General features: G+C 45.2%; 1 protein-coding gene across 1 annotated transcript; it reads right to left on the reverse strand.

Annotated features, from left to right (window-relative positions):
- Positions 1–14,310: 14,310 nt before the first annotated feature.
- On the reverse strand, positions 14,311–38,628 carry LOC111144634 (dCMP deaminase). Its single transcript, XM_022499030.1, has 6 exons — positions 38,556–38,628; positions 36,905–37,019; positions 36,395–36,530; positions 18,241–18,357; positions 16,810–16,906; positions 14,311–15,548 (listed from the first exon to the last, which is right to left on the reverse strand). Exons 2-6 carry the CDS (start codon positions 37,010–37,012, stop codon positions 15,470–15,472), a joined length of 537 nt encoding a protein of 178 aa, XP_022354738.1. The 5' UTR covers positions 37,013–37,019; positions 38,556–38,628; the 3' UTR covers positions 14,311–15,469.
- Between the last annotated feature and the right edge of the window lie 33,461 nt (positions 38,629–72,089).

Genomic DNA, 72,089 nt, shown 5'->3' on the forward strand with positions numbered 1-72,089 from the left:
ATAACTATCTTTCTTTTCCATTTCTTCCTCAACCTTAAAACTACTCCCCACCCCTTGCTCGTTTCTCTACTAAGCCCTTCTGCTGAATTTCACCAAACACTAGCCTTGCCTCTCCCCAGTTTTTCTTCAAATGTTGTCCACTGCAAAATCCTCTTCTAGATATACTAGAAAGGCAGACTTGTCTAACTTTTATCTATCTCACACCCAGGGACAAACAGATCCCAACAGACAAACAGATGGTAGCATTTCTGGTGCTTTGGGCGTTTTTTTTTATTCAGACATTTGTACACCTAGCCCCCTTGGAAAACTCACAATTCATTGTCACTGCCATCCTGCAAAAACACGGAGGCCTTCTCACCTGAGCAAATTCCACCCTAACCGTGTGTCCTGCCTAACCATGAAAAGTAGCAAAGAAAGCCAGGAGCCTGTGCTCTTTCTCGCTGGCTCCTGGGAACTCACTTTTCTGAGTGGCTTCTCACTCAAATTGTTAATTATGGTATGAGCCACATTTTTTTTTCAGATTTTTTTTTAAATTAGCAGATCTGAGTTTTCAGAGCAATTTTAGTTTTACAGAAAGCTCCCACATGATCCCCTCGATTCTCTGCCCCATATCCCCAGAAATTCTCCTATTACTAACATCTTGCATTGGTGTGGCAAATTGGTTGCAATCGACCCTCCAATATTGATACATTATTATGAACAGAAGCCTCTGGTTTACCTCAGGGCTCGCTCTGTGTTTTACGTTCTATGTATCTTGACATACACAGAATGACACAGTATCACGTGGAATTCTTTCGCTGCCCCCCCCACCAGATCCCCTAGCCACCTATTCATTCCTCCCTCCCTCTGAACCCCCAGCAGCAGCCATATTTAACATGGCTTTGGAACAGTTTTCGTGAGACTTGCTGCTGATACTCTCTGATACGTTTGGCCTCATGTGTCCTTGCTTAAATCCAAAAAAAGGGAGGGGGCATTGATGGGACGGAGTGAACTCTAGTTCTCCTGCTGAGGTTTCTGTCTGAGAGGCCACACACCAGGAGGTTGGAGCAGAAAGCTGACTTACAAGTCTTCTGTGTCATTGAGAAAACATTTCTTCTGTGTCATTGAGAAAAATTGTTCATTGCAAAAAACGGGGAAGGTATGTATTCTTCTGACACACCATTCCAAAACAATGTAATGAAACAAATGTTTGTTATGTGGAAAATGGTTGTATGTAAGCTATTAGATGATCAGAATTTTTTTTCTCCGTACGGGTCTCAGTTGTGATCAGCTCTCCCCTGGCCTTCCTGGGACTGGATCCTGAGTCTAAGCCCTTCTGCTTTCCTTCCCCTGAGCAGCAGCTCCAAGACTCACTGGCAGATGTCTCTATCCTGCTGTCTTAGAACCAGTCTCAGCTCTGGGCCCCAACTAGTTTGGGTTACACCCTGGCCCTTCCCAGTCCTGGTAATCATGTTACCTGCCTGAAAACCCAGCCCCTGGAGAACAGGTAGCTTTCCCTCTCTCCAGAGTTCCCCTCTCCAGGCCCTACCCTAGTGGCTGGGGCTCTATCACCTAAAGAGCCTTCTGCTCAGGTCATGATCCCAAGGTCTTGGGATGGAGTCCCTCATTAGGCTCCTTGCTCAATGGGGAGCCTGCTTCTCCCTCTGCCTGCTGTTCCCCCTGCTTGTGCTCCCTCACTCTGACAAATAAATAAAATATTAAAAAAAAAAAACCAAAAACCTTTTTATTCAGAACTGCTCCCCGCCCAGGCCCTATTCCAGGCACTGGGGAGTCAATAGAGAAGAAGAGAGACTTGGCCCCTGCTGATCTGGGGGGAGACAAGTAGAAAAAAAAATAAGCCAACACACAGAATAATGAGGAAGGCAGGCAGTTGGGTGCTCTAGTAGAAACGGGGTGTGGGGCTGCGAGGAGGGCTGGGAGGCAGGGTAGGCATCTCGGAGGAGGAGGACCTGAACTAAGTGTGGCGTTGGCTGCGCCTGTAGCCACACGCAGGAAGGAGAAATTCCAAGTGCAGCAGCCTTGACCTGGGAGAGAGTGTCAAGAAACAAAATAGCAAGCCTGGAGCATCAAGAACAGGGTAGAAGGGAGGCTGAACGTGCAGCCATGGAGGAGAACCCCAGACCGGGTCCCTCGTGCCTGCTTCAGCCGCAGAGCCAGCTTCAAGGCACCGTACAGCCCAGTTTCCCCGCCAGGGCACCAGCCTCCAAGTTGGGATGCCCGTGTTCTCCTCCTGGTTCCACCTCCCAAGCTGTGCAAGCCCCAAGAGGCCCCTTAAGTGCACGCCCCTTACCCACAGAGAAAAAGTGCAAGACCAGAGGCTTGGACTCTCCTGTTCTCAGGCGACAACTGTGCTGTGCCCCCGCAGCCCCCAGCGCGGACTCGCAGACGAGTGCTCTGTCCAGGCGCCCCGCTTGCATTTCCAGAGCCTGGATTCTTCCCTGCAAACCTGCTGCCATTCCTGAAAGGGTGGAACCCTGCCAAGCGTCGTCCAGGGACACTAACAACTCACTTGGCCGGTGAGCAATGTCACCGTCGTGTCCAAGAGAGGACAGGCAGGAGGAGCGAGCAAACAGGCAGCAAGCCCACTCCCAGACAATGAGCCTCTTAAAAGTCCTGACTGCGCGGGGCTGGAAATTGAAACATCACCCCAGTTCGGCAGGGTGATCGCACTAAAGCAGGCTGGCACGACATCAGACAGCAGGTAACACGGCCGCCGGCGCCCGAGGTTCCAGCTGGCTTCCTAACTGGGCCAAAGCACCTCGAGTGTTCCGAAGCCCTCAGTTCAGGGCCACGGCCACCGCCACCGGGGGCTGAAACAAATAATCCTTTACTCAATTAAACTGGGCTTTCCAAGGCAGCGTGTTGCCCCTCCCCGGAGGGGCCAGGGACTGACTCTTAAATCTGCTTTGCCCTGGAGACCCGCATCCGGGCTGCAAACCTGGGGGTGAGGGGGCGTCTGGAGCTCGCGTGCCCAGGCCTGCACCTGCTCGGCCTGGGCGCTCTGCCCCTCCCTCCTCGCTCCTGAGCAGACGGGCTTAACTGGGGTGTTCTTGAGATGGGGGAGGCACGCTCCGCAGTGAGTCCCTTCTGTAGCCACACGCCTAGCCCTCAGTACGAATGCGCCGCCCCGCTCTGAAATCGGGGTGCCGCTGCTGTTTGATAAAGAACACTATACCGGGGGAGGGGGGCGGGTAGCACCTGTCCCAAGGCGGCTCAGTACCTCTTTCCTGCCTGCCACAAGCCAGAGCTCCATTTCGAAACCCAGCCCCTGCTTCCTTCCGCTTTTAAAGATATTAGTAGTTATTTCATCACAATATGCCAGGGCGGACAGAGGTGCATCTCCACCCCCTTCCCCCTTGCCCTGCACCCGCAGCACAGGGCTGGAGTCATGGGCATGCATATTCCTGCCAGGCACTTTTCCCACCTCGGACCGCACCTTCTTCCCACCCGCCCTGGGTGTTAATACCGGGCCAGTCTGCCTCACTCAGCATCCCGGGGATGCGGTACAGGGAGGTGAGGGGACACGGAGTCATGGGCGTCAGTCCGTGAAGTCGGGGTTGGGGGGGGCGCTAAAGGAGAGTTGCACTGTGCCCTTCCCCAGCCGGTGTTTCGCTCTCAGATGCCAGCGCTGCGAGCTGGGGGCACTGCATCCGCTCGCTGCTCCCCTCCATTCCTGACTCCTCCAGTAGGACGAGGGAATCAAGGTCCCAAAGCACGCTGCGAACATGCTCACAGTATGGAGTTTCTTCTAAGTAATACTTTTCTGATTCATTTCATTAAGAAATTAAATAGTTGATCCATTTGAACTCTCATTAATAGATATTAAATGTTGCTTGTTATAAAAATGCTAATAAATCATTAGGTTTTTTAAAAATTAACCACCAAATGGCTAACAAATTAAATTTGAATAATTAAGTCTGATATTCCTAGAGAGGGATCACAGGGGGTGGTACATTAGAGAACCTGTTTTCATTTTGTTTGGTTTTAAACAAAAGGAGCCCATGCTGACTGCTGGCTCCTGGCTCCCTGGCCCCCTTCCAGAAGGCCATGAGCATCTGTGAAGCAGTTGCCTGGGGGGGTTGGGGGGTCCTGCAGTTTGGAGGGTGGCAGGGCTACCTGGGCTGCGGGCTGTGTCCATGACCTCGGCCTCATTAGTCCTCGCTCTAACCAGCTGCGCTAATCAGCGCCGACATGTGTTGTTCAAGTGTTGATGGCTCTGTTGCTTTTGGTCTCTTCTTGGGCTGCCAGAGATAATTAAAAGCCCTAACTCCACCTCAAAGATGGCCAATCAGCCTCATCTGGAGTTAGAAAACTATTGTCCCCACTCAATGAAAAGGAAGCAGGAAAGAAGAGGGCCCCAGTAGAGGACTGAGGTTTTTTTGAGAACTCAGAGCTCACCTTTCCAGCAGCCTGCCTGGATGGCTGCTAACCTCTACAGGAAACCTCCAACCTCTTGAAATACGTTGTTGTTACTCGATTCAATGCACTGTCTTTTATTAACATATGAACACAGGGGTATTAAATTAGAAAAGAGTATGTGATATTCTAATTTGCAAAACCATCATGGACTGTTTCCTTGGTTGAGCTGCAGCAAACCAAGCTAGCCTGGTTTGGTCTTTTTTTTCTTCTCTTAAAGTGAAGATATTAATCATATCTTGCATACTCACTATGATATTAGAGGAGATAAAATTACAGGTGAAGGGGAGAAGGATCAATTCTTAAAAAAAAAAAAAAAAATCTCAGCCCATGTCACCAAGCCAAGAAATGCATAAATACAAAGGGGCCAAGCCAACAGCGAACAGACAGTTCCAAGTGCCCATTGTCATGGAGGGCAGTGGTTCTTAAAGCATGGACTCTCTCAGGGGTTCCTATTGTCTTAACTATTTTCATTGCACTACTGAAATGATATGTGATTTGCTCTTTTCACTGTGTTGATATTTACATGGATGAGACAAAGCAGTGGTGGGAAAAGTGCTGCTGAATCAAGGCAGGCACCAACCTGTGTTCCTGTGGTTCACCACTACACACAGGGGGCAGACAAGAAGGAAAAAAGGAGAAAACGAGCCCGTTTCACTTAAGAATGTTCTTAGCGAAGCCTGAAGAAAGGTATTATTTGTACTAAATCTTAACCCTTGAGTCTCTCTAACATTCCCTGTTTGAGATGGGGAGCAGGCACAAAGCACCTATAGTGGTGGGTGATTGTCTCCAGGAAAAGCGCATTCTCGGTTGTTTGAGTTGCAAGCTGAACTAGCCTCTTGGCTCATGGAACATGTTTACCAGAAAGACTGACAGACTGTGGTTACTCAGGTTTGCATATACGAAAATGTTTTCTTAAAAACGAATGAAGTAAGCCTATCACCTCAAGGCAAATGAAATGATAAAACTCAAGCTTTAAAGATAAAATAAAGTTAGAATTTCGGAAAATTTGTTATCTGGCACTGTGAGCTTGACAGTTTCCCAATACTTCAAAGACTTTTCTAACAAGATCAGCTGTGATATTTATATAAACGTGATTTGGGGATACAGTATAATGAAATGTGTTAACATTTGGAAGATCTATCTAATTCAGTGAACCAGCCCTCTCCAAATGACCAGTGTTGTATCACACTTCGGTAAAACATGGACTAGTGTAGAAAATGGACCACTGGATTTTAGTGTCACTAATGTTCACTGATTCGGTTTTGGATTTCACATAGCAACTCATCTTAAGGGAAGTACCATGTATCAAATTGTGGTGTCGTTATAAAGAATATTTACTGGGCGCCTGGGTGGCTCAGTCAGTTAAGCCTCTGCCTTCAGCTCAGGTCATGATCTCAGGGTCCTGGGATCGAGTCCCACATCAGGTTCTCTGCTCAGTGGCAAGTCTGCTTCTCCCTTTCCCCCTCACTCTGTAATCTCTTTCGCTCTCTCTCTCAATAAATAAATAAATAAATAAAATCTTAAAAAAAAGAATATTTACAGTTTCTGAAAAGGCTATTAAAAATACTCCTCCCTTTTCCAGCTATGTTTCTGTGAGTAGCCAGATTTTCTTCCCACACTTCAACTAAATTATCACCAGACAGCAAGTACACACAGAAACGAGAATGTTTTCTATTAAAACTCTTTAAAAAAAGAGTTGTAAGACAGTGCTACTCTTCTCCCTAAATATCATTTATTGTTTTGGAAAATAGTTGTTTTTCAAAGAAGTATTTGTGTTAACGTACAAAGGGTTTATTATTGCTATTTAAAATGAATTAAAACATTTTAAAAACTCACTTTAATCTGTAACATGGTACATATCGATAGCTATAACCCACATAAACAAAAGCGCTTTGGGATCAATTTTTTTTTTAACAAGGAATATTCTAATTTTCTTCCCTTCTGAGGAGAACTCTTGGGATTTACTCTCTTAGCAACTTTCTTATATATCATACAGCAGCGTTACCTATGGTCATGCTGTGCATTATATCCTTAGTACTTATTTATTTCGCCCAATAGTTGGTTTCTTGGTGTTTTGTTTGTTTGTTTGTTTGTTTTTAATCTTGCCTGATAAAGGGAGTGGAAAAGGGCCTTTTAAGAGTGGAAAGGGGCCTTGAGACCAAAAAGTTTGAAAACTGCTGCTTCTAAGGAAACTTGGTGTAAGACAGCAGGAGGAAAGGGCTCTCTTAAGATAAGCAGTGCCCATTTCTCTACACCAACAACAAGACAGAAGAAAGAGAAATTAAGGAGTCCATCCCATTTACAATTGCACCCAAAACTATAAGATACCTAGGAATAAATCTAACCAAAGAGACTAAGAATCTATACACAGAAAACTATAAAGTACTCATGAAAGAAATTGAGGAAGACACAAAGAAATGGAAAAATGTTCCATGCTCCTGGATTGGAAGAATAAATATTGTGAAAATGTCTATGCTACCTAAAGCAATCTACACATTTAATGCGATTCCTATCAAAGTACCATCCATTTTTTTCAAAGAAATGGAACAAATAATCCTAAAATTTATATGGAACCAGAAAAGACCTCGAATAGCCAAAGCAATATTGAAAAAGAAAGCCAAAGTTGGTGGCATCACAATTCCGGACTTCAAGCTCTATTACAAAGCTGTCATCATCAAGACAGCATGGTACTGGCACAAAAACAGACACATAGATCAATGGAACAGAATAGAGAGCCCAGAAATAGACCCTCAACTCTATGGTCAACTAATCTTCGACAAAGCAGGAAAGAATATCCAATGGAAAAAAGACAGCCTCTTCAACAAATGGTGTTGGGAAAATTGGACAGCCACATGCAGAAAAATGAAATTGGATCATTTCCTTACACCACACACGAAAATAGACTCAAAATGGATGAAGGACCTCAATGTGAGAAAGGAATCCATCAAAATCCTTGAGGAGAACACAGGCAGCAACCTCTTCGACCTCAGCCGCAGCAACATCTTCCTAGGAACATCGCCAAAGGCAAGGGAAGCAAGGGCAAAAATGAACTATTGGGATTTTATCAAGATCAAAAGCTTTTGCACAGCAAAGGAAACAGTTAACAAAACCAAAAGACAACCGACAGAATGGGAGAAGATATTTGCAAATGACATATCGGATAAAGGGCTAGTGTCCAAAATCTATAAAGAACTTAGCAAACTCAACACCCAAAGAACAAATAATCCAATCAAGAAATGGGCAGAGGACATGAACAGACATTTCTGCAAAGAAGACATCCAGATGGCCAACAGACACATGAAAAAGTGCTCCACATCACTCGGCATCAGGGAAATACAAATCAAAACCACAATGAGATACCACCTCACACCAGTCAGAATGGCTAAAATTAACAAGTCAGGAAATGACAGATGCCGGCGAGGATGCGGAGAAAGGGGAACCCTCCTACACTGTTGGTGGGAATGCAAGCTGGTGCAACCACTCTGGAAAACAGCATGGAGGTTCCTCAAAATGTTGAAAATAGAACTACCCTATGACCCAGCAATTGCACTGCTGGGTATTTACCCTAAAGATACAAACGTAGTGATCCGAAGGGGCACGTGCACCCGAATGTTTATAGCAGCAATGTCTACAATAGCCAAACTATGGAAAGAACCTAGATGTCCATCAACAGACGAATGGGTAAAGAAGATGTGGTATATATACACAATGGAATACTATGCAGCCATCAAAAGAAATGAAATCTTGCCATTTGCGACGACGTGGATGGAACTAGAGGGTATCATGCTTAGCGAAGTAAGTCAATCGGAGAAAGACAACTATCATATGATCTCCCTGATATGAGGGAGAGGAGATGCAACATGGGGGGTTAAGGGGGTAGGAGAAGAGTAAATGAAACAAGATGGGATTGGGAGGGAGACAAACCATAAGTGACTCTTAATCTCACAAAACAAACTGAGGGTTAATGGGGGGAGGGGGGTTGGGGGGGTGGGATTATGGACATTGGGGAGGGTATGTGCTATGGTGAGTGCTGTGAAGTGTGTAAACCTGGCGATTCACAGACCTGTACCCCTGGGGATAAAAATATATTATATGTTTATAAAAAATAAAATAAAAAAAAAAGTCTGAAAAAAGAAAAAAAAAAAAAAGATAAGCAGTGCCACTATGGAAATGTTCCAGGTCAAAGAAGCTAAAGTGACAGGAAAACTGAATGTAATTCCAACCTCTAGGCTGATCTCGTACTTTTGTGCTATAAAGAAAAATTTTAAGCCAACTGACAAAATTGGAATGTGAATGGTTAAAGTATCCTAACATGTTAAGTTTACTGACGTCATAAATATGTTGTGGTTATAGACGAAGATATCCCCATTCTTAAGAAAGTCATAATATTTAGGGCACAAACTCCATTTTATAACTTGCCTTCAAATGGTGTGTGTGTGTGTGTGCCTGTGTGTATGTTGTGTGCACACACGGGTGCACCTGCGTTTTTTTTATAGCTCCTCCCAACTAAGAAATGAATAATTTTTTGATACAGGAGTTTTGAAAGTCAGCACAAAGGTCCACAAAATTCCCATGAAGCAGATATCACTCTCCAACTCAACAAATATTTTAGCACCTAACGTGTGAAAAACAGCTAGGTAAACTGCGAAATTTGAGATGCAATTTCCCAAGCAAGGTGTATACCGTGGCCAGCGTCATCACTAAGAGCCAATACTACGCCCCTTCTCCCCGGCAGCCTCCGCTATAGACATTGGAACGCAAGAGCTTTGCCAGCCTCCCCTTGCCGTGGAGGGTTGTCACGTGACCTGCGCACGACCAATGAGGCACCAGCGAACGCCTGCAGAGGCTCCTGGGAAAGTCTCTGCTTTCCGGCTAAAAGGACCCGCCCACCCCATCCCCCATCCTCTTGTTCTCAGGTGGAGTGGAGACCCCTGGAGCTTGACCAAACAAACCTAAAGACATAATGCTAAGGATAGTCAAGTGAAAATTAAAAAACAAACAAACAAAAAAAAACGGGTCTTTGCTGAGCGGCTGAACCAGCTCCACCGAAAGCTTACTTCTGTTATTTCTTATTATGCGAGGAAAAAATATACCATTTGTTTAAGCCGCTGAGAGGTGTCTGTCCCTTCCAGCTGCGCTTACCCCCGATGCCTGCTTATTCAGGAGAAAACGGGGAAGAGGCAGGAGAATAAATAGGAAAGGCTGTATACCACGCGCCGCTGTGCGAGAAAGCAGTCCCGTTAACAAAAGGCCCATTAAAAACGAGGGCCAAATGGCATTTTTTAACAATACCGAGGATGTAACAAATTTCATTAACAAAAGTTAAAATAAAGAACCCCTGCAACAGCAAGCATTCTGTCGTGATTTAAGACCTGAAGAGGTCAAAATGGCCTCTAATCAGATGGGTTTAAATGGAAACATCATCTCTGGGTGTTCTGCCAAGAGTGTGTATTATTGCCAAATTCCTAATTCAAAACCATATATAAGAATGCTTTATCTGAAACGCTGAAGTTAAAAATAAGACATTTAAATAGTAATCTCCTTTCTCTCTCGAAAGATAAATGTGCCCATTAACCCTGGATGCTAACAGGAAGATTTCTTACACTCTATTGGATCATTTTTTTGTAAGACATTCACGAAGAAATCAGTACAGAAAAAATAATTTAGGAAGCTGGCTCTTGATATGCTACTTTCCCGCACTAAATTGCAATCAGGTTCATAACTTTTAAGTAAAAGTATTAAATGTGTGTATTAAATATCTGTGTGTGAGGTATAGTGCAAACAAGTGGGGGGGGGCTGGCAGTGGGGCCCAAAGATACACAACACCTGCTCTAGGGGAGTGAATCATCTAGTTAGAGCAGGAAGAGAGCAACGTGGAAAGTTAAATGAAGTGTTTCAATAACAGTTCTAGACAGTAGAAAAGATGTCATAAAACAGCACACGATTCATTGCCAGAAAGATTGTTGCTGACAATAACTGCACAGGATTTGAAAGAAAAAAGTCCTTTTGAGCTGAGAAAGGCCTGGGGAGACTTTACGGAGAAGGCAGGATCCCAGCTCAGTTCGAGAGATGTAGAGCAAAGAAAGCATATTAAAGGCCTCTTAGAAAGGATTTAAAAAAAAAAAAAAAGTACATATATACACAATTACATCCATATATATGCACACATATATACATAAGCCTATATATACATAAGCTCCTCCAGGATGTTTAGGTGACTAGTGTAGGAAGGGAGGCACTCAGGGGCCCAAGTGGACGATGCCAGGTTGTAAAGAAACACTGGAACATTCAAGAGAAAATTTGGCCAAAAGCTGGAAACAATCCAAGTGTCCACCAACAAATGAATGGGCAAATGAAATATGGTATACAGTGGAATATTATTCAGCCCTCAAAAGGAAAGTTCTGGCACACACTCCAATATGGATAAACCCTAGTAGCGCTGCTGGCTAAGTGAAATAAGCCAATTACAAAGAGAAAATTCTGCACGATTCCACTTTTATGATGTACCTAAGGTCATTGAATTCACAGAGACAGAAAGAAGAACAATGGTTGCCAGGGGCTAAGAGGAAGGAGGAATGGGGAGTTAGTTGTTTAATGGCGACAGAACTTCAGTGTGGCAAGATGGAACAAGTTCTAGAGATGGATGGTGGTGATGGCTGCAAGACAGGAATGTACTTAATGCCACCAAAGATGGTACGTTTACATGCATGATAGCACATTAAGGAGTATATTTAAAAACAGAATAGCAGCAGGCAAGTGAAGGTATAGACTGGGGTTCAAGGAGCACGGGGTGGAAGAGAAGAGATTTGGCAGTTGGCTACCACAAACAGGGGCAGGTCCTTTCCCAAGCTCCAGGCCTGTGAGCCCCATGGGCTCCACCCAGGAGTTCCACGACTGAGTGGTGAGCAGGTGGGATAGAGAACCCCTCTCCCCATTTTCTTTGGAAATACTGAACTCGATTTAATTTAACAAAGGACCTTTAAAATCTTTTAAAATCTCTGGCCTCGGAAACAGAGGAAGAGCAAGATACCCGCAGACATGTACTTCTGCCCCCTGTCCACTTCCCATTGGCCCTTCTCAGAGAATATGGACACTAAAAGTAGACCACTCAACCCCAGGGAAAGTGCACAGGCACATGGACAGTGTTCTATCTAGCTTAGCAAAGAGGTAGCCAGAGCCAGCTCGGCAAGATGGCGCCATCTGCATTGTTGCACCTGGTCAGGCTCCTGGCCTGGCCAGGCCCCTGAGTGGCTCCTCAGCGTGGGCAAAGGCCTGTATCTGAGAGCCACATGACAAACGCGACTGGTTGGAAGTCAAACTGACCTTGGGCACGTCTGTCTTCTTGTGGCTCCATCTCATCAAACAACATAATGAAGATGTTTTAGAGCATAAAAGAAGAAATGGGTTGGAACAAACTTTGGAAATACTAATACAGCATGTTGCATAAAGTGATTATAGCCATTCTTTTGGATTCACCAATACGTTGAGTTAAATGTGAGAGGAAAAAATTTTATGTGGATGTATGTCAAGTCAGCATTTGCGTTTCTCGTCATTACATGAAAAAAATCAAACTATGTCTGTATTCTTCAGAATATGTGTATTGTGACAAAGTGTAGAAAATGTCAATGCTAAGACCCATTATGAGAAATATTTCGATGTGGAAGTTCCTGTGCTGATAACGGGGTCGGTGGTAATTAAGGACACAGGGATAAGAAAACTTGTTTAGGAAATAGATTTTCTTCAATCACTGCTTAAGGATTTACTCCTTATAGCCACTCTTAACTTCTAATCAAAATAGTTTTCAGTGGGTAAGGGTGTAGAACTACTTATCACTCAAAATACAAATGAGCCCAAATACTGTTTTCTTCTAGAGGTGCCATTTTGGTAAGTCAGAAACTAATGATGAATCTGATTACCAGGCCAAAAACAAACAAACAAAAAAAAGGTAGCCAAGTTGAGCTTCATCAAACAAACAATTGTCACCTAGCCATGGAGGTCATCTTGAACTGAAAACTAGGAAACCTCCGGAAAATCCAACTCACACAAGCAGACATTCAACAACTACTTGGAGATGCATATATTCTAATGGTGAAATGGCTTTAGACCCTTCCAACAGTTATGAAGGAAAAATTGGACTAGCCCTAGGTCTTTTCAGAATTCATGGGCACGCATCAATTGGTCTAAATATGACAGGCTTTTTTCTATAAATGTGATCCTGGATCCAGAAAGTCCTGGGCCCAGGCATATTGTGCCTGCCTCCTCCAATGTGATCTGTAATTCTGCTCATTAGGGGGCACTGGCCTCTGGAGCTCTGGTCTTCCTACTGAGTATTAGGCAAGGCCTCCAGCCCATGACTTGCTCAAACTACCATTTTTTAAGTGACATTACTTTAAAAAACAGAAACAACTGAACTATGAATATTAAAACTTTTTATCAATGTCACCAACAGAACTACTTCCTCTGCATCCTTGCGTCCTTCTGCAACAATCCATTCTTTGACCTAAATATTTTTAATCCTTGGGTGGATATGGACGTCAGATCAGCAATTATGCCCTGCCCATGGGAAGTTTAGATCACTGGTCATCCAAGCCTACGTTTTTATTCAAGCTCCTCTCTATTCTACAATTCGCTTGTCCCTTTATTTACCTCATTTGTAACTTAGGAAAAGATGGCTCATACGTGGGTCTTGTTGGGCTTCAGAAATCTTTAAGGACAGACTTGTAAAAAGAAAAAAAGAAGAAGAAAAGCGTGAAATGTGTCAGGGAAATGGAGCTCCCATCATTTCACTCACAAATTTTGCCTTTTAAATGTAGTTCTTCTGCCAACAGTTCAGTGAAAGATCGTTTCCTTATTGTCATTTATTAGCCGTGACAGGTAGCAACACGGCTCTCAGATAGAGTCTCCCTTTGCCACAATTATCTAGTAATGCCTGCAAGGCAGAAGACTGCTCTAAACTCCTTCCTTCTGGAATGCTTCTCCCAAAGGCAATAGTTCAAAGCAAACCTCTATTAACTGGAACAGTGACATCTGCGGAATTCTCTGGATGGGAAGATCCCACCACTCCTGCAGTGATACCAGAAACTAAGACATAATTACTTACTCTCCCGTCACCAAGAAATCAAGTCCAGCCACCGTGCGTGTGTGTGTGTGTGTGTGTGTGTGTGTGTGTAAGCCTTATATACCCACACTGAGAGGATCACCACCCCGTAAACAACTCAACCACCAACTGTCAGTGGACATACTTCCTTCTTGGTGAGGATCTTTCTTTGTTCAGCTCCTCCCAACAGGGAAAAAAATAACCGTTCTTTCCCCCGCAAAAATTCCATGTAACCAATGGGACACAAGATAAGATAGTACCAACATGAAATAAATTAGCTGCACTACTGGCTTATTAGCCCTTAGACGTATTTACGAATGTGACATAAAAATTACACACTCCTTGCTAACAGGGCTCATGACTTGTAATGGGCAGCTACATAAAAACCTAATATATTTTCTTTCTTTAAGTATCTCTACCGATTTCTTTCTTCTACATACCTTTTGCCTTATGCATTTTAGAGCAGGGAGCCAAGTGGCTGGGGGGTAGAGAAGAGAGAGAAAGAAAAGAGAGATTTAGAAAGAGAATAAGGCGACAGAAGTGTCATGGGAGTGGGGAGCCTGGGGCCCATCGGGGGGACAAGATGACCCATCAGATGGCCCGCACCTGAGACTTCAACCCGGTCCCTAGAGACGCATCACCCATCAACCCCAGGGAAGCACCCAAGCCCGTCCCTCAAACTGTCCTCTGAGCATGAAAACATATGTGATGTGTTCCACAGACAGTACAGAAATGACAGAAATGGAGAGTTAAGCCTATAGTGAAAATATAAAAATGAACATACTTCCGTGCGGTAGATTTTAATAAGATTTTAATAATATCGGTGAGGAGCCAAATTACAGATCGCCCTAGAATACAGAGCACAAAACCTCAGAGACAAAATAAAAATTCATGAAATCAGAAGAGCACTTTAGAACGGTAATCATCTTTAGGATAAAGAACCCATTTTCTCAACAAAGCTACTGAGCACGTTTAATAAACATGAAAGGAGATTAAAGACGAGGCTCAGACAGTCACAGCCCCGAGCCGTCAGGACTGGGAAGGTGAAGACACTGTGCTGGCGGCTCAGTGACCCCCTGCCGAGCAGCCTTGGATGAGAACCGGGTTGGCACGTGGAGGAGCAGAGATGCTTCCACAGGGTAAAAGAAGCAGGTGCACGTGCCACTTCCAGCCACATGACCCTGATGCCCCAGCCATGGTCTTGGGGGTCGACAAGGGGAGACAGGCTGTCTTTGTTGCTCCAGGAACAACTCATTATTCAGCTAAAGTAACGTAAGAGCTCCGTGTGTGGTGCAAACCAACGCGGGTCCCCACTTCTGGAAGGAGAACATACCCCCCCCCCCCCCGCCGTGGGCAGCAGGACTGCAGAGGCAGAGAAGGTGGCCCGGGCTCAGCTGTGCTCATGGCTTCTCAGGAGAGCTTGGGTGGGTGGCTGGCGGTTTCCCTCAACGCCCTGAAGCCAATACGTCCGCATTAGCTCCTGGCATGGTGGAGGGGGTCCTACTCCCCCACCCCCACCCCACTCAAGGGCACTACACGTTAGTCATGCCTCTTTTGGGTCAGATGTTTAAATCAGTGCATCCGTTCATCCTACCAGGAACACAACAATTACTGATTTGTCGTCCCAGCACCTATAGCAGCGAGGAGCAGCTGTCCAAAGCCACCAGCATCCCAGCAAACCAGGAGACAAAGCAGGAGGCACCCCAGGCCAGCCCTACGCGAAAGGCCATCTACACGCTCCTTGGTTTTTAGCCCTAAATCAACCGTCTAAACAGATGCAGATTCCACATGACCAGAGAGGCAGTCGGGAAGATTCGAGGCTTTACATCCGTTAGATATCTACTCTTGCTGTACTGGCTATTAAAAAGTTATGTGTAACTTCAAGATGAAAGGTATTAGCAGCTTCTTAGAAGAGGATAATCCCAATCTTTTGGAGATTTAATGAGATGTAACTCACTGAAGCTTCTGGCTCGGTTTGCTGTTAATTGAATCAAAGTCAATGACAATCTTGCTGCACTTTGGTGTGAATTTCCTAAACACAAGAAACAAAATATATCCAGATATTATCCAGCAAGTAGTTAAAGCAATTTGTTTACTTTGGCTTAACCTACATTTTCTGTGGGGAGGAAAAAAATTTCCCAGGATTCGCTTGATATCTTATCTCTATAGGAGCCAATTACAGTGCACCATACCGAGAGGAACACAAACCCGAAAAGACTAAGACAAAAAAAAAAAAGATGCATGTGGTGGCTCCGTCTGTATGTTCTCCAGCAAGCTGACTTCATGAATTATCAGGGAGTCAAAGGATTTCTAACAAGTTAGCTGCACAACATGACACCCGATTACTAGCTTTCCCAACGGATTTATCTTCCTTCCTAGAAAACTTCTGCAGCCGACTTGGAATCGCTCAAAAGCAAAAAAGGGTAAATTTTCTTTTGCCTCTTGTACAAACAGCAAAACAAACAAACAAACAAAATTAGCTTTAGTGATGAGGAATTTTTAAAGTCATGTTCAAAAAATGCAGATGTAAAAGTTTACTCAGGTAGAGTAAAACAGCTCAAAGGAAAATATTTGGGGACTAATTGCGTTCTTGTAAAAAGCCAGTAAAAGGTTAATACCTAATTGTTATTATGATGTAAATAATCTGGATTTAAAGTCTCAGAACGCACAACAGTGCCTTGGGGATTCATTATGTATTACCCCTGTCCCCAGTGATGAGCACAGATAGTGTAAAGGAATTGCTTTGAAAGCTTTCAATCCCAAAAGAAGTTTCCACCATGAATCCAAGATGGTTGAAAGGACCTGCCGGGAGAACATACCTCCCAATCTTTGCCTAGCAAAGATAACCGTAAAAGTCGAAATGACTTCCAATGTCAGTTTAAAATGTTGCTGTCAGAAGAATTCCTGGTGTTTCAACCTAGCAGGTTCCTTTCATCCTAAATTTCCAATGTCAGAGTTGTTACATTTACAAAATTTACCAAGGTTTAATGTTAATATTACGAAACTTGTGAATTTCACAATTTCTCGCTACTAGAGTAATTTAGCCCAAGCCCCGGAAAGCTCCTAACATTTAAGTGCAGTATCATCCGTCAGATTATCTTCTGATACTCCTGTCACTGCTCTCAAAAATCCACTCCCCACACCATCTCGAGATCCTCAGCCCACTGCACTTAAAAAGAGGCTTCCAAGTGTGGAAGTCAGGCATCTCGAGAAGAAATTAAATGTCAGCCAAGGTCAAATGTGTTTCTTCATCCGGCCTCCGCCCACCCTTTCCCCGAGCTCTTCCCACGTACCTGAAGGCCACCCCAGCCATATCAAACAGGCGCCTCGCGGCGGTCATCTCATCGCTGTCATGGTATTTGTCAGATATGAAAATAACTTCTTTTATACCTTCAAAGGCAACAGCAGAAGAAGCCCCGTTAGTATAGACACACAGAGCTACTGCGACAGACACGCAGGGGCAGACGGAGCCCGGTAGTGTCCGTGATGAATTACCCTTCCCGAGCCTGCTCGCCCACAACGGCCACTTACCGCAACCTGTATCTGCCACCTTCCAATACAGCAGACGACAGATTATTTTTAATCTGCCCTCCAGTCTTTATGGATTTTTTTTTTAAACAAATGCAAAGTGAAAACATGTCAAGTAGTCAAGCCTTGATCCGATTAACAAAATTTTCTTTACTGTGGGCAATCAGATTTCCTTATTCACAAGGCGACTACTCGAAACACAAGAGGCTGATGCTGGGGGTGGGGGAGGAGGGGGGAGTGGAGCGTGCTGGCAAAAATCTGAGGTAAATGCCCTCTATGCTTCTGAAAATGGCTCTAAGAACTGATTCCAGGCAGCTCCATCGACAGCAGATCCGCTTTCTTTTCCTGTCCCCCAGGGCAGCGCTAACTGGAGGGACGAGAGTCTGGGGGAGCAGGGGGGACACACTGCCCTGTCCTCCACCAGCCTCCGAAGGGACTACAGGGAAGCAGGGTACGAGCTGGGGGAGGAAAACTCCCAGAGGGTCGTGCACCACCAAGGAAGGAGCCCAGAACATTCTTCACCAGGGGCCGGCCCCTGATTCTGCTGCCACCGGACCTCTTCCCCTCGGAGAACCACAGGCTCCTGATAAACAGGCCCTTTAAACCACGCATCTGGCTAACATGATAAGTCTTTAAATCTCAAGCTGAGAGTTTTATGGAGACAAAGTGTAGCCGAATCTCAGATGCGACAGCATGGAAAAGGTGAAATATTCAGAACACAACGGCGTAGATTTACGGTACAGTAGTACCATTCGAGTCTGATGACATTTATATGTAGAGATATGTTTGGGTCCTAAAACCTCCACCATATATTAATAAAAATTAAAATTTCACATACAGACTCCCAGCTGACCTTGCTTCTGACAGAAGTTCATTTCTCTCCCTCCCCCTAATCTATGCGCGACGTGTCGGAGAACGGTGAATTGGCAGTAATTATATGCACTGCCTGTGTTGTTTCTCAGCAGCCGGCAGTTTAAGAAGTTGCCAACTAAATTAAAAACATGCTAAGAATCACGGAGGACACAATTCGTCTTAGACTACCTGGCACCAGTCAAAAATAGAACGCAGGAAGTACCTTGCAAAGTTGCGAGTGCAATTAATTTGGATCTAAACAACAGCGATTTCAGATCAAGCCCGTCTGCGGCGACGAGAAGGCGGCGATGCAAATGTGACAAATGGGAGGGGGCCCCTCCTACCTGCCTGGATGATGAGCTTGGCACACTCATTACACGGAAACAAGGCGACATACATCGTGCAGCCCTTCACGTCGGCTGAGTTCTTGTTCATGATGGCGTTCAGCTCGGCATGGCACACTGCGGGTTTGAGAGAGAAGGAAAGAAAAACTTAACAGCGCGACTCCCGAGGAGTTGACGAATGCGGCTGAAGCATTCCACTCGTCTCTCTTTGGGAAAAAAACAAAAACGTGTATAACAGACTCGGTTTCTTAAAAACTGACCGGAAACAGGAAGGACAGAACACCAGATGAGGGCCACGCAGCCCGACAGGTTGGTGATTAGCCGCAGAACCGTTCGCCCTGGCAGCCTTCGGTCTGCAAGCACCCCAGCAGCCAGGAGAGGCCAAGGTCGAGTATCTTCACCCACCCTGAGCGGGGCAATAGCTCGTGGCTCCACAAGACCCTGGGGTACGGGACTGCGCACATAAAATGGCTCATTTGCGTGTTGATACGCACATGTGGGATCTTGGCCGTGGCCGTGAAGAGGGCAGGCTGCGATTTCCAGAGCAAGAGTCAGGAGGTGAAGCAGAGCATTTCTATCCCACGGGACTTCCCTCCCCTCACAGCTCTCGACCCCCATACACACGAGAAGGATGCTGGCAGATAACCAGTGGTTCGTCTTACATAAGAAAAAGCTTCCTTTACTTACTGGAAAGCCAAGTTCTGGCTATCATGGCCCATTCCACCAATGATCCCCAAAGAGTGATCCCAGGTCACTCGCAGATCTGCCTGAATGCAGCAAAGGGAGCAGCCTCCTCTCCTCTCTTGCAAACCTGTAAGCCCGGCCGTCTTCCCGGGCGTTGGCAAGGTGTCCCATCCCCTAACTAGCTCACAAGGGCGCTCCTCCTCTCAAGGCAGTGGTCCTCACCGCTGTGATTGAGTTGGGAATCCCCTACCTACACTGGGAGGCCGCCCTATTGCTCTCGTACACTGGTATTTAAGTTTCTGGGTGCGTTGCTAAAACTCTATTATCCTCTCCCTGGCAGTGATTTGCAAACCTGTCCGCGCTCATCCGGGGTATGGCCTGGGATTAAGAGATTTCCCACCTGATTCCAACATGCAAATGCATTGCAGAAACACTTCGTTGCAGAACCCTCGAGTAAGTCCCAAGAGACCTAACACATACTAAGCGCACAAGTGCCAAAGTCAATGTTTATTGAACAAATTAATGACAATCTGGCCATGGTCCAAATCATACAAAACTGCTGGAATTATAAATAAGGGGGGCCTCCAGGGGACCCCCACCCGCTATCCTCTCCAACTGACCAACCTTCTGCCCTGAACAGCTTCTTCTAGGAGCATGGGAGCCTTAAATGAAGAGTAGCTTAAATTCACAGTTCTTGGACATTGTAGCCCTGACGTACTCAGTCAATGAGCCTTTATTAAGATCACAGCCCATCGGAGGATAGTCCCCGCCAGCCGGCCACAGAGAGACCTGAGCCACTCTCCTGGGGATGACAGGAGAAGAAAGGCTCCCCGGCTCAGTGGCATTGAGGACACTGGCCTCAGAGAGGCCCCCTTCAGCCCCATCCACTTCCCTGGTGACCAAGATGTACCTCAGCAGGGATTAACACTTGCTCCCTGTTAAAAACAATTACATGTAATTGGTTCTCTTATTTCCCCCTTGAGGGCAGAGACCCGTAGGTCTTCTAGGTTCTCTGTAAATTTCCCAGAGTCTAATGCCCTGCCGTGAACATAATGGGGGTTAAATATTTATTGAATGAATAAAGGAGGAGATGCAGACTCCGAAATTGTTGATGGTGATGCTGGGAAATCCAGGAAGTCCTCTTAAATTCAAATATCGAGAAGAGGCTTTCCCATCAAAAAGTATTTTTTGGTGGTGTTGGTATTAATCTCCAGAACTACAGTTTCTGAGTCTGTTACTCACTGTTACTACCATCCTCTTTTGAATCTCTAAGAATGGTCCCACTGACTGCAACCGTCTTCCTCCGATTCATCCCAGGCAGTTTGGGATAATATTGAACATTGTATGGTCTGGATTCATTCATGAAAATTACCACGTGAAACCAATTCTCTTGGGCCCCATCCGACATCCCCATACTAAGGGCAGCAGATAGAAATAAAACTTGGAATCATCAACAGAATTCCCTTCTCTTAGCTACAAAATAACAAGAAGAAAACTACAAAGCTTCTTGTTAGAAACATGGCCTACTGGGCTGTATGAACAACCGTGTCGGACACATGGGAGACTCTATTTTTTAAGTTTTAAATTCTTCCTTTTGGTCTTTATTTTTTTTTACTTAAATTCAGTTAATTAGCAAACAGTGTACTCAAGGCCCAGTTGCCGCTCGAAGCTACGTGACCCTCGACAAGGCGTGTCCTTCCTGTATTTCCCACTCCGACAAAGTGCATTTCCAACTAACTAAATAAAAATGAATTTTGAAATACCAAGTCATCTAATTCCCAGCTTTTTCCTATTGTGTGTCCAGTTTCCTCCCTCCTTCTTCTAGAACAGCTGACCTTCTCCAAGACAGGCTCCCGACAGCAAATCCTGAGCCTTCTCTCCTAAGGCCAAGGGCAAGAGGCAGCCTTGGCCCAGCCCGCTGGAGGCCCCAGCCCCTCCTGATTCAGGCTCTCTCCATTCTGCATGTCCTTGGTCTCCACTCTCAAGAAGCCACCTTCTTGACACTTCAGATCTCTTTTCTTCTTCCTTCTTTTTCTTCTTCCGTCTTCCTTCGTCTTCCTTCTTTCAAGACGAAATCGTCCTTCCTCCAACTGCAAGACTAATCTATTTTTTAAACAATCATCTCTTGACTTCGTCACGCATCCACAGCCTCTGGGTTTTGCTAAACCAATACTTTTCAAACTGTAGGTCAAGAAATCAGTTTAGTGAGTTACAAACGGCATTTTCCCTCTTTTTAACACAGGGGAATGAAAATAGATGAGATCAGAATGCGTCCTACATGGCAAAGGTTAAGTCCAGTTCCTAAAAACTGTCGGAGGGGTGTGTGTGTGTGTGTGTGTGTGTGTGTGTGCGTGCTTCAGGTGTGAAGTGTTTGCTGGGTCGCCATATAAAAAGTGTGTAACTGTAGGGCACCTGCGCGGCTCAGTTGATTAAGCCTCGACTCTTGGTTTTGGCTCAGGTCATGATCGCAGGGTCATGGGATCCAGCCCTGTGCTGGGCTCCACGTTCAGCATGGAGTCTGCTTAAGTCTCCCTCTCCCTCTGCCCCTCCTCGCTTGTGCGTTCTCTCTCTCTCTCAAAATAAGTAAATCTTTTTAAAAAGCAGGACTATGGAAAACTGTTGACTTCTGTAATATGTTATTAATATTTACAACAACTGGCGGGGGGGTGGGGAGAAAAGGCCTTGATTTGCGAAATCTGCCGATTTCAATGTGACCACTCCCACATGCCAGTTTCAAGGTCCTGGCATGAAACTGACCCCCCTCAGAGTTGGGAAGAGAGATGCAGGGTTTGCTCAGATGAGCTGGTAGGAGCGAGCTCCCACTTACACCCTTGGGTGGCCTGATCTTCACCCAAACCCAGGCCTCTCTGGGTGAATCTTTGGATTCGCCTGCCCGCTGGGCCCCCAGTTAGCAACAGCTCTCCACTCGAAACCCTCTCAGGCACCAGACACTGTGGAGCCTCCTACTTCTCTGTGGGTCCTTTTCTTTCTCTCGCCTCTCGGGGGATCTTCCAAGGTTCAGTCCTGCTCTTTCATTTTTCTCCTGTAGTCCCTAAGTCTTCATGCATCTGTAGAGTCTCAGAAAGCAGATCGATGTGGTAAAACCCAGTGTCCTGTCTTCTCCGTGGGCCTCTGCGCTGGATGGTCTGAGGTTTCACTATGACTTTTCTCTCTATGATAAATACTCCATAAATATTTGACAGCTATAAATGAAGGAATAAATTTATCTTTTTCTAGTGCTAGCACTTTTCCCGTGTCACCCGGGGAGAACTACAGCAAGAGCTACAAATATGTAAGAGCCAAAACCAACCAACAAGGAGTGGTCCTGTTCATGACCTCGACATGCACAAAGTTTTTACATCTGTAGTAAGCACAGGACAGGGTATTTCAAAGTACACAGTCCCTAGGAAGTATTCATAAGATAGCTAAAGTGTCCCCTTCTGGGCACATTTGCCAATTACCTACCTAGAATTATGCATCTATGACTAAGCAATGACCAACAGACATCTCCAAGTACTACAAGTGTATTTGATAAGTGCAAAGAGTGACACCAAATCTATCAATTATTCTCACCATTGTTTAAAACGAAGAGAATCAAATGCTGAAAATACCAGATTCATGCATGTAAAGTTCCTGATTGCCAGAAGGAGAACCTCTGTTTCAGGTAATTATAAGACAATTCATACGCTTTGGTCTTTTTTTCCTCTTCTATTACTAACTGTCAGAATTCAGAATGGCATTAACCTTGGGCCACTGAGAAGAGATTGTATAATTAGAAAACTGTATTTTTCAAATTCCCTCTTACTAGGGCTTGATTAATCCTTACTGTCTCAGGTAGGCGGTTCTCTCAAAGTTTGACAAATTAACAGGATATATTCCATCCTGGCTAGATTTAAGAGATTCAACATTTTATAGATTTGACTTTCATCTTATTTGATACAAGACTAAGACAACATCTATTTTAGATAGTACTATTATTAAGGTGACTTAAATAGGTTTTACCAAAAAAAAAAAAGAAAGAAAGAAAGAAAGAATCTTGAATAATGCTAAACAAAGGCTAAGTACGGCACAAATAATTTAAGGGGTAACAGCGTGGTTCTACCCCTCACCTCCTTAGGGGGTGAGGTCCTCCTCCCTCAGCCTATTAAATGAGGGGTGGCTCGGAGGGTCACACAACCAGTTTCTGCACCACCTTCCACCACCAACCTCCAAGCTGGACCACAGGAGCCCCAGTAAGTCTCTTGGGAAATGTGCCTCTGCCCCTGACCTTGAAGGTTCGAGGGCTGGGCGGCCGCCCATGGGGAAAAGCACGGATGGTTCGCTCGCTGACAGGCCAGAGGGACAGGACTCAAGGGCCGGGAAGCATCTGCTCACGGCCTTCCAGAACGGAAAGGTGGAAGGCTTCACCCTGCAACTGATAACATACACGACGCGGGGTGCCCGAGTTCAAAGTTGACCCTGTGCATTTTTAAAAATAACTCGAAGTTATTTTTTATAAGATATTTCACTTCTGTTCTATTCTTTTCATCATCACCTCTTGAAACAAGGATCTACGCGCTTATATTTCAAGGGTCCTATAGCTGTCAATCACTGCATCCCGGTGTGCCTCTCTACTGGGGCGCGGGCACCCTCTTTCCTGTGCTCGGAGCCCCACTGATGCGAAAAGTCCATGGAGGGGTGGGGCGCGAACTTGCTCCTGGAACAGATCATTTAGGCAACTGGGGCTTCGGGAGCTAAAATGGAATTTCAACTACTTTTTTCTTAATTATTGAAAGCCGTCCTGACAGGGCCTCATACATCACTGCCAGCCTCCAAAGTACCTATCCTTCAAGTCAATAATTTAACAGCAGAGTAGCCTCTGCATTGAAGCCCCCCACCAGCCTACCACCACCCCTGGAGTACTACCCACAACGTTATCAATGTCCACTACTAGGGCTTCCCCCAAATCCAAAGCATTGCTAGAATTTAGGCTCCAGGCAAGGCCAAAACTCTAGTACCTTATCTCCCCTTCCTGAACTTTCCATATCTGTAAAGCAACTACCGAATTCAGGATCTGAGTTTTCAAAGGATTTGAGCTAAAGGTGGGGGCAGGGGGAGGGACAAACGACTTGGAAACAACAGTCGCACCATGTCCTGGAGACAATCCCGTCCACACAGGCCCATGGACCACATCGACCATGTGCAGCCTCTGCTTCTCCAACTCCCCCGAGCGCCACCCCTCCCCACCCCGCCCCAGTCTTCCTCGCCGACACTTCCTGGCATGCTCCAAAGCAGATCTCACTCTCAGGGCCTCTCAGGCAGAGCTATCCCCCTGGGCGGTAGAAGGAAGAGGAGACATTTTTAAGCTGTAGGCGCATCCCGCAGACGTGGAGTGAGGAATTCAGGTCACAGGCGGAGCGCTCACAGGGCTGGGCACCGGGGCTGTGGGAACAGGGGAGCCCAGTCCTCGAGCTCAGGCCCCGCTGGGCAGGAGATGCCTGAGCCCCAGGCAAGAGGCTAGAGACACAGAGAAGGAGCAGCAAAGAGGGAAAGCAGCAAAAAGAGGCAGGAAACGGGCTGAGAGGTGGAGGGGGACAGGGGCCAGCCCAACTGCCTCACCTGACCACGTCCACCTGCTCAAAATCAGACACTGCTGCCCCCCGGCCCCACCCTCGGCAGTGGGTGGTCTTTCTATCCGGAGGATGGAAGGAACTGGGCCTCACAACCTTCTGGCTTTGAGGGACACACAACCCCAGTGGAGAGTTGATGATGATGACCGCGTTAAGTCTGCGGGTGAAAATAAACACAGGTTCCAGCGATAAGGCAGAGGAAGCCAGCCCCACGCCTGGGAAACGGAGTCTGTTCCATCACCGCGCTGTGCCCAGAGAGGAGGTCTGTAGAAGAAAAGTACAGCGGAAAGGCATTCTGGCCAGGCCCAGGAAGACGGAGATGAGTCACTCACTCGGAGGGCGGCCAAACCCTCCAGACTCTGAGTGAAGCCCCAAATCCTAGGGCCCCCGCCTGAGGCAGCTGGAACTTCCCACCTCCACTCCCCCGGCGTTCCTCGGGGCTGGAAGAAAGGCACCCGGGGCCTGGCTCTGCCTTCCCCTCACTTCCTTCCAGGGTGACCCCTTGGCCACTCCTCACAGGCTCTGTCTCCTCCACGGGCTGATTCTAGGACCCTACCCCCCTCGTGGAGCCTCAGTCTCCTGGCCTGTGAAATGGGAGAGAAAAAGACCCGTTAGAGTGACTACGGTCTGTGAAGAGCGCGGCACAGAATTGCAACCTGGTCAGTGCTCGTGCTCCCTAAGCTCTCCGGCCCGGGCTGTCCACCTGAGACCCAGCAGCCCCGGGCTGCTCAGCTGGGTGGTGGGAGAGCAGACGTTTCTTTTTCTCTCTGTCCTACCTTGGTCCCCATCCCCTGCCCCCTTCCTCTCTGCCTCTTGATAAGTAAGGCTGCTGGTAGCAACGCATGGCACCCGGGGGAACCACTTAGCCCCAATGGTAGTGCTTAGGGCTAAAGAGATTTCTGACTGTGGTGTTTCCATTACGGACAATAAAGCCCCCAGAACTCTAATTACATTGCTTCCCTATGTGCTGAGGGCACACAATCAGGTCAGAGGGAGGGGGGTGTGGAAATGCTGCATTTCGTTGATGGGTAAGCCGTGCCTCGCTCCTGTCCTACCGTTCACGTGAAACGCGTGTTTGATGCCTAAGACGTACTCCAGAAACATGAATTGAAACAGAACACTAATCACTGCTTGACAGCTTTGGAATGCAAATACACACAATAAAGACTCCAAGCTTCCCTCTTGCGTTAATAGCTTACAAAGGGTAAACTGGGACGGAGCAGTGAGCACTGGAAGAAGAGTCAGGACGTGTGTGTTCTAATTAATTCCGGCTCTACTGGGCCTGCCTCAGGCAACTCACTGATCTTGCTTCGGCGTGCAGAAAATGGGGCTTAACCCACCTGCCTCCGGTTTCTGAGATGAGACCGGAGCCGTGACCCTGCCCTACTTTTCTAGGACGTGACTCTGGCAGGCCTTCTTCACTCCGCACAGCAATCTCCTCCCTGACTCCCCCGTGTCCAAGCCCGCTCACGCTCCTCCTCCCTCCCGCGGCTGACAACCTTGCCTCATCCTTCACAGAGAGGCTGCCGTGGATCACATCCCCCTGCAACTCCGTGGACCTCTGCGCCGGCTGCCGGCTGCCCCCCCCCACCCCTACCGCAAAACCTAGTGACCCTCTTCTATAGCTAATGAACCTGCCTGGGAGGCCAACCCCGCACACCATCGCAGAACTTCCTCTTTTTCCCTTTCTGGATTCCTCAGTCTCCTACAGACATAGAAACCCTTCTCCTGGTCCCATCATGCGATCGCCCTCTGTCTTCAAACACAGCTCAAAGCCATCTCTCTATGCCGGCCCCGTCCCCTCACCTGCTGCTGGCTCTCCGTCTGCCATGCCATCAGAACTGCCCGCAGCAGCGTCAGTAATGACCTCCAGGTCGCTAAACACCATGGACATTTGTTGCCCTTCTTAAACCTCTCAGCAGCCTTTACGGAGGCTGACGGCTCCCTCCTCCTCCTTAGAGCGTGCCCTGAGGTCCCTGAGGGCTCCCACCTTGTCTGCCTCCTCCACCCAACCTCTCAGCGTGCCAGACCTCAGAGACCAGCCCAGAGTCCAGCCTTTGCACCGTCACTCCATCCCCTCACCCATTTCCACGGCCCAATGTCACCCGAATGCCAAACATGCCCCCACAGACGTCCCCAACCTAGAATTCTGTCCCCACTTGCGTACCCAACTGACTAGGTGACACCCCTACAGGGAGGACTCACAGACACCCCACACTTCAGGGTCCAAATCTTCCCCCAAACTGAGGTGCTCAAGCTGGAACTGCCTGAGGGAGTCACTCTCCCTCTAGGAACCCCCTATCGCCCAGCCCTCTTGAGGCTGCTTTTAGAATACACCCCAGACCCATCTCCGACACTCCTACCACTGTCACCAGAGAGACACACGTGCCAGTCACTTCAGGGCTGCCATCCTTGTTTCCATTCCTGTCCCGAACCATCCACACATTCCCTACACACCAACTCAATCTCGTAAATCCAAACTCCTTATCCTATAGTCCCCAGCCTCATCTCATTACTCCAACCGTGACCTTGACTGACCTGGACCTTCACCGCTAAGCGTGGGCCAAATCCTTTCCTTCCCACATAATGCTCCAAGCACCTTCTTGACCAAGGGCTTGCACCAAGCACTCTTTTCAGCAAGGAATGTCCTTCCTATCCCCAAACACTGACCAGCCCACCTTGACCTCTTGGGAACCCATCCAGTCCTTCAGGTCTCAGCCCAACAGTCACTTCCTCAGAAAGGAATATTCAACAGCATCTGTTGATTTGTCTACCTCCATCACTGAGTCTGAGTTGAAAACACAGACCTTGTACATTTCGCTCACTACTGCAAAGTGCCTGGCACGGGACACGCTAAGTGAACGAATGACCACAAGTGAACATCGTCTGAAAACTGTATTGTGATATAACATATAGTCATGATCCCCCATCACCAACAGACAGCTCGTAACGGATCAAGGAAGAGCGGGCTTGTGAGTATTTCAATTCCTAAAAAGTTGTAACTCACTTGCAGAAGGAGGAACGACAGTGAGGAATTCCGCTTCCCTCTTTCACCTAAACTCAAAATTAATGGCGTTTTGAACAAAGTCTTTTAATTGCAGAATTAAAAAATTCATGCTCAGTTATCATATTCAATATTTTAAATTTACTATGGCATCTATCATTTGGAAGAAGCACAGAGATAAAATTTACACCTCTGCTAATTGGCAAGGACCGACCCTCCAGAGAGCATGAGCAGGAAGAAGAGTGAGCGCTCCCTCGAGCTCTAACTCCCTTCTTTCACCAGTGTTCTCCACTCAACCCACGATTCCCTGATGCCGTGTTTCAGGAAACACTGTCATGCTGACTGATTCACTAAAGGATTTCTGAAATCCTTCCTCTCCGTTTGGTTTGGTCTTAGAACACCCTCTGGTCTCCTAGAGTTCTAAACCTGCCTCCTCTATTCTATATTTTCTTGGACTTCGACGTGGAGTCTTTTTCTACCCTCCAACCTTTTTTCATCCAATGTCTATGAATCTCCATGTTTGTGGGGTGACCTGTATCTTCAACCACCCCCTCCTGCTCATGCGTCCTGTCTCTGTCCGACTTGGAGTCATCTTAGAACTGGCACAAGTTTTGACCACTGGAAGCACAGAGAGAATACAGCCTGCTTCTCCCCTTAGTAACTCATCCACACACACAGACGCGAATATCCTCTCTGTGTCACTGCCACCAACGGCTTTTTACAGCTTGGAAGCTTTCACCCAAGATGGCTTTGGAACCCCCTTCAGCCCCATAGGCAGAGAAATAAGGCCCTAATCAAATGCAATCAAAGCTATATTGTTTAGGGGCACCTGGGTGGCTCAGTGAGTTAAGCCTCTGCCTTGGGCTCAGGTCATGATCCCAGCATCATGGGATTGAGCTCTGCATCCGGCTCTCTGCTTAGCAGGGAGCCCGCTTCCTCCTCTCTCTCTATCTGCCTCTCTGCCTACTTGTGATCTCTGTCTGTCAAATAAATAAAATCTTTTAAAAAAAAAAGGCTATATTGTTTAATTTTTCCTTAGAATTCTAGCACGGATGGAGTTCTCGGTATCATTTATTTCATAAAGATATTGAGAAGTAAATGTCAAGTTATGTTTAGCAAGCCCACAGTCACTGGGTATAAACACGGCAGACCTGGACCCGAGGCTCTGGAAGCCTGTCTGGGATTCTGCCCTGGAATCTGGTCATTGATGTTTTAAGCACTGTGGGGCCTTTCTTAGCTAATACGAATATTAAAAACATATATAAAGTCTCATCCAAATATTTTAAAAGGTCCTAAGAAGTCAAAGCAAAATGCAATATAAATACATCCAAAAATCTCCAGGAACCCAGTTTTATTCCGTATTTCCAGGAGCAAACGGTATATATATATATTCTACTTTTTTACCACTACTAACAAAGTTAATGTTGAAATGTTGAAAATGTTGAACGTTGAAAAAAAAATGCAAAATAAGACCTTAGTCACTCAGCCAGATTTCAGAGACAATCGGCCCAAATCAGCAAAGACAGACGTAGAATAGATCAACAGAACAAAGACTAACAAAACCTCCATCACTGTCAGCTGCTCTCTGCACCCCACTGCATGGCAGCCCAAAGTTCCAGGCCAAAGACTTACTGAAATTGAAAAATTAAAGAAGTTCTAAGAAGAATAAATGAAACAAGATGGGATTGGGAGGGAGACAAACCATAAGTGACTCTTAATCTCACAAAACAAACTGAGGGTTAATGGGGGGAGGGGGTTGGGGGGGTGGGATTATGGACATTGGGGAGGGTATGTGCTATGGTGAGTGCTATGAAGTGTGTAAACCTGGCGATTCACAGACCTGTACCCCTGGGGATAAAAAGATATTATATGTTTAAAAAAAAATAAAACTTAAATAAAAAAAAAAAAATTAAAGAAGTTCTATTTACCACAAGAATACCCACTTGCACTCAGAAAATTAACGTGCTCACATACCTAAAACCTAAAATGGGTTGAATGTGGCCCTAAAATTTTATTGATACTATTAAGTTTCTCAACAAACCTTTTATTTTGAGAGAGAGTACAAAGATGAACTTGAGCTTACTTCCCGTTCATTAATTTGGAAATCACTACCCTTGGATTACTTAGGTAAGGTTGTATTACAGATTTCCATGAAGTAAACTGGGTCTTTATAAAACCCAGACAAACGTGTTTTTATGAGTAGGCTGGATCCTCACAGATGAGCATTTTAGGTTTTCCTACACATGCTTTTCTACATATGCTTTGCAGAACTTGCTACTCTCTGTATGTGCTTTCTAGATATTCCTAGTGAAACAGTAATCTTTGGCTCGTCAAAAATAATTAACCCTGAATCTATAGATTCAAATATGTAGACGAAAGGGCACCTGGCTGGCTAAGTTGATGGAACACACGGCTCTTGACTTAGGGGTCATGAGTTCGAGCCCCACGTTGGGTATAGAGATTACTTAAAAAATAATAATCAGTAATAAAATAAAAAAATAAAATACAGATAAAAATCAAATAAATCAACCCCCCCGATCATGATTTATTCTTTTCTTAAGGCTATTTATAAACAGCTATCCCTGATCATGAGATATCCTTAAATTAAGCTGATTAATTTCCAGAGGGGGAGCCTCACACATAAGCTGTTGAATTTCCCCGATTGTCTAAAGCATCACACAATGAAACTTGAGTTTGCCCCTTGATTCATATGAATAATGGACTTTCTTTCTTCCTGGGATAAACTTGCTCAAAGGTTTCCCATTGATTTTATTCGTTATTTCATACAAAAGGTCCTCCTTAGGCACACCGTCAGGGCCACCACTGCTAGGAGGCCGAGCAGGGGAGGGATGGCAGGAATCTGCAAGTGAAATTAGAATTCTGCAGCCAAAGAAACAGCAAGTCATCAAGTTCACGGATCTGCTGAACAAAACCAGAGGGCGTTCAATTTCAGCTGGCTGAAGGAACAAATTTGATCTTAATTACGAAGAAACTCTTACAAGTTTTGAGGAAGTCACAGCTCAAGAAGGATCAGCCGCCTAACTTCTTGATAAATTAGTTTCTCAAGACTAACCTTTTGGATGCCAAAGAAATACATCACGTGCGTGGCAGTCAGGAAAATGTCAGTGTTCAAGGGGGTAAGGTAAATGGCTAAGTGATCGCTAAAATGACATCTATGCATGCTTAGCAATATGCTAACTCTAAAAAATAAAGATGAGATTTAAATAGGAAATTTACAGAAGCACCACCACACACTGGTAAAACGGTTGGAAGTTGCCAGGCTAACAGAATGCCTTAATGAATTCCAGCAGTGTCCTCCCCGGCGCTACCTCATTTTTCGAGTTTTCCTGCAGAAACAGGAACTGACCCTGGAAGGAGCCCCACGTCTCCATTTCTGCCTGATGCATGAAGAATGAGGCTGCCACCCCTCCTGGGACATCAGAACCTATGGTCCTCCCATGATGGGCACCTGGGAAACAGCAGGCAAAGCCATCCGGGTTTCTGGATTGATGGGGATGGAAGAGGAGGCCAGGCAAAGAGGCCTGCTCACCCACACAGACCTCACCAACAGGAAACCGCACGACAGGAAAACACAGGCGAGCTGGAGGAGCAGAGGGAACCCGACTTAAAAAATGCCAAGTTCAAAAATAAATAAATAAATAAATAAAGCCAAGTTCTGAACAATAGCTCTCCAGGATGAAGGAAGTCGATTCCACTCCAGCTCCCTGGTCTGCAAACTACATCATCAACATTGGTTACGGAGCCCCAAGGAAGGTGTGATCTCTGAATTACCACGAGTATTTTTACCTCCATTTTATAAAATTGGTATTTTGATTAAATGTGCTTCGTTCTAATGAGTTTCACAAAGAGAAAGGAACTCAATATGTCAGTTGAATACTTCATCCCGGGTTTGCAACCACTCCCTCCTAAAAATAAAAATCTTCCAAAGCTTTTTCATACGGTTAAATTAGATCAATCTGCTGCTTCCCAGTTTTTTAATTGTCACTCACGTGAAAAGGTGTCACTTTTAACGCTGACTTCTTCCTGCCACTTCATGTTACTGACAGCACCCTAGCTTTTGGATTTTTCAGGAAAAGAATGAGATAAAAGGCAGTGTCTGTGGCAGGGGGAATTTTCATTTTCCATACTCATACTACATTATAATCAAATAGTTTCATGAAGTTTTGATCCCAAGGTTGGAAGAACCAAAACACCCTTTAAAAATGCATCTCCAGAGACACAGCCGGGAAGAAGCTCCATCTTCCTACTATGTTACAAGTGTTCCAAGCTTCCCTCCTCTCCGCAAAGTGTCGATCAAGACTAATGACGCTAAACTTAACAGAATCAATAAGGAGAATTAAGTTGTATATGCTGCTGGTAAACCCAAACTTACGTGGCTCCCAAGCTCCACGTCGGGGAAGCGCTGAAGCAAGCCCCGTGCACGCCGCCCCGTGGGAAGTGAGGGCACCCCATGCAAGCCCCCGAGTTCGGGGTGGGGGGTTACTTCGCCTAAGCCTCTGCATGCTCAAGGGCACGGTGCAAAGGGGAGAGAACGGGTGCTCCACTGTGCTACGACCCAAGCAGCCTTTCAGAAAAGCTGAATTCCCCGGCCCCATGGGGGAGGCAGTTGGGTAGCGGAGGGTACCGATCTCAGAGTTCGGAGATGTCCCCCTGCTTGCGTCGCATTAAGAAGGATACATCACATTTCTGAGCCTTTCTTTTCCCATCCATAAACATGGGCAGGCTCAGACCCTGTGGGCACAGGACCCCGAGGCACTACTACGGTTCTGCAAGGGGTCCAAGCAGGATCCCCAGATTGCGGGAACATCATACGCCTTCTCCAAACACCAATGCTGGTTCATAAAACTCAGAGTGATGCAAAGGGTTACTGGCATCGAGGAGATTTTATCAACCATGGATTGTCTTACTCAAAATATGCCAATGGGGGCCCCTGAGTGGCTCAGTCAGTGAGGCCTCAGACTCTTGAATTTGCCTCAGATCATGACCTCGGGGTCATTAGATCGAGCCCCACATGGGGCTCCATGCTGGGTGTGGAGCCTGCTTCAGGTTTTTTCTCTCCCTCTCCCCCAACAGGCGCTTTCTCTCTCAGAAAAGAAGAGAAGAGAAGAGAAGAGAAGAGAAGAGAAGAGAAGAGAAGAGAAGAGAAGAGAAGAGATGCTAATGTTCTCACTTATATATGGAATCTTAAAAGAAAAAAAAAGTTCACTGATGCAGAGAACAGAGTGGTGGTTGCAAGAGGTGGGGTGGGGGGTAAGAGCGGATGACACGAGTGAAGGGGAGCAAAAGGTACCAACTTCCAGGTATAAAATCAACAAGTCCTGGGGAGTGTGACATACAGCCTGGTGACTGCAGTGAGGAAAACTGTATTGCATATTTGAAGGTTGCTACGAAAGCAGATCTTCAAAGTTCTCATCGCACACACACACACACAAATTTTTTGTAATGACATTAAGGTGATCCATGTCGACTGGACTTCTTATGGCCATCATTTTGCCATGTATACAAATAACCAGTCATTACATTATAACACTCGAAATCTAATAAAATGCTACATGTCAATTACATCTCCAAGAAAGATAGGGGGAGTTTAACTAGCATCATACTGGGGTCCGGGAAGTGTTGTTGACATTTGAGAGAGGATCCTCATGTATTCCAAAGAACAAAGACATGGCTGGTCTAGAACTCTGGATGATCCCTAACGCTCCTTTACAGGAATTAGCACATCATCTATCCTCCCTCAGCAGCTCGGCTGCCGATAATGTCGGCAAGGAAAGAAAGGGTTCAAATCAAGCCCACCCAATCCCAGACATTATCGCTGATCTTTCAGATTAATTTAATCTTAACATGGAAGTAAAAAAAAAAAAAAAAAAAAACCAAAAACTTGCATTTTGGCCAATTATCACCAAACATTTCTATCACCACCTCCAAGGAGATCCAAACATGTGCTTCTCTGTGGCCCGAAATCCCTTGATAAAACAAGACTGAGTGTACAGTTTAAAACTAGTCATCATTATTTAGACTTAAAGCCCACCTTTACGTGTCTTATGATGGTAGTAACACCAAATGCCTTTTAGAAAGCATTTAATACCGTCTACGACTTTTATGGTACATCAAAGGACAAGTCTACTCTAGTGAAAGAAATTGTCTACATTCTAGCACAGCCACATGTAAAATGGATAATGGGCGAGCAAGGGCAAAGAGCTCTGAAAACCGAGAGGGAGCATATGGAGGGTACAAAATAATGCAGACAACCAGTGTCCTGAAACTCAGCAACTACTCAGTTTAAAAAAAAAAAAAAATCATTGAAGTTGGACAAATGCCATGGGTTTGGTTTGGTTTTGTTAATTCCTTTTGGAAAGGAGCTCTGTAAGGTATTTGCCTCCAAGCTGGGGAAAGGCAGTGTCTAAGAACAAACACGATCAGCTACTGGAGAACACCTCCAAGTCAGGGGTCGCCAGTAGGCGGCAAAGCCTTTGGTCTCTAGGTCACTGCCATGATCTGCCCAGGGCTCACAGTGACCGAAGAAGAAAGGACAGGTCCCGCCTGGAGAGCCGCTGAGGAACCAAGGAGGACCGTCTACGCCAGTCCAAACACTGCAATCTTTTTACAAGAAGCCTCCGCTTTTTACAAGACTGACACCTACAGACTCCTTCCTTCAGCAGGAGACCCGAGGGTTCACCGTGTGGACTGGGTGAAAAACACCGTGGTTGTCCTTCGTCTCAGTGTAGACCAGAAACACATTGAACTTTTCATGCTCACGGTTTCTAAGTGGGACATTGAACCGTACTGTGCAAAACCGCACTGTGCAAAACCGCAGGTACTTCGCCGTGTACCTGCGAACAACTTACCGTTTCCCTTCCTCCTTACCGTGGAAAGCTTACAGAATCACAATCAGGATGACATGAAAGTTTCTAAATACGTTAGCACGTTATTCATTTCAGGAGCCGCCCTCAGCTACAACACTAAGGCTGAGAAGACGGTCCGAATTTCTGCCAGGGCTGGAGTTAAAAGGACAAAAACTGACAATCAAATCCCCCTAATCACTGAACTATGTTTCATTCCTGGGAAACTCAGACCTCTGGGCAGCCCCACACCCCCACGCCACCCCCAATCCTCAGTTCCCTCCCCACCGCCAGGCAGTCTTTCTTTTTCTTTAGAAAATGGAGCGGTTGCCCTAAGCAATCTAAAAAGAAACTCAAGGGGCTTATTTAACATGATTAAGGTCCAGGAACATTAGTAAAAATATATATATTCGGCTAAGTGTAGACTTGGAATTCTTCTAGAGAAAACCCCAGAGGCCAGCCTACTACAGAAGAGTCAACAAAGCAGAAAGACCTTATATCACTCCTCGACCCTCGTTTCCTAAAGGCCCAATCTTTCCCATTTGGATGGGCTTCATCTACTTTACTCCCAACAGAGGCACTCCGTTCATCTCCAGACAGAAACACAGGTCCTTGTGTTATGAAAAATCTACAACCAGCGTAAGTAGCCCCATTTCCCTCTTTTAGAACACTGGATGCATTTTCTCCAGGGAATTAAAGTGAAGCGAGGCTGTGGCTTGTCCCTCCCGATCTCTGAAGTGGTTCTTCTTGGGGCTCAGATACTCAACAAGTTATAGGAAGCACCCTTCCCTAGTTCAAAGGTGGACCCCAGAGCTGGCCAGGTCAAAGGTTTTCGGTTCCACGCATCTGGCTTGGGGTCTGACTACCAGCTGCCTTGGGAATACAGAGCCCGGCCTCCAGAACAGGAAGAAGATGCCAAACCATCCATTTCCTGATGTCCGGCTTGATGGAGGAAAGATGTCAGGGTTCGAAGCTATTGGCCAAGAAAAAATTCTTGGGAGGTCTTCAGCGCAAAAAGGTTAAGGCACGGGGATAGGACCCGTGAGCAGAAAAAGCTGCCATGGGGTCAAAAGGAGTGGCCCATTATGTATTTTCAAATTGGGAAGGGATTAGGGATAGCATTAGTAGTCTCTAAGGAATTTTGGAAGCAAGGTTCCCAGGAGCTTGAGCGGGCTAGCTGTTGTTAGGAAAAGGTCATTTATTGCTGTCTAATAAAACCCTAGTCATGAGACCCTTCAGATGTATATCAAAGGGTCATATGCTTGGGGGACAATTGCCAACATGTACCTTGGGGGGTGAGTAGAGATAAAGGAAATTTCCAAAGGAATTTTTATATGTTAAAGTAGACTTACAGGATCCTGGGGTTGGGCCAGGATTGCCTGTGCCCCTTAGCAAAGTATTATCACGGAGGCAGCTAAGTCTCTAGAGGAAGGTCACTCTGCCTGTTTCAAGGACTCATCAGGGGCTCTAAGTCCTAAGGAAATTTACTAACTTCTCTTCTGCCTTTGTTTCCCACATCACAGCCCACAGTCATTTCCTCCTTGTCAGAGATGAGTTGAGATTTCCTCTGTAGGCCGGAGGGGGGCTGAAGGAACCCTGCTTCTCATCAGAGCAAAGCCCTGGCCAGTCCTCGGTTAGCTGGCTTTGCTTCTGGGTAGCCAAGAAACAACCTGTGGAGCCACTACGTACATCCTCTGACATATCCCACCCCTGCCCCAGCCAGAGGCTGGGGCCCTCTGCAGAGACGTCCGCCATCCACGCGCGGGGGTTGTAGAGCTCGGTGGACCCCTGGAGCTCCGGGCCAGGCTGCGTGACCACTCACATGCTTTCCATTCACAGACCCTCTCTGAAGCATAAAGGGTCGGGGGCAGCGAGCTAAGGTAGTTGAATAGGATTTTTCTTTTGCCCAGCTGTTGATGACTAAAAAGAGAGCATACTTAAGCACCAGCAAGGCCAAGCCACGAAAGCAGAAGGAAACACAGCCCAGGCCCTACCGTAAGGGTACTTGGTGTCCAGCCTGCTCTCCGCCGTCCTCCTCCAAGGTAGCAGGTCGTCGCTGCACCCGTTCGGCATTCCGTTATACCCGATGCCCACGATCTTGTTTTCCGCATTCACGATGCAGGCTCCAACCTACAGGGAAACGTGCCGGAAGGCGTGGTGACCTGGCGAGGCTGGTGTGCCCCTGGACAGGCAGTGCATGAAACCAGAAGCTGGCAGAGCTCCAAAGCGAGCATGCGGCTTCCCGAGGCGTGTGAAGGGTTCTCCATGCCCTCGCTTGCTTTCGGTGGCCGCTCTCACAAAGAAAGCAGACCCCCCAAACCCCAGAGGGGGTCCAAGAGGCCGTGAATGGTGGCCTGTGGAAAATGGAAGCACCTGAGGATGCAGCACAAAAGACAGATTTACTCCGCCTGTAAGCTGCCAAGGACCCGCTTCCAGCTGGGATTTGTTCATTTCCAGGTTATCTCGGTCTCTGTGTGTCCAAACATTCTAGAAAACACACTTACCTGTGAATTTGGATCTTTGCTTCTCTGTGCCGATAAGAAGGCCACTGCCATGAAATACTCAGGCCATTCCAAATAGTCATCACGTTTTTTGCAGGGAACTTCACTCATGCTGGGTCTAGAAGGAAAACAGCGGTGGAGAAAAGCATTTTGGTACCCTGGCTTTCCAGATCAACGCAACTGCATGTCAACTTCGGAGCTGCAAAGTCAGACAATTTCTGTGACATTTATCCCGTCAGAAATCACAGATCACGGAGTCCCAGACAGTGTCTCGCCTTAAGAAAAAAATCAAGTTAAGTTACTGTTCCAGAAGTTCGGGTTTGGCATGTAGAGTTCTGCCTTCCCAAACATTACATCTATGAACTGCTTTCTCATAGGATTTTTGTCAACCTGGTACAAAAATGCCTGCACCACAAATTGTTCTCATCCGTCACCTCCCCCCGCCTTAGGAAATAAGAGCCAGCACAAGGGGGAGGGAAGGATTATTGATCATCTGCTATCTTCCAGACACTGTGAAGGGTTATACACATCATCTTACTCAAACTTCATTCCTAGCAAAGGTAGTAACATCCCATCTTGCACAGACTCCCCTAAATCCCTCAGGATTATTATCCGTGCCAAATTTCATTGGAGCTGTCCCAGCTCTGATGTTAACCAGATAATCTGTCCCTTTTCTTTCCCCTTAGCTTCCCCAGATGAAAACAGATGTTATCACCCCTGAGCATCACGTCTGAGTACTGAATCAAATGGGGAGAAACGATGGAAAGTGTCGGGAGCTACAACTGAGGCAGAGTTTTAGTACCATGGGCTCTACTCACTCAAGGGGCAAGGCACAAGCTGATCTACAACAGGGCCAGCCTCTAAACTTCCAGCAAGGGATGGGGTCCTTTCAAGGGAAACTAAACAGCACAAGGGAAGAGGGCAACACAAGAACCGAGTGGGTATCCCTGAGCATTCTTGAGCGTCTGGGCGGAAGGGATGTGTGAGTTTCTGGGCACTTGGGCTTCAGCCTCTAGCCCTTGGCTTGTGCGGGTCAGTGCCTCAGACTGGGAGACCGTGAAAAGTCGCTACTGGGACCCATGATTATCCACTGATTCTGCTGCCCAAACTCTGTAAGCCCTCTTAACACCCAGCCATGCTGGACTGCACAGGTTTTACCACCGGCTCCAGGGTTAGCGTCCGTAATCCCTGTAGGGTGCCAGGTACGTGCCACTAAACAGGAGGTGGGAGGGACGCAGAGAGGGAAAGAGAGGTGTTACTCCAACTTCAGCGTTAACGCTCCGGGGAGCCCCGAACCCCAGCCGCAGCAACTCCAGGGGGACACACCGGGTTACCCGCCGGGACAGAACCCAGGCCCCCCCGCCCACCAGCCCTCTCCAACCCCACCCGAGCCAAACCACGCAACCCGAGCCTCCACGTGGGCGCAGGAAGTCCTGCCGGTCCCACCCTCCCCCGGCTTCCTGGCGGGAGCGAGTCTCCAGTGATCCGGCCCGCCCAGCCGGCGCCCGCGGGCCCCGCAGGAGGTTGCCCCGGGAGGGGTGGAGGTGGGGGGGATCCTCGGGCTTCCCCGCCCCGAGCCCCCGCCGCGAGCCGGGCGTCCAGCACCCCCGCGCCCAGCGCTCGGGCCGCCCCGCGTGGCGCGCACGCCGCGTACCCGCACCGCAGGGCTGGCCCCGACTGGTCCTCGGCTCCCGGCGGGCGATCTCAGGCCGCCACCCGCCGCCCCGCCGCCGCGCACCGGGAAAGGAAGTCGGGAGAAGAGGCGGGGCCGCCGCGGGGCCGGAAGGGGACATTGGCCGAGCGGCCGCGCGCCCGAGGGAGGGGGTCCCGGCGGGCGCGCACCGGGCGGGGAACTCCCGGGCGAGGTCGCCTCTGCCTCCCGGTTCCCGGCACACACCTCGCTCGACCCGCGATCAGGCCGGCGACCTCCAGGACCAGCAGCGCCCGAAAGACTCCTCCCGGCCTGGCTGCCTCCCTTTGTTGAGGCGGATGGTTTGGGATTTGATCCTGGCCGGGCGCCGGCTCCTGGGTGCCCTGGAGGCCGCCCCCGAGGCCGCAGGGCTGGGACCCGCGGGATCGCCCCGCGGCGGAGGTCCCCCCGCCCCCGGCCGGCGCCCCGGGCTCCCCGAGCCTCTGCCCGCGTTCGTGCTCCCCAGCCTGGGCCCCGCGGGGGATGCTCGTGGCGGCTCCCAGGGCTCGGACTTGATCATCGTTGCATTTTTCAGATCTGTGAATCCGAGGGTTGGGTGCTTTTCGTTGTTGGTGGGGAGTTTCTTTCTACCACCATTCACCCCGACCCTCACCCCTCACCCCGGATCTGCCGTCCCGTTAACGCTCTCTCTGTAAATCTCTGTTCTCTGGAAGTAACTAAAAGACTATCTGAAGGAGTCTAGTGCCGCGAAACTGGACCGGGCAGGACGCGAGGAGACGAGTTTGGGCTCTGGAATGGGCCTGCGGTGTCTCTGCGTCCTGGGGAATGGGGATGGGGAAAGCGGCACAGTTTCCTGCACTGGGGGTAGGGCCGGACGCTAGGCCTAGAGGCACAAATGTCTCGAAGTTATATTTGCATTTTGTGCTTTGCATGGCCCGCTTAGTTTCCACTCAAACGGTGTGGAAGGGCCAGAGTTGTGCGCTGAAGCTTGCTACCCCTTCCTAACCCCAGCACGGTGTACACACCTCTCAGCCTTCCCCCGGTGGGTTGGCCAGGTGTAAAATTTCGCACAGTTACAATTGATTACAAAAAACAAACACACACACACACACAAAATCAGAGAAAGGGGGCGCAGGTCAATAGGAAAGGCCATCAGGGAGATTTCTGAAGCCATAGGCCCCGAGCAAGTAAATAAGATTTTCTCTAACTTCATTATTCTATTGAAACCTATAGCCCCTTGTCCTGGCAGAGCGTGGGGTTCCCGAGTAGAGAATGACAAAAGAACCTTTTCTGTGTCACACACAGAGCTTGAAGACACCGTCAGCACTCCATAAATAATAGTTACTGTAATAATCAGGAGTTCTGATCGGCACATCCCAGATCTGAGCCACTAATCCAAACAAAAGCTTGTTAACTATATTCATTTAGCCTAACGGGGAAAGAATGATGAGAATAAACGTTGGTTCTATCTAATTTCTCACCACCACAGACACATCACTCTTCGTCTCCATGGTCCAGCCTGTAGAGTCAATAATTAAATTATGTACTGCATTTTATGGATGCCGGGAAAGCAAAGAGAAAAAGACTTCGTCATTAACTATAAATTTTTTTTAATTTTTATTTTATTTTATTTTATTTTATTTTGCTTTGGTAAGAGTTAGGCTTGAAAGAGCTATATAGATTAAGATGATGATTTTTAATGTCAAGTTAACTTTACTTGGCTGGCTTGTTGCCACTAAAACGTATTGTATATGGTGCCCTTGGTTTCTCCTCCCCCTTCCAAATCCGCTGCTTGGTCTTTGTCACACTCATCTATAGTCTTTGAGTCTTCATAGATCCATTTCTCTTCTTACCAATCTCCAGCCAATACATCACCAGTTGCTGCTGGTCCTTCAACCACAACATCATTAAGCTTTCTTCCTTCCTCTGCTCTGTAAAGACTGTCATACATAATTTAGTTACTTCTCATCATTCTCCATTTTGGTCAGCTCACATACTCCCCTCGGCAATAAATTCAAGATCCTGCTTGGTGCAAACACATTATCCTGAATGTTCCTGCGTTTCACGGCAGGTCTCTCGTCTTACGAGATGACATCATTCATAATACAGGAAACCCTCCTGATTCATAGTCTCAGAACCTGAGGTTTCCATTATTCGGCACCCACAGCCAACCCAGGCAGCCGGGGAGGAAGAAAAATGCATTCTTTGGTTTATCTTGCTCATTAACACCTTGTAACTCCAAGTGTGAGTGCAAGTGTTAAGTCTCTCTTGCTAATACCTTGTATTTTGGTTTATAACTGAGGCCCTTTGTCCACCTACCACAAATGCAGAGGCTCACTCTGTTTTCAGCCGATCAAGAGTAAGGAGAGGGGGGCTTCCCCTAGGGGTGAACACAGGCAGACGTCTGGAAGGACCATCGTCCCAGTTTGGGCCTGGCCCCTCGGCTTATGAGACTGTGGGTTATATCTATGCCTCATCTGTAGCATAACCTGGAATATATATTTCAGGACCTTGAAGGTGGGGGGATCCTACTGAAAAAAATTCAAAGTCAAGGTGAGATTCTTTGGAGGTTCCCTCCAATGGGGCTCTGATGGCATCCGTGGATGTCTGCTCTACCACGATACCGCTTACCACTTGCCCGGAAAAGGGTGTGACCTGTAGCCCGGAAACAGCCAGGGCGCCTGGAGAGCAGCCGGTGTGTGCGTCAGGGGTTGTCATGGGAGAAGGGCACACTTGGACTCAAGCCAGACTTTGAACTCTAGTTCCATTTCTTACTACCCAAAGGGCCTTCAGAAGAGACTCACATTCTCAGGGTGTTTGTGTCCTCATCTACAAAGTCATTCAATCATTTTTTAATACTCTCCGTGCTCAGTGCTGCAAATACCAACATTGAACAAGATAAGCCAGCCCTTGCCCTCACAGGACTTACCCCCCACTCCCCCCGAAACAAATGCTGAATAAATGAACGTCATTGCTGGCTCGGTGAACACAAGAAATGTTATGATCAAAGTCTCCTGTTAGAATATCTTGGTTCTTAATCCAATAGTCACCAGGGTCAAAAATTGCGTTTCGTAGCTCTACAACCACACTTAGAGGCAAAGCACCAAGGTTTGTGTGTTTCAGAGGAATAATTGTTTATATTTCCACGAAGCAGTCCAAACTAGAGAGAACTGTATAAACCTTAAGTACTGGGATGACCAGAATACCTGGTAAACCACAAAAGGAATCAATGAAAATTCTAGAAAAGAATTGACATATGTGTTCTTGTCAATATGTATATTTTTAGGGGTGCCTGTGTGGCTCAGTGGGTAAAGCCTCTGCTTTCAGCCCAGGTCATGATCTCAGGGTCCTGGGATCGAGCCCCACATTGGGCTCTCTGCTCAGTGGGAAGCCTGCTTCTCCCTCTCTCTCTGCTTGCCTCTCTGCCTACTTGTGATCTCTGTCTGTCAAATAAATAAATAAAATCTTTAAATATATATATATGTATATATTTATGCATATGTTAGAATATGAGGTCAGCAGTTCACAATGGAAGACATAAAGACTGAAGATTGAAACATCAAAAAAAAAACAATTCAAGATTCCTGGAGTACCTGGGTGGCTCTGTTGGTTGAGCATCTGACTCTTGGTGTCAGCTCAGGTCATGATCTCAGGGGTCATGGGATCGAGTCCCTCATCGAGCTCCACACTGAGCAGAGAATCTGCTTGAGATTCTTTCTCACTCCTTCTCCCTCCCTCTTTCTCTCTCTCTCTCTCAGATAAATAAATAAAATCTTTTTTAAAAAAATGTTTAAAAATTCAAGATTCCTAAATGAGATCTTTGTTCTTAGTTGGTGGCCCGATTATCTTTATTGCCACACATCTTCGAAATTATAATGAAGCTCAAGGAGGAGACGTTGACTTGGTAAATGCCCAGAGCTGAGTGCTTTGTGATTGTATTGAGGAACAGACAATAATTGCCTTATGCCAAAAATTTTGGAGCACCCAACACACAAAGAGAAGTCTTCATCCGTAAACTCTAGCTATACCTCATTATCTGCTTCCTTTTTCTCCTTACATTTAATGGACCTGGGAAGACATTCGATAAACGACATCTTGGGGCTGGTAGATCAGGAAGCAAGGGCAAGCAGAATTGTTTTCAAGTCATGTAGTCTCTCAGTCTTAGGATTTTGGTCTTACCTTGCAAATAACCATCTCTAGAACAAGAATAAAAGGCAGCTGGGAAGGCTGTCTGCTTTTTCGCGGTTATGTCAGCTCTCCCCACGACTTGCTTTTCCTCTACAGAGCTGAACTTGTAGCCTCTTTCATACATAACTGGTTGAAGTTGATGGAAATTACATGTCTTATCACTTCTTAAAAGAAAAAAAAATACATAAAATGTAAATCTAAAAGAAATGGGCAATTTTCTTGTACCACTTTATATTTCTGTGTAAGTTACCAAGTGCCAATCATTCTTACTTTTTAAAATTCAAATTTGTCAAGCAGCATGTAAGCGTTCAGTGTTGTACAAGAAAAGATAATGCTTCGTGTGGAACAGTCACTTACGCTAGTTCTGCAAAAGTGCCTACCAGAAGAGAATTTATCAGATTCTGGTCTTATGGAAATATTAACAACCTCATTAAATTGTCCCTCTGCTCAGGGGTCACCATGGACTCTATTGAAAAGTAATCAGCAAGGTACTATGGTGTTGGATGTGGAATTCTTTATTGACATCAAAGTCACGGCTCAATTTGTCGTGTATGGTCTAACTAATGTAACAAGGTGAGTGGCCAAGAACCATTGTGAATGAAAGCCACCGTTGAACTATTTTCAGGAGGTAATGGCTATATGATAAGCTGCTTGGCATGGTGTGTCTTCCCCCAGCTAACCAGAGAGCTCATGGCGGGTAAACCTCTAAAACAAGAGAGCAAGAATTAAATGAATATCTCGGCAGCTCCCTATGTACACGTACATGCAAGGGACCATCTAGGATCCAGCCATGACAAAGATCAAGGCCAGGAGATGAAACTTTATCTTCTGTACTTGCGAACAAACAAAATAAGGAAGAAAGCCTATCTTATCTGAATAAGTATTAGTGCTGTTCACAGTAAGAAATCCCAAGCTTTGATGCAGGAGATGATGGAGAACAACATGGCAAGAACAAGGTCAGAGTCCTGCAAAAGTCCCATTTTTTTTATCAACCTCTGTTGGCTCGAGTGTTCGAGCGACGACCCAGAGGTGAGGAAAGGTAGAGAGCTGTCAGCCACAAAGCATTTGGAGAGAGTTTGATAGTGATGCTGTCTTCAACTTAGCCCTGGACTGAGTAAATATCAAACAAAGGGAGTAGAACGACACTCATGAAGTCATCCTTGTGAGAAGGAGAGAGATTGAATAGTTTGGTGGTTACAGTAACCACTAGCCTGCAGAAAAATCAATACAGACACGGTGTTAGAATCACACCGAGAGCTCCTGGCGTCGAGCCATTTCACTGAAGAATAAACCCAGATTCATTAAAGTAGAAAGTCAGGAGGTGGTAGGAGGTCAAGCACGAGCACACCCTGGGCTCTTTTGTCCGGAAACCCAAGAAGATGTTCTCCTTTCAGCATCTGAGTATTTTTTAAAAACATAGAATGGACAGAGCTGGAAGTGACCTTGGCCATCACTCAGTCCAGCCCCTTCTTTTTACAGATAAGGAAATAGTGGCCTAGAAAGATTACTTGGCATGCCCCCATTCACACAGCTGATCTGCCGTGATTTCCTCTGCACCATGCCGTTGGTCCCCTGTCTTAGAGCCTACGAATGAAACCACCGGTGTTGTCGAGAGCCTCTATAGAAGACGCTCTGCTAAAAAAATAAAAAGCTGAACCAGGTTTCTCTTTGCCAGAGAGGAGGTAAAAACCGTGTAACAGGTTAACCAACATTCGCTGACGAAGCAGCGGGTAGGACAACAATAAAAGAGCTGTCCCCAAGTAGGACACGAATTGTCGTGTCTTCCACCTCCAGAAAAACCCTTTCTGCCCACTCATGAGGTAGTTTATGGACACAGCAGTACCCCTGCTCCCTTCCGTATTACTTCCGTCTAGTACAATATTCTGTGTATAACCCAGTTTGGGGTTTTTTGGTTTGTTTGTTTGTTTGTTTGTTTGAAGAAATACAAGATCCACAAGATACCCCCCCCCAAAACTGAGAGTTTGCACAGACATAGAGAAGCATCTGTATCTCACCCTTGAGCAGAAGAGCTTGCCCTAATTGTCGTCCAATGCAACGGAGGGAAAAGATCCCATCTGAAGAAATCTGAATTTCCTCCTAGAGCTGCGGGGAAGCCCAGACGGGGAAGAGTGAGTGTCACCTCCTTGCACTCACCACACATCCAATGGGCATACGTCACCCCCGGAATCGTAGCCCCCGAGAACCAAGGAGTTTTAGGCAAACAAAAATAGATCCGTACCCACAAGCATACAATCTTCCTGCTTTGTAGTATTTAATTTGGTCCTTGGTGAAATCCCAGGGATAACATTACTTTGTAGTACTTAACTCGGTCCTTGGTGAAATCCCAGGGATAACATTACCTCTTTGATAGTATCCTACTATCTTTCACCCCTACAAAAAGCATCACATGAAATAGACCAGCGCCCGCTGCAGGAAGACCCTCCAGGATGGCCGGGCCAGGTGCCTGGATCCGGGAAAAACCCGGATCACTCACAACTAAGTCTGGCCGCTGAGAACCAACAATATCTTCACAATAATGCTTATACCCCCGTGTGAACGCCTCATCTTTGCCTTCCACTCCTTTATGTTGTCATATTCATGGCTCCCCGTGAAACCCAGAGGAATCTCTCTCTTGAAAGTCTTTGTTAATAGCCTATCCCCTCCCTTGCTCGTCTCGCAAACGGTATGTGTTGGCAAAAGGGGAGATAGCAAGTTTACATTTTAGAGGGTAATTTCCTTACGAAGCCGTTCGTTTGTTTGCAACAGTCTGCCGCTGTGCTAGCCGGGGTCCCGAAGCCAGGCACCCGGATAGAGCAAAGGACTTCTTTTTTGTAAAAAACGGTGGCAAATTCTATTAGTGATTTCAGTGGCGCATTAAGCAGGCTATTATTAGAGCCGACATTTCGCATGCAGAAATGTGCTTTACTTGAAAGTCGAGTGTCATTCAAAAGAGGGAGACGTTATTTAGAATTTTGCAAACATCAAAGAAGTCCCCTGCACACGGATCCTTATAAACACCTCAATGGGTTTAGGAAACGGGGCTAGAACTAATGCTTTTTGATTGCTCTTTGATGCAAACAATAACTCCAGAATGGAATGGCTTTGCAGAAGGCTCATAAGCAGTGGCCAGGAAAGTACATTCTTCTTCTGTCTCCGCAGCCGGACCCCAGCGCTGATGGGCCCGAGCACAGCCGAAGGTCGGTGGTATTCATTCACGCTGCACGCCACAAAGAACTCCCCCCCATGCTCGGAAAACAGAATCTCCTCCTCCCGTTGTAGAGACAGATATTACAGCCGTCACCGAGACGCTTGAAGAGTTTTTCACTGCATACGCCTTTAGAGGTACACATTTGGCTCAGCAGCAGCTAAACATTTTTAAGAGCACAGTAAGAAATAGGCCAGAAAACATCAAAGCTTTATAGCTTTTTAGAAAACTTGATGGTCTTGCTGGTACAACTCCCTATGATATGGTTCAGTTGTAATAACAATGGAAAGCGTATCCGTGCAAACTGCTGATGAGACATCAGAAAATGTAGCCAAGGGTCTTTTAAACACATTTAAGAACTGCTCTTTTGAACAGCGCCTCTTAGCCTTGGAAAACCTCTTCGAGATTTTAAACAGGGCTTGGGACGAGCTGCAGAGTGAGAACCTGAAATTATCTCGTGCACTGGAATCAATATCAAGCAATATTTTCTCTTTGAGAGAAATTCAATCTGACAGAAAAGAGGCCGAGCAAGAAGGGAACTGGGACCCCAGCTAAAACCCTCGCCTTAGAAATACGCCATAAAGCGGTCCAAATTAGGTGATGTCACTAGAGGCAGAAAACCAAAGTGACAGAATAAAATGTTATCTGGGCTGCAGAATACTTCATTATCACTCCCACGGGTCACTAAGCTTCACAAAATACATCCATCAGTTTTGATGGCCCTTTGTAAGTCATCGGGGTAGCTAGAGGGAGCAGCGAGCCAGCACCCGGCCCCTCGGCCTCCGCCACCGCCACGGGGGACAGGGGACGGGGATGGGGACGGGGTTCAAACGGAGGACCTGGTGCCCAGCCTCAGCTTTGTTAGTCTCAAAGTGCTCTCTAGTGGCCGGATGCTCATAAAACTTCTGATACGCAGGACGTACTTGGGGAGAGGATGCAGAAATTTACAGTTGTCTTGGAAAGGCAGGGTAGAAACCCTTTCTAGTGCAACTGGCATCTCCCGGACCCACGGGAACGTTTTACAAGCAAACTTGCCTTTTCCAACTATTGTGTTGCAACCCATACAACACTTCTAAATTATTAAACTCCACTGTGTAATTTGTATACTGTGTATTAGAGGCTTATCAAATTAATGGGGAAGCGTTTAGATTTAAATTAATCCTTGTGCACTTCTGGGAGGTTCATTAAGGAAAGGTATTTCTACACAGAATACAAAGTACATGTCATTTGTCCATGGATCTGGCTGAGCAAATGCTCCGTGCCGTGCTTCAGAACCATCTCCAATGCAAAAGTCACCATTTTACAGAATGTGATAAGGTTCAATTATCAGGCTTGCTGGAAGGGAATCATTTCTCAGGCACCTGCAGATTCCAGGTGCAACCCCATATTTTATTTCTAGTATTCATTTAATCCTCACACACAAAAACAACCCTCTGATGTAGGAGGCATTATCCACCTTTTTTCTAGATAAAGCAGAGGTGAACAAACCTTTTTATAAAGGGCCAGAAAGTAGAGCCCATAATTCCGCTATTCCAGCATGGAAACGGTCCTGGGCAGTATGCAAACAAATGAGAGTGGTTGTTTTCCAATAGAACCATATTTATAGGCCCTGAAATGGGAATTTCATGTAATTCTCACAAGTCTCAAAATACTGTGTTTTCTTTTTGTTTCATTTCAGCCATTTAAAAATGTAAAAACTGTTCTTAGCTGATAGGCCATAGGAAAACAGGTAGCACCTGAAGACGGTGAGCAGCGTTATGCACTGGCCAGAGTTTGCGGAGTCCTGTGATGGGGAAACCGAGTCTCAGTCCACAAGCGTGGGAGTGTCAGCAGCCAGACGAGCCCGTCTGTCTACAGTCAGTGCTGAACTGAGTCTCCATCTCTACCACCTCAGAACTCCTCCTGCTGTCAACACCAGAGTAAAATTTATTGTTTCGGGTTTTTTAGTTTCTTTTTTCTTTAGAAAAAGAAGAATCAAAAAGAAACTCTAAGACACCCCAAGACAAAGAGGAAAAAAGAATAAAAGCATCGAGGGAAGCCAAGTAGGCATGAAGAAATGCATCCCATGCCTTCTTGGAAGACCTCTACATAAGACTTTGTGGACATTTCCGAATCATGTAGAAGGAACAGTTCCTGAATTCAAAAGACGTCATATCATATAGGGAACACATTAGAAATTCATGGAAACAGGGGCGCCTGGGTGGCCCAGTGAGTTAAAGCCTCTGCCTTCGGCTCGGGTCATGATCCCAGGGTCCTGGGATCGAGCCCCGCATCGGGCTCTCTGCTCAGCGGGGAGCCTGCTTCCTCCTCTCTCTGCCTGCCTCTCTGCCTACTTGTGATCTCTGTCTGTCCAATAAATAAATAAAATCTTTAAAAAAAAAAAAAAGAAATTCATGGAAACAAAAAACTCACAGGTGTCTATCTAATCCCCTTTAGCCATCAAACACACATAGCAAGAGCTGCTTCTAGGAGAGAGACTCTCAGGGAGCACAGGTCTCCTGCCTGCAAAGGTGTCAGGCATTAACTCGTTCGTAGTCTGAACAACAATTTCAAGCCACAAAACCTGGGTGAATAAAACAAAAGGTATGGTTTCTGGTATTTATAGAATTTCGATTACACTCTACCTTGAGCTCTCATGATGCCTAGTGAAAAAATGTAGACTTAGTCACTGAAGGCTTAAAATTAGTCATATCAACATGTCCTTCCCTCTCCTTCTGCCTAGGAAGCAAAGGCCCCTTCTAAATGTTCCGTGGAAGGCAACTTTGCAGCCCCAGAGGAAAAGGTGTTTGGTCCTCAGTGGGTATCTGCCCATGGAGGTCTGGGGCTCCCTCCTGTCTCCAGTTGCGGGTGGAGATCCCCTTAGGCCTCAGTGGAGGTGCAAGTCTCTTCTGTCTCCAGGAGCCCTGGGTCTTCCTCATGCCAGTGCAGAGGGTCTTTCTGTGTGGGTCCCACTTCCTCGCCCCACTGCGTACTGTTCAAGCCTCCTTGCTCAACAACATCAGGCAGTCCCGTGTCCCTCCTGCTGTGCAACCCCATTGTGCTGGCCCTGTGCTGGACAACCCAGGACCCTGCTCTTGTCCCTGTGCCACACCAGAAAGCAGGCACAGAGTCCACCATCTCCAAGACTCCAAACTCACAAATGCATAAACATACAGCTGTGGCAGGTACAGAACACTAACTCACAGCACGTAGCTCACTCCCTTCCCCTCCAGCACTTGGCATTCCCTCTGCATGAAGTTCTCTCACACCTCACACCCTTTTTTCACTCTAGGGGATAATGTAAATTCTCTTGTGAGACGTCTTCTGTATCTATTGTCAAGCTCAAGATCTTGGCTCTGGAAGCTTCACATCTCCTTTTTTCCCCTTTTCTCCCTCCCCAGCAGCCTTGCCCTGACAATCTGAAGGGCCCAGGTCTAGGTGTAACTAGGAAAGGACACTGTGACTTTTTAAAAGATGTGTGTTTCACTGGACCAGAGGGACTTCGCAGGTATATACAGAGCATTCCAACCTAAAGCAACAGAATACACATTCTGCTCGAGTGCACATGGAACATCCTCCAGAATAGATCACATCCTGGGTCGCAAATCAGGTCTCAGCTGGTACCAAAAGACTAGGATTATTCCCTTCCCATTTTCAGACCACAATGCTTTGAAACTTGAACTCAATCACAAGAGGAAATTTAGGAAGAACTCAAATACATGGAGGCTAAAGAGCATCCTCCTAAAGAATGAATGGGTCAACCAGGAAATTAAAGAAGAATGTTAAAAATTCATGGGAACAAATTAAAATGAAAACACAACTGTTCAAAACCTTTGGGATGCAGCAAAGGCAGGGAGGGAGTATATAGCAATACAGGCCTTTCTTGAAAAACAAGAAAGGCCCGAATACACAACCTAACCCTATACCTAAAGGAGCTGGAGAATGAACAGCAAATAAAGCCTAGACCCAGCAGAAGAGAATTAATAAAGATTCAAGCAGAAATCAATGAAATAGATAACAAAAGAATGGTAGAACTGATCAACCAAACTAGGAGCTTGTTCATTGAAAGAGTTAATAAGATCAATAAACCCCTGGCCAGACTCATAGAAAAGAGAAAGACCTAAATAAATAAAATCATGAATGAAAGAGGAGAGATGACAACCAACACCAAAGAAATACAAACAATTACAAGAAGGTATTATAAACAACTATATGCCAACAAATTAAGCAATCTGGAAGAAATGGATGCATTCCTAGAGATATATATACTACCAAAACTTAACCAGGAAGAAATAGGAAACCTGAACAGACCCATAACCAGTGATCAAAAATCTCCCAACAAACAAGAGTCTAGGGCTGGATGGCTTTCCAGGGGAATTCTACTAAGTATTTAAAGAAGAATTAATACCTATTCTTCTGAAACTGTTTCAAAAAATAGAAATGGAAGGAAAACTTCCAAACTCTTTCTGTGAGGCCAGCATTACCTTGATCCTAAAACCAAAGACCCCACCATAATGGAGAATTACAGATCAATACCCCTGGTGGACATGGATGCTAAAATTCTCTCCAAGATACTAGCCAGTAGGATCCAACAGTACCTTAAAAGGATTATTAACCTTGACCGAATGGGATTTATTCCAGGGCTACAAGTTGGTTCAACATCTGCAAGTCAATCGATATGATACAATACACTAATAAAAGAAAGAACAAGAACCATATGATCCTCTCAATAGATGCAGAAAAAGCATTTGATGAAGTACAGCATCCTTTCTTGATGAAAACTCTTCACAGTGTAGGGCTAGAGGGTGCATTCCTCAATATCATAAAAGCCATCTACAAAAAGCCCGCAGCAAATATCATTCCCAATGTGGAAAATTGAGAGCTTTTCCCCTAAAGTCAGGAACACGGCAGGGATGTCCACTATCACCACTGTCGTTCAACACAGTACTAGAAGTCCTAGCCTCAACAATCAGAAAACAAAAAGAAATAAAAGATATTTGAATCAGCGAAGAAGAAGTCAAACTCTCACTCTTTGCAGATGGCATGATACTCTGTGTGGAAAGCCCAAAAGACTCCACCCCAAATTGCTAGAACTCATACAGGAATTCAGCAAAGTGACAGGATGTAAAATCAATGTACAGAAATCAGTTGCATTTCTGTACACCAACAATGAGACAGAAGAAAGAGAAATTAAGGAGCTGATCTCATTCACAATTGCACCACAAGCCACAGATACCTAGGAATAAACCTAACCAAAGAGGCAAAGGATCTGTACTCAGAAAACTAGAGAACACTCATGAAAGGAACTGAGGAAGACTCAAAGAAATGGAAAAATATTCCATGTCCATGGATTGTAAGAACAACTTGTTAAAATGTCTATGCTACCTAGAGCAATCTATACATTCAATGCAATCCCTACCAAAATACCATCACCTTTTTTCACAGAGCTGGAACCCTGTAAAAATTCATATGGAACCAGAAAAGACCCCCCAAATTTGTATGGAAGCAGAAAAGACCCTGAATAGCCAAAGGAATGTTGAAAAAGAAAACCAAAGCTGATGGCATCACAATTCTGGACTTTAAGCCCTATTACAAAGTTATAGTCATCAAGACAGTATGGTACAGTACAAAAACAGACACATGTATCAATGGAACAGAATAGAGAACCCAGAAATGGACCCTTCAACTCTATGGTCGACTAATCTTTGACAAAGCGTGATAGAATACCCAGTGGAAAAAAGACAGTCTCTTCAACGAAAGGTGCTGGGAAAATTGGACAGCCACGTGCAAAAGAATAAAACTGGACCATTTCCTTATACCATACACAAAAATAGACTAAAAATGGATGAAAGATCTAAATGTGAGACAGGACTCCATCAAAATCCTAGAGGAGAACACAAACAGCAACCTCTGTGACCTTGGCCTCAGCAACTTCTTACTAGACACATCTCCAAAGGCAAGGGACACAAAGGCAAAAATGAACTATTGTGACTTCATCAAGATAAAAAGCTTTAGCACAGCAAAGGACAGAGTCAGCAAAACCAAAAGACAACTGACAGAATAGAAGAAGATATCTGCAAATGACATATCAGATGGAGGACTAGTAACCAAAATTTATAAAGAACTTGTCAAACTCAACGCCCAAAGAACATATAATCCTGTCAAGTAATGGGCAGAAGAGGGGCACCTGAGTGGCTCAGTTGGTTGAGTGTCTACCTTCGGCTCAGGTCATGATCCCTGGGTCCTGGGATCAAGCCCCAAGTTGAGCTCCCTGCTCAGTGGGGAGCCTCCTTCTCCCTTTCCAGCTCCCCCCGCTTGCACACTCCCTCCCTCCCTCTCTCTCTCTTTCCATCAAATAAACAAATAAAATCTTTAAAAAAAAAAAAAAAGCAGAAGACATACAAATGGCCAAAAGACATGCGAAGAAATGCTCAACCTCACTCCGTATCAAGGAAATACCAATCAAAACCACAATGAGATACCACCTCCTACCAGTCAGAATGACTAAAATTAACAAGCAGGATATGACAGATGCTGGCGAGGATGCGGAGATGGAGAACCCTCTTACACTGTTGGTGGAAATACAAGCTGGTGCAGCCACTCTGGAAAACAGCATGGAGGTTCCTCAAGAAGTTGAAAATAGAATTACCCTATGACCCAGCAATTTCACTACTAGGTATTTAACCAAGAGATACAAACGTAGTGATCTGAAGGGGCACCTGCTCCGCAATGTTTATAGCAGCAATGTCCATAACAGCCAAACTATGGGAAGAGTCCAGATATCCACCAACAGATGAATGGATAAATAAGATATGGTGTGTGTGTGTATATATATATGTGTGTGTGTGTGTGTGTGTGTACAATGAAATACTACTCAGCAATCAAAAAAACCCAAAATCTTGCCATTTGCAATGTCATGGATGGAATTAAAGTGTGTTATGCTAAGCAAAGTAAGTCAATCTCAGATAATCAGAGATTATCATATGATCTCACTCATATGTGGAATTGAAGAAACAAAACAGGGATCATAGGGGAAGGGAGGAAAAAATAAAGCAAGATGAAATCAGAAAGGGAGACAAACCATAAGAAACTCTTAAGCATAGGAAACAAACTGAGGGTTGCTGGAGCGGAGCTGGGTGGGAGGGTGGGGTAATGGGGTGACGGGCATCAAGGAGGGCACCTGATGGAATGAGCACCGGGTGTTACATGCAACTGATGAATCACTGACCTCTATCTCTGAAACAAATAATACAGTATATGTTAATTAATAGAATTTAGATTTAAAAATTAAATCAAAAGACATGTGTTTGTGGGGGGGGAGAGAGGAAGTGACAGGAAAATGTACAAATCAGTATTTCACAGTACCATTTCACCACACCTTCTAAAAATACATATTAAGCATCTATTATGTGCTCAGCATCTAGAATACACTGGTGAGGAAAACGGACAGCTCTCTGCCCATATGGAGATCCATCCAGGTGGGACTATGATGAGATACAATGGACAAGAAAATAAGTTCACTTATCATTATGACCCACGAGAAAAGCTGTGCAGCGGGGGTGGGGGGAGAGTGTCCCCATTCATTGGGGGAACACCTTCTAAAAACCCAGAGACTGGAGAGATCTTGCTCTATATCCAGAATGAAACAAATTCATATCTGGAGTAGCTGAATCCGGGTGATATGGGGAGAAATACAATGAAGGCAATGACATTGGAGAGAAGGGGCAGTACTCAGACCACGGTAATGAGATTCGATTATTCTGAATGCAGTAGGAACCCAAAAAAAGGAATTGAAACCTGAGAATGGCATGGTCTGCTGTACATTTCTGAAAGAGAACTTAGCTGCTCTACCGAGAACAGAGTGTAAGGAGACCAGTCAGTTGGCTGTTACCGGAGTCCAACAAGATGTGGAAGTAAAGGGACAGATTTTAGGTAGACATTGTAGGAAAAATTGAAGAATTGGGTAGAGAAGTTAGGGAGAGTGAGGAATTAAGAACGACTCCCAGATTTCTGTCTTGGGCAACTGAGTGGAATGAAGATGCCACCTTCTGGAACAGGGAAAATGGGTGAGGCTTAGGGGGGTCAGTCATAGAAGATTGGGGGACTATTGTATTTGAGAGGCCACAAAGCTGTGTAAGGAGACCCCAAGTCAGCACTCTCCCCCTGCCCCATGCTTCCCAATGCCTCTACCTTCCACCTGCCACAGTAGGGGTGGCAGAAACCTCTGGGCCCTGAACAAGCAGGGGTACACCTTGAGCAGCCAAAAGATGACAGGTGAATAAGCTACCCACAAAGGGAAGGAAATGCCGAGTGGAAAGGGATGGCTCCACCAATGTGCTTTGCCTATAGGATGATGGTTGCTTTTGGAATTGCATGATAGATATGCAGATAAGTATAGGAAGAATTTATAAATAATGGGGCGTATTACCAAGAGCCTTTCTGACAAGCATGGGGTGAGGAGGACATCCACACTGAGAGATGGTCCCCGTTTGGGGTGTCAAAGTCCCAGCAGGATGAGGAGCGTGGCCATCCAGGATTCGCAGGCTGGGAGGAAGGGTGGCCTCAGGGCAGTGTGCTAGATCTCAAGAGAGCCACTACTTGTGGAAAAGTGGGGCTCTTAGCATTGGGTGTCAGCTGAGGGGGAGGTATGTGGGTATGTGGCCCAGCACAGGTGTTGAAACCCAGGTGGGGTAGGGAAGGCACCCATACGGAGAGGAGAGGAGGCTGACTGTGATAACAGATTTGTTACTTACTGAATGATTGATCAATAAGTAAGTATATCAAAAATACAGGGCCGCCTGGGTGGCTCAGTCGATTAAGCCTCTCTCTGCCTTCAGTTCAAGTTGTGATTTCAGGGTTCTGGGATCGAGCCCCCCATCAGGCCCTCCACTCAGTGGGGAGTCTGCTTCTCCCTCTCTCTGCTCATGTTCTCTCTGTCTCTCTCAAATAAATAAATAAAATCTTAAAAAAAAAATACTAGGAGCCCGGTTTCTCACTGTTGAGAAAGGGGAAACTAGATGGACCCTGCATATCAATTAAAGATATCACTGTGACCTCATTATTTTAAATATATAAACAGATATGGAAATTATCACAACCGGAAGGATGCCTGGGTGGCTCAGTTGGTTAAGTGTCTGCCTTTGGCTCGGGTCATGATCCCACCGTCCTGGGATCAAGTCCCACGTTGGGCTCCTCATTCAGCAGGGAGACTGCCTCTCCCTCTCCTTCTGTCTGCCAGTCCCCATGCCTGTGCACTCTCTCTCTCTGATAAATAATAAATAAAATCTTAAAAAAAAAAAAGAAATTACCACAATGGAGCCTATGCTTGGTGCTTATTACTATCGGGGTGTCCCTTCTCCCAGAACCTCCCAGATGACAAGGTTTGAGAATACGTACACACACAGACATACAACATTCACTTTACATCTATGTTACTTTCTATAGCCAATCAAATCAGCGATAATTTGAGCATCAAAATAAGTAATGATAGTAACATAGTCCGTCTCATTGAGTACAACAGGAAAATATCAGTTCGTCCTGATATAAATTCATTCATTCATTCATTCATCTTTGAAAGCTTATAGAGACAAGAGATATTCCCACAACTTCAAAGTACTTTCTCCAAGCATATTTAATCCAAGGGGGGAAAAAACCAACTTTACAGTGGAGAAGCCTGGCAGACAGCACCATACTCAAGGATTCAAAGTTAATATGACCAATAATGGCACAAATCAAATTCATGTACCGCTTGGGAAGATTCAAGGAGTACACAGCATTGGCACTGTGATAGTTCTGCCAAAGACATATGACCCGGATCTAATAAAGATCAAACATGAACAAACCCAGATGTGGGAACATTCCATAAAGTCAATGGCCTCTCATCTTCAGAAAGTGTCAAGGGCACAACATTCAAGGGAAGGCTGAGAAATGTTCTAGATTGGTAAGGACTAAAGACACATAAACTGAATGTAATGTATGACTCCAGACTAAATCCTTGGGACAACTTGAACGGGATCTAAGCTTTCAATGGTGAAACTCTGTCAATGTCAATTTCCTGATTTTGAGGGTTGATTTTACAGGGGGATGTCTTTGTAGAAATTCACTGAAGTGTTCAGGGGTGAGGGGGCAACTTAATTCACTAAACTTAACTCACTAATGGTTCAGAAAAAGAGTGATTGTTCTGTGCTTGAAACTTTTCTGTGAGTTTGCAATTATTTTAAAAGAAGAAAAATAAAAGCATGTGCGGAAATGTAATGGTTCAGGAAGAGCGAAGACGTTGCTGAAGAAGACCAAGTTGAGAAGAGTTGTTTTACCAGATGTCAACACATATTTAAGAATGGTAATTAAGATCATGTGGTACTTATCAGCACAAGGGGAGACAAATGGGTTAATGGAACAGAATAGAGAATACATAAACAAGTTCACTGATAAATAGAGGCTTCATAAATTACTAAGTTAGCCACTGCAGAGCATTTGGGGGGAAAATAAATATTGCTGAATTACCTGGGGATGCATGTGGAAAAAATTAAAACTTACCGGTACCAAACACATACGCAAAGATTAATTCCAGGTGCACAGCAGAACCCAATGTGAAAAGTAAACCATAAAACTTCTTGATAGAACTTTCTACACTGTCCAATACATTAGGCACTAGTCACAAGTGGCTGTTGAGCACATGAAATGTGGTTAGTGAGAGAGAGAAACTATTTTAAATGTAATTTAATTAAATAGTCCTATATGGTCAATGGCTATTAGCACAGATTTAGAAGATAATTTAAGATAATACCTTCATAACCCTGTGTGAGGAAAAAATGTCTGAAACAAGACATGAAGAGTACTAACCACAAAGAGAAAGTGATCCATCGTACTTAATTAAAATTAGTAACTTCTGGGACATCATGCTAAGTGAAATCAGTCAGTCACAAAAGGACACATAGTGGATGATTCCATTCATAGGAAGTATCTAAAGTTGTCAAAACCACAGAAACAGTAGAAAGGTGGTTGCCAAGAGCTGGGTGGGAAGGGAAGGGGGTGAGTGTTTAATGGATACAGAGTTTTCCACTTTAGACAATGGAAGAGTTTATTGCGCAACAATGTGCAATCCATGCCCGTAGCATGGATGGATCTCACAAACATGACCTTGAGCTTAAGGGTTTCTGCAGGTTGTCTAGCTGTTGGCTTTCAGCTTCAAGCCGGTCTTTCCATTCTCTGCTCCCGGGGCTGGGGCTGGGACTCCCGTCTGTGCTCCGCGAGCGGGTTCCCCGCCAGGCTCTGCCACCAGGGGGCACCAGAGGGACCCCGCCAGGCTGGAGGAGGACAGGGACCTGCTCCCCACCGCACCTGCCAGGGGTCTCCACTTTTGTTTTTGACTCGTTGGAGAGCAGCACTGCATCCTCTCAGAGGCGTGAGCGTCACTCCACAGCACCCCGCCCCGTGATCTTCTAAATGGTAATAGTGACCACTTGTCGTCTTCGCTCCCGCAGCCCCAGAGGGGGTAATCGCATCCCGAGGGTGGTGGTACCCACGCATTGCCTTGGTTTCCCTTTTGGCCTTCCCAAGTCCCCATGCCAGCCATTCTAATAGTAAATGAGATTATCTCCGCTGCGATAACTGGTGTGGCTTCAGATGATAATCGGACGCTACCAAACACAAAATAATAGGCTCTCGTTCAAGTTGTATAAAGTTCATAAACAGGCAAAATTAGCAGCAGCTTCATAGAGACAGGAGGGAATCATCCCTGGGAGGGTGTTCGCGGGGAAGCTGGCCATGTTGTGTCGGCTGACCTGGGGGGTGGGGGGGGGTGCTTGCCCGGGTGCGTTCCCGCGGGATCAGTCACATGTGGCTCTCAGTCGGTAGCCCTGGACGGCCGCTCAGAAACCGGAGCTTCAACGGGCTCTCTAGAAACTTCTTGTGAATTTCGAGAAGCACTAATCCTGACGATCTGAGCCGCTTCCTGGAGACCTGATTCATCTATCAGACACAGCAACTCCCACCAAACCTCTAGGAAGCCAAGCCCTGGCTTTTATCTCCAAATCCTGTTCACCAGGAGGTTCTCTTGTATTTATTTTAATAAGCTTGTAGCGTAGAGAAACAACTCATGTAATTGAAGTAATGGGACTTCACCAATAACCTGCATCCTCTGCTGAAGAAAAGACTAGAAGTCTGGACTCAGGTGTAAGATTAACTCAGATGATGGGTGATTTGATGGGCCCTTTGAGAATCCGCTGGTAGCTCTGAGAATATGCACAGAAACAGTTTGCGTACAGTCTGGAGCATTCTCAGAAGCCCATCTGTAAGCCTCTTTGTGATCCGTGGACTCGTGTTTAAGAACTTCTGCTGTGAAGACTCAAAGCCCACACTTGTGTGAATCTTATTTAGGAAGCAAGTAAGGCCTGGCGATGTCCGGGAGAGGGTGATGTGCCCCCAATTCTTGCTGATGTGTTTTGGATTCCTCAGAATGAGGAGAAGCTGGCAAAAGAGAAGCCAGCAAGGATCAAATTCTAGTCCCACTCCCAACAACTCTGGGAACCTGTTCCCATTTCTCCATTTCTGTTCCAATTTCTTCTCCTGAAAAAAGGCATAAATATTTGCTCTGCTCTCTTCACAGGGCTGTTCTGAGGCTTAGACAAGATGTGGGAAAGCATATGTGCTTTGAAAAGCATAAGCATCCCATACGTTTACTGAACACCTGAAGCGGGTTCTGTGGGCAAACAGGCGTCAGATACTTCTCCAAACACAAGCCATTATCTGTAGTCTGCGCACAAGGGGTGTAAAGCCTGCCTCTTCTATTGTGGCAGTAGAAGAAATAGGTGAAACCAAAAAATACACAAAATATACACAAAAAATACACAAAGGTTTTTGTTTTAAGGGAGAAAAAGGAAAAAAACCTCACAGATAAATATCATAGATCTGAGGGTCACAAAGTGTACATGACCACTATTGTGACGGCTCTTTAACTCTCCAGAGGGGACTCTGCAGAGAAGAGCTCTGTCAGTACACCCTCCCTGTCCCCCTACGCCCCCTGCTCCTCCCCCAACAAGGAATGCCTGTCTGGGGCCCTGGCCCCCTGGGGCTCCATCCTGTGGCCAACCGCTGTGGGTGCATGTGCACTCTCCTGTCTCTGTGTTTGCTCTTCCCACCACCTGGTAATGTACCTTTATTTCAGTTAATGCACTGGATCTCAATGTTGCTATTGTAGGGTCATTTTGTAATCTATCATTACCAATGATGTCTTTACTACTAGGGATTATTACAAATCATTGTCCACATAATGTGAAAAATCCATTCCAGCCCCTCACCTCCTGTAGCCACAGCCTTCATTACTAGGCACCAATCCTTTCCATCAAGAGATAAAACATAATGTACTCCCCCTGCCCCCCAATTTAGCACCAACATTTGCCTGACAGGTAACAATGTCAAATACCTCTGTTGTGTTGTTCTTGGGGTGATTATGCCTTCCACCGTTTTCGATACTCCTGGGTCAATAATTTTAGTATTTTTGAAAGTTTGTTTGAAAAAGTTGGAATCATTTTTCTTCTCAAATTTTTGTAAGCTGTCATAGGAAAGTATTATATTGATAGAGCCAAAGCTAATTGCTTCGTGCATGGGACTGAAGGTGAAGCAAACAGATCTCACACGGCTTCAAAAGAATTTGAATTCCATTTTTGAATTCAGACCCGCATCATCAGCTGAGATAATAACGAAGGTTCTACCAGGATTTTTCTCTGACAATAACAGATATTGTATGGAATTCATTAGCATGCGAGTCATCAAATAGAAGATTATGTCGGTGAAAATAATGAGTTTAGTGATCACATGAAAACCAGTGTGACATATGCAAGGTCATATTTTTAGCATCAAAGCTCGAAGGCAAAGAGAATATTAATAGATACGTGCATACTTTTATTCATTATAAAGTGACATAATCTTCGGGCTCACCAAAGCTTCCTGTTTCCAAAAGAGACTAAACACTGTAGGTGTGACTCAAAAATAACAAGATTGATTGTTGTGGAGTCTGTCTTGTTACTTAATAAACTACATGTTCTCTTGAAGTGGTTGACCTTTTTCTTTGGTTCAACAGTCTTACTTAAAAAAAAAAAAGACATATTAGTTATTACCTTACAAGTTTTACTTTATTTGCACCATTTGGAATCTTGAAATATATTTTGTCCATTGGCCAACCAGAGCCCCCCTTTTCTCGCCCCCTTGGCCACTATAAGCTCTACACTTTCAGTTAACCTTACTCCCCAGAAATTATAAAATGAGTGGTGCAATCGGAATACATTGGAAACATCTTAAGTATTTGGAAACACCACCACCATCATCAATGCTAAGATTTACTGAGTATTTCACATGTATTGTATCAGTTAAATATCATAACAACTCAGGAGAAATATATCCATTTCACAGGTTAGAAAATCGAGATTATAGAAGTTAAGTAACTCACCCAAAGTCACAGGGATAGTAGCAGAGCCAGAAATTAAACCCAAACGTTTTGACTTTGGAGCCTGCCATCAGGTGATGCTGCCTTAGTTTCTACATTATACTGTGATCGAAAAGGGATGGACACGGTATACATAAATATAATGGGATACTAATGGGAATGAATCCTGTATTTGAAGGATATTTAATAGAATGATAAATTTTCATTATATCTTAAAGAAAGAAGAAAATTTCTTGAGTACTTAAACTGTGTCTGACATTGTGATAAGTTGCTATATACGCATGATCTCATTTAATCCTCATATGAACTGGTGGTATATTTAATTTACTATTATCTCCACTTAAGAGTGTGGAGACTGGGGGCGCCTGGGTGGCTCAGTGGGTTCAAGCCTCTGCCTTCGGCTCAGGTCATGATCTCAGGGTCCTGGGATCAAGCCCCGCATCAGGCTCTCTGCTCAGTGGGGAGCCTGCTTCCTCCTCTCTCTCTCTCTGCCTGCCTCTCTGCCTACTTGTGATCTCTGTCTGTCAAATAAATGCATAAAATCTTAAAAAAAAAAAAAGAGTGTGGAGACTGAGTCATAGATTTAAAAATCTTTGCTGAGATCACACAGCTAATAAATGGCAGAGCCTGCGTTTGAACTTAGGTCGATTGACTCCAGAGCCCACATATTTAAGCACTCTGCTACGCTGATTTTAAGACACAAAATCATACACACCATGTGACGTCAGTTTGGGTGATGAATGCAAGCATGTACATACATGTGTGCACATGTGTAGGAAGAAGACTGGAAGGATATAAATAAAATATTTAAAAGTGATTATCACCATGAGTCAGATTATTGATAACTTTTACTGTCTTTTTTATACTTTTGTATAGTTTAAATTTTTTCCTTAATGAGGATTTATTTCTTTTTAATTAGTGAAAACATTATTAACAATATAAAACAAACGTATTACTTGTGTACAATGCACTTGGCTCTCTGGAACCCTCATTCGGTGATAAGCAAAACTCTCCCCCCATCTTAAGTCTTTTCTTGCAAGCTCTCACCCCATTTCCTGCCTTGTCACTGAAACCTTGAGCTGACCTTGAGCTCCTATGTACAAGGGGACAATTTTGAACTCCAGACCATCACTCCTCCCTCCCCTGAGACACACAGCAGCTGTTGGCACCACTCTCTCCCCCACTGAATGCTGTCATTAGCAAATGGTCTCTCTCCTTTATATGTCCCTCTCCCCCAACCCTCATGATCTTTCTTGACAGCTTCAATATCTACATGGATGACCCACCGAGCGTCCATCTTCCTTGGCTTCCTATGGCCAAAGAATGGCCTTTTCCTCCACTCCAGTACTGTCATCCTCTTGCATGATTGTATACACATCACCAAAACTTGTATCACCTTCAAAACATTACATACACTACCCCCAACCTACCATCTTCTATGACACTTGGCCAGGAACTTTCATCATATTTCACATTTATCATGACCCCTCCATCTACATCCACCCTTTCTTCATATTTCTTCTCCTGATTACGCCCCATGGCCAGTCACTGGAGTCACCTAGCCTCTGTCTCCCTCCCCCCCACTTCTCTAAACAGACAGAGATGCCCACCAGCCCCAACACTGCCCCCTGGCAGTGGAACTTTGCCAGACACACACAACTGGGAAATTTGGCTTTACTTTAGAATTCATGATCCCACACCCCAGATGGCTCGCATCGTGACCTACCACACCAATGTCTTTTTTTGGCTAATAAGATGACTGTCCCTATTTCCAGGAGACCTATTTTTTCTTTCCTCTTAAACCTCCCCCTCTTCCCTGTTGCCTGCTCAAATCTCTCACCACCTTACCTTATACTTGGTTGAGAAAGTAGGAGCTATCGGCTGATTACTTTCTTACCCTCCCATCCTCAGATTTACAAACTTACCTGCGTCTGTGCTGCTATCCATCCCTTCTTTCAGCAACTGAAGAAATGCCTCCTTTCTTATCAATGGCTAATCCTCCCATGTGTTTTCTCCCATTCCTTTCTCAAGGAATTTGTGCCTTAGTCATCCCTTCTTTCTTTCCAATAACAATTTTTCCTTAGTTCATTTCTATGTCATAATTACACAGAACAGAATCTTCCATCTTTTGTCATTTCAGCCTATGCTAGGTAAGGCCAAGAGTTAGGGCTCTAGTCATTGGGCAGACATCTCAAAAAACCAACACACACACACACACACAGGAACACAACACCTGACAAGTAATTTTCTGAGTTTCAATTAACTTGTCTTTTTACCCTGAAAGACCCTGTATCCCAGAGTCAGGTTCAGCATCCCTTTTTTGAGGTTATTATAAACTGTGGTGACCTTACCTTATGGAATAAACCTTTTTAAACGTATTTCTCTCATTTAATTATTTAGGTTCAACGTTTTATGTGACAGTGTCGAAAACTCTGAATATGATTCCATCATATTCAAAGTCTGTCTACTCTCTGGACATCTCAGGGTAATTTCTGACATTATATATAAAAACCTGAATGACTGAACCTGTGAGTACGAGGACTTATATTATGGCATTATAAAGGAGCTCTCAAAAGAATCCATTCGGTCATATATTAGAGTTCATTTCTAGAACAAAATTTCACACTAGGGGATCTCAGGAAGAGTTGCTTTACATGGTTCCAGGCTTCGCTTCAAGCACAACAGGAAAAATGCTTCTGGCATTTCCAGAAGAATACAAGAGGGAAGATGTTCCTTGATACCGCTGGCCATAATTATTAGCTATAATAGCTACAAAATATGATGATGTGTATTTTGTGGAATTTATTTAAATGTATGTATTTTTGACAAACTGAGGGTTAATGGGGGGAGGGGGGTTGGGGGGGTGGGATTATGGACATTGGGGAGGGTATGTGCTATGATGAGTGCTGTGAAGTGTGTAAACCTGGCGATTCACAGACCTGTACCCCTGGGGATAAAAATATATTATATGTTTATAAAAAATAAAATTAAAAAAAAATAAATGTATGTATTTTTGTATTTAGTAGCTAAAATAAATAAAATCTAAATAAGGAAAAAAACTATGTTCCTATACATATAAATAAGCAAATTTAGATTTGTCCAAAAATAATGATGAAAGTGTGGGATAGATTTCTTTGGTCTTCCTCTTCACTCTTGATCATCTCCCCTTTCGAAGACTCCTCCCCCACCGGTTTCCCTGACACCCATCTCTTTTTTTTCTTCTGACCATTCTGCCTACTCGAGTGTATTCTCCCTTGATGGTCCCTGTTTCTCCAGTCCCTGCTTAAACACTACCTTTCCCCAGAGACTTTACCCAAGTTGTCTCCTAGCTCTACACTCTCTCTGGGGATCCCCTCATGCCTTTTCACACACTGCAGCAGAATCAAGGATATATTTTCTTGCCGGTGTGTGATCCATGGGCACCTCAAGCACATGTCCAAAACTCATACAAGCCTTCTCCCAAATACCTTGCGCCGTCTACATTCCCTTGCTCAGTAGATGTTATCCTTTTCCCAACATGAAACGTTGGGGGTTATCTGAGACTGCTTTCTTTCCCTTGCCTTAAAATTAATTGTTTAATATATCCTATTGCAACTATAGCCAAAATATCTTTTAAGTGTTCCTCTGTAGTCTCTATCTTCATTTTTTAAAAGATTTTATTTATTTATTTGACAGAGAGAGAGAGAGAGAACCAGAGAGCACAAGCAGGGAGAGGGAGAAGCAGGCTCTGTGCTGATCAGGGACCCCGATGTGGAACTCTACCCCGGGACCCTGGGATCACACCTGGAGCCAAAGGCAGATGCTTAACTGACCCAGGAGCCCCTCCATCTTCACTTTTGATGACTTCATTGACAACTCAATATTTCTGTAATATTCCAAAATTTTCTCCTTCTTTAGGGACCATTTGTGAATCTACTCCTTACATTATTTTCAGAAGGATTTTCTTAATATGCACATGATATAGTGTCCCTTCACTGCTCAGAATCTTTGAATACCTCTTCTTTCTTTTTTTTTTAAGTTTTTTATTTTATTCCCAGTTAACATACAGTGTTATGTATTAGTTTCACGTGTGCAGTATCGTGATTCAGCATGTCCATACAACACCCAGTGTTCATCACGACAAGGGCACTGCTTAAAACCCATCACCTACTTCACCCATCCTCCCACCCACCTCCTCTCTGGTAACCATTGGTTCTCTATAATTAAGAGTTTGTTTCTTGGTTTGTCTCTTTTTATTTTGTTCACTTGTTTGCTTCTTAAATTCCACATGTGGGTGAGTCATATGAATACTTCCCCTTTACTTCTCAGAAATTCTATAGTTAGAATAATCTACAAAGTAGATTACCTTTCATCCATTCATACCCATTGCACCATGATTGTGAACTGCATTTGGTTTCCAATTTTTAAAAAATATTTTATTTATTTGACAGAGAGCGAGAGATCACAAGTAGGCAGAGAGATGGGCAGAGACAGTGGAGGAATCAGGCTCCCACTGAGCAGAGAGCCCAATGCAGGACTTGATCCCAGGACCCAGAGATCATGACCTGAGCCGAAGGCAGAGGCTTAACCCACTGAGCCACCCAGGTGCCCCTGATTTCCAATCTTGCCCTACTGCTTCACACCTCTTTGCCTTTGCACATACTGCTTGCTATCTTTCCCTGGAGTGAATTTCTTGCATTTGCTTGTCTCGCTGACTCCTCTTGTCCCTGAGAGAGTGAGCTCAAGCAATATCTCCTCTAAGAAGACTGTCCTGGTCTGATTATGTATCTCCCTGTGTGCTGACACACTATTCTGTTCATACAGCTATCAGACAATATAATACAACCATGCTCATTTATCTTCTTGTCTGTGTCCTTCACTGGATTGTGAAATTCCTAAGTGTCAATGTCTGTCTTTTTAATCTCCATATCCACATGGCCCATCAAGTAATACTTGCAAACAAACATTTATTAAATGGAAATCTATGTTAACAATTTGTATCAAAGAGTTTCAGGGCACTGGGTCATTCAAGTATTATGGTTGACATTGAAATTGAATATTGGTGGTGATACAATGAAACACCCATTTTTCTCAGCATCAAGTGACCCCAGATTTGGCCATGGAAAGAAAAAAGTATATTTTCAAATGGTCTACAGAATGTTGCCCTAATGATTGTAAATTCTCTAATGGCATTATGGTAGAACCATTAATAACCAGATGTTGTTCTGAATTCTCAATACATTTTAACTGACATGAGAAACCTATTTTCTGATACTCTAGATTTCACTTAGGGTTTCTAACTGGCATCCAGCTGAAGTGCAGCTAGCTGAAAATTTTGAGAGGAAATACTCTTTCATCATTTATACAAGAAGCGCTACTGCTTCTATAATCTTTATGAGTTTCATATGAACCACTAATTTGTGACAAGATCAGTTGACATTTTATAGATCATCAGAATCTTCCTCAAGGTGGAAATTTAGTCTTGCTTCTAATAGCCAAGATCGCAAAAGTCTTCATTTACCTGCTAACACTCATACTCCTGAACCTCACGGTACAACTTCATTGTACTGAACATCCTTCAACAGCAATTCTTTCCCTTGTCCCCAATTATTTTTGGTTATGAAACTACAAAATTATGAAAACATGAGGATTAGAATCTTCTTTTAACATTTTCCTTGACTGTGTTCTTTAATGGAAAAATGAAATCATTCAGCTAACATGAAGACTTAGTCAAACGCTCCATTTTTTTTTTTTTTTTTCATTGTCAGTCTGTTTCTTCCCAAGGGAAAGAGATACTTTGTTCCTTCAGCATGAAGGACAGAGAATCCCAATTCCTCTAGAACTTCATTTTAGGAGCCAGAATCCTGTTGAGATTATGGCGCATAACATTCCCCAACACCCCTCCCCCATTTTTTTATTTCAAGGGTTTCTTTAAATTCTAGTTAGTTAACACTTATGGTAAAATTGGTTTCGGGTGTAGAATTTAATGATTCATCATTTACGTGTAACAGCAGTGCTGTCCCTTTCGTTTCGTAAACGCGAGGAAAGGCTAGACAGGGATCTCCAGTGCCCAGAGGCCAGGAGAACAATCATGTGACACCGCGCAATGGCAACGCAGCACCGCAGATGTGGGACGGCACTCCGCGGCCCCATCTCTGATTTTTGTCAATTCTCCCTACACACTGTCGCCCCAAAGTAATCACATTAAGTGATCTTTTGGGATGCTAGAAGAAAAATATTGGAACTCTTACTTATAATTTTTTTCTAAAAGATTTAAAAGTTTGGTTTCATTACATATTCAATATATGATTGGAAGGGCACCTGGGTGGCTCAGTCACTTAAGCGTATGCCTTCAGCTCGGGTCATAATCCCAGGATCCTGCGATCAAGCCCCGCATCAAGCTTCCTCTCTCCCCTCTCTCTCCCTCTGTCTCTCCCCCAACTTGTGCTCTCTCTCTCTCTCTCTTTCTTTCTCTTTCAAATAAGTAAATAAAATCTTTTTAAAAATCTCTTAAATATAGGGATAGGTAGGAGCACACATGTCTAATTTTAAAATAAACACAAAGATGGGATGCCTGGGTGGGTCAGTTGGTTAAGCGTCTGCCTTTGGCTCAGGTCATGATCCCAGGGTCCTGGGATCGAGTCCTGCATTGGGCTCCCTGCTCAGCGGAGAGCCTGCTCTCTCTCGGCCTCTGCCTGCCACTCTGCCTGCTTGTGCTCTCTTTCTCTCTCTGACAAATAAATAAAATCTTTAAAAGAAACACAAATATATTAAAGAAGCATGCTCAAAATCCTTTTACTGATATGTACATAGTCAAATGAGTTTTGAGATTGCTTCTAGTGATGATGGGGCATCACTGAAAATTTTGGCCACAGTGAAGGCGTGATGAAAGGGGAATTTTAGGAAAAACCACCTAAGAGCAATATAAAGGTCAGATATTAGAAAAAGTAGATGTTGAACTTAGGGAAACTAGTTAGGAGGTTACTGCAAGAATCTAAATATCAGCTAGGCTGGCGGCATTGGGGAAACAAGAAGCCATTGCAAAAGATGTTGTGAAAGAAGAATCTTAAATGTTAGCAGAGAAAAAAAAATGTCAAAGAATATGTGGAAATTTCCAGCTAGGCTGGCTGGGAAAAAAAAACAAGGGAATCTGCTTTGGGACTCGAAGTATACCGTTACTGCCACTGACAAAAAGGCCTGCGTAAATGAAGAGTCTAGAGTATTTTTTTTCTGGAAATCCTTATAGTAGAAGACAAGTAGTTGAATAAAACAAAACCTTACAGGGAAAAACAAGATTGTGGAGCAAGGATCGCACTCAAACTTGTGAAAGACTTGTGAATTTTTATGTTCGAAAAAATAAAACAATAATCACTCAGGCCCCTCTAAGTACTTTTTTTAAGAGGCGGAGAGGGGCTGAGGGAGAGGGAGAGAGAGAATCTTAAGCAAGTTCCCTGACCAGGGCAGAGCCCAAGGCGGAGTTTGATCTCACAACTCTGAGATCATGACTTGAACCAAACAAAATCAAGAATTAGATGCTTAACTGACTGAGCCATCCAGCTGCCACAGTAGTATTATATCCACAAAATAAGTAATAAATATTAGATAAAAAGCAACAACAAGTTAAGGAACTATCAATAAAGTATACACATGTATAGTTGGTAATAATAATTATGATAAGTAAATTTCTACTTCCCAGCTATAATACACCAGGAATTTTTCAGATCCTTCCCCTCCTGTTTTCAAGATGTGCTTTGAAATTTGTTTTTGTTTTTCATCAGTAAAATGGCATAATGCTTAAATTGTTTAACTGCTGCTGAGTCTTATCCTCCAAATTTCTTTCATTTTTTAAAATTTTTACTTTTTTCCAAATTTCTTTCTGATTTTTTTTTAAAGATTTTATTTATTTACCTGACAGAGAGAGATCACAAGCAGGCAGAGAGGCAGGCAGAGAGAGAGGAGGAAGCAGGCTCCCCGCCGAGCAGAGAGCCCGATGCGGGGCTCGATCCCAGGACCCCGAGATCATGACCTGAGCCGAAGGCAGCGGCCTAACCCACTGAGCCACCCAGGTGCCCCTTCTTTCTGATTTTTAACTTGGATATGTTGCTTCCTGCTTCCTGGATCTCCCTGTGACTCCAAAGATACAAAGTAATTTGAATGTTGGAGATATAAAATCTTTGGATGGGGAGGCCTGGCTGGCTCAGTTGGTTAAGTGTCTGCCTTTAGCTCACATCATGATTCCATTCCCAGGGTCCTGGAATTGAGTCCTGCATCAGGCATGCTGCTCGGAGGGAAGCTTGTTTCTCCCTCTGCCTCTCCCCCTGCTTATGCTCCACCCCCACAACACACACACACAAATAAATAAATAAAACCTATAAAATCTTTGGGTGACCTTCAATCAACTTAATATACATTCTACACATGATAAAGTAGGTCTTAAAATAAATAACAGTGTATCTTATATGTCTCCTAGGTAACCTCTGCTGGCCTTTGTGCAAATAGAAAAAGCTCCTCCCTTTGTACCGCTAACATCACTGTCTGTATTTCAGGTTCCATTCTGACCCTTGGCCCAACCACTTCGTACAGTGCACAACTTCTGTTGTTTTAAGCCCATCAGTTTGCGATATTACGTTCCAGCAGCCCTAGGGAGCTATGCATCTTTGCCCTGCCCTCATCTCAAACCTATAGCTGGTGGACCGAGAAGGAAAAAGGCCTTGGTTCAAGGATGAGTCTACGTGCTACATTGATGTGAGCTACGAGCTGCTCTAAGATCCAATCAGAGGCAGCCCTGAGAGACAGTGATGAGAAAGAAATCCTCCCCTGGGCGCTGAACCTCGTGATCTCTTTATATTGAGCGAGAAGTGGTTCGAGGTAAGCTACCTCTCACCCCTCTTTCTAGTCCTGGACAATCTCTCCTTCCTCCGTGAGGTGCACCTGCAGAGGAAGATTTACATAGGAAGCTCGTGAGTTTACGTCGCGGGACCCGTGCCTTGCACCAGCCTCTGTGTGTGCTGGGAGCTGCTGGAAGTCGTAGAGTGTGGAGAAGGGGACAGCAGTTTATAGTTAGGAAGCATTTCTATGTAAACATTTCTGATAAATTGCTGAGTCAGAAGATAGGAACTAAAATAATTTCCTGGGGCGCCTGGGTGGCTCAGTGGGTTAAAGCCTCTGCCTTCAGCTCAGGTCATGATCTCAGGGTCCTGGGATCGAGCCCCACATTGGGTTCTCCGCTCAGCAAGGAGCCTGCTTCCCCCTCTTTCTCTGCCTGCCTCTCTGCCTACTTGTAATCTCTGTCTGTCAAATAAATAAATAAAATCTTTAAAAAAAATAATTTCCTATAATGCTTTTTTTAAAGATCTTTTTCTAAAAGATCTTTATTTTTTAAATTTTTATTTATTTACTTGAGAAAGAGAGAGAGCGAGTAAGAGAGAACATGAGACGGGAGAGGGTCCGAGGGAGAAGCAGACTCCCAGCTGAGTGGGGAGCCTGAAGCGGGACTCAGTTCCAGGACTCTGGGCTTATGACCGGAGGCATATGCTTAACCAACTGCGTCCTCCTGTAATCTTTTCTTAGTCTACATAAATATTTCCCTAGAAGACTAAGGTTTTATTCACAATTCTGTGTGTGTTTATTAAGGAGGAAAGCCTCCCCATCTTGTACAACCTTCAGGTCCCACCACACCTAGCCAGCCCTGCCTTTCCCAGCTACTCTGCTTAACCGCACACCTGCTGTCTTCCCCATCTTGGCACTCATCTCACCAGCCCTGCTTTAGTTTTTCTTTTCCTTTTTTCTTTCCCACAACACCCATCCCCTCCGAACATACTCTGTGTAAGATTTTATTTATTTATTTGAGAGAGAGAGAGAGAGAGAGAGAGAGCATAAACTGGGGGAGAGGCAGATGGAGGGCAGAGACAGGCAAATGGAGAGGGAGGGGCAGACCCCCTGCTGAGCAGGGACCCTGATGCTGGCTCCATCCCAAGATCTGGGGATCATGACCTGAGCCGAAGGCAGACGCCTAGAGACTGAGCCACTAGGCGCCCCCATGTACAGCTTTCTGAAGACGGAGTAAAACCAGCGTTAGAAGTACATGGAGGGGCGCCTGGGTGGCTCAGTGGATTAAGTCTCTGCCTTCAGCTCTGGTCATGATCTCAGGGTCCTGGGATCAAGCCCCGCATCGGGCTCTCTGCTCAGCGGGGAGCCTGCTTCCCCATCTCTCTCTCTGCCTGCCTCTCTGCCTGCTTGTGATCTCTCTGTCAAATAAACAAATAAAATCTTAAAAAAAGAAGAAGAAGAAGAAGAAGTACATGGAGTAAGCGGCGGTATTACAATATGCTTCATTCGGCCCGTCTTCCACGAGCCCTCTCTGGTGTATTCACTTGGACGTGGACGATGTCTACCGTGTCTATGGGGTGGGGTGAGCGCCGGGCCGGCCGGTCAACCATCTTCCCCAGCTCCTCCAACATGCTTTATTCTGAAAGGTCCGAGCATCTGCCAAACAGAGGTATGCCATCAATATTTTGGTCAGTTTTACAAAACATAAGTCTTTGTGAGGACCTTTCTTTGCATGTGTGCTGACTTTTGAGTAAAGACAGCGGCTACCAAAATAAAAGACACCTGGTGGTTTTATCCCACATATGATACTTTTGCAAAATCTTGCTTTAAATTAGTGATTACATCATTTATAGCATTTTGTCATGCAGCCCTTATGGCATGCAGCGTCTGTTAGGTTTAAAATTAGATTAAATGAATTAGATTTCAAAATAGTTTGTAAAACAAATTAATGAAACAAGTACACCTTTTATTGATGGTCTCATGCAGCCACGGGATGGGGACAGACAGACGTGTGTGTGTGCACGTATTCACACACACACACACACACACACACACACACACACACACGGCTTTAGCTTTTGATGTAGAAAACCACCCTCTTTGGCAAAAGAATGCATCTACCTGACATTTTACAAAGCTGGGAATACAAAATATTTGTTTTTCTGAAGTACATAAAAACCCACATTGCCTTATTTCCCTTCAGGAGGTGGTGGGAAGCCTTTCCACTCGGACAAGAAATGCCAATAGAAAATGCCACAGAAGCTCATTGTAATGAGGTCCTACCCATCGGTAATCTCCACTCCAAGAAATACATACTTTCATCTGCTCCCAAGTTTTCCAAAAGATTAGTACCCTCGGTGGTAAAAGGAAGTACCCACAGATCGTCATCTCGTTTTTGAGAGCCATTCAGAAAGAAAGAGACAAACTACAGGCTTGAGACCAGGAACAGATTGAATTCAAAAAAAAAAAAAAAAAGGCACAAGCCAAACTGTTCATCTCTGGTACATGAAAAATTACCACTGTTGTTGTTAAAACCATATGTTCTAGGTAAGGGGACAGGTTTTGTATTCACTCTGACATTTGTTCTGAGGAATGTTAATGTACTTAATGCTCGTATGTGCTTAGCAGCCATTTGCAAATTTGAAAAGTAACCCAGAGTTCAAAAAAAAAAAAAAAATGAGTGAGGAGGATAAAGAAAACTCCTCTGAGATATTTCCCAGGGATCGCTGTGTCTGCACGTGAGAGTAGAAGTGAGGACCTGTGACACTCGTCATTATTTCAGAGCTTTAGGTAAGCAGGTTCAACCTTTTAAAAGTTTGTTCACTCCTGAGGAAATTAAAAAAAAAAACTTAAAAAATGTTAAGAAGCTATGACAGGAAATCAGTAGAGGCTTTGGTCATTGGTAGTGACTGAT

This window comes from Enhydra lutris, unplaced genomic scaffold, assembly GCF_002288905.1.
Source record: "Enhydra lutris kenyoni isolate GAN:26980312 unplaced genomic scaffold, ASM228890v2 scaffoldscaffold11, whole genome shotgun sequence".
NCBI classification, from domain to species: Eukaryota; Metazoa; Chordata; class Mammalia; order Carnivora; family Mustelidae; genus Enhydra; species Enhydra lutris.

Bases quoted from the DNA above. Each gene is read 5' to 3' on its own strand.
- LOC111144634 (XM_022499030.1), bottom strand. From the start codon at position 37,012: ATGAGTGAAGTTCCCTGCAAAAAACGTGATGACTATTTGGAATGGCCT. The intron at 18,358-36,394 runs GTAGGGCCTGGG...TCAAACCCGCAG, and splicing joins GGACACCAAGTACCCTTACG to TGTGCCATGCCGAGCTGAAC. The intron at 16,907-18,240 runs GTAGGAGGGGCC...TTGCCTTTGAAG, and splicing joins CAAGCTCATCATCCAGGCAG to GTATAAAAGAAGTTATTTTC.